General features: G+C 34.6%; 8 protein-coding genes and 1 non-coding gene across 11 annotated transcripts; 7 read left to right on the forward strand and 2 right to left on the reverse strand.

The window, feature by feature from the left end:
* The first annotated feature begins 4516 nt into the window (after positions 1 to 4516).
* Positions 4517 to 9887, forward strand: LOC122600814 (MACPF domain-containing protein At4g24290). Its single transcript, XM_043773583.1, has 7 exons — positions 4517 to 5280; positions 5946 to 6184; positions 6404 to 6605; positions 7724 to 7792; positions 7887 to 8073; positions 8313 to 8479; positions 8813 to 9887. Exons 1-7 carry the CDS (start codon positions 4978 to 4980, stop codon positions 9503 to 9505), a joined length of 1860 nt encoding a protein of 619 aa, XP_043629518.1. The 5' UTR covers positions 4517 to 4977; the 3' UTR covers positions 9506 to 9887.
* A 783-nt stretch (positions 9888 to 10670) lies between these two features.
* Positions 10671 to 18129, forward strand: LOC122600741 (exocyst complex component EXO70A1-like). Of its 2 annotated transcripts, XM_043773498.1 has the most exons (14): positions 10671 to 11650; positions 12111 to 12271; positions 12492 to 12728; positions 12878 to 13016; positions 13244 to 13456; positions 13616 to 13821; positions 14307 to 14504; positions 14667 to 14766; positions 14917 to 15008; positions 15094 to 15240; positions 15399 to 15477; positions 15933 to 16614; positions 17014 to 17117; positions 17808 to 18129. In XM_043773498.1, the coding sequence occupies exons 1-12, from the start codon at positions 10721 to 10723 to the stop codon at positions 15942 to 15944; spliced, it is 2514 nt and encodes an 837-aa protein (XP_043629433.1). In that variant the 5' UTR covers positions 10671 to 10720; the 3' UTR covers positions 15945 to 16614; positions 17014 to 17117; positions 17808 to 18129. The 2 variants fall into 2 exon arrangements, with proteins under 2 accessions (XP_043629433.1, XP_043629432.1); XM_043773497.1 differs by lacking the exons at positions 15933 to 16614; positions 17014 to 17117; positions 17808 to 18129 and having other exon boundaries at positions 15399 to 15707.
* A 5736-nt stretch (positions 18130 to 23865) lies between these two features.
* Positions 23866 to 27551, forward strand: LOC122601456 (receptor-like protein EIX2). The gene is made up of 2 exons (XM_043774214.1): positions 23866 to 27062; positions 27294 to 27551. The coding sequence occupies exon 1, from the start codon at positions 23866 to 23868 to the stop codon at positions 27055 to 27057; it is 3192 nt and encodes a 1063-aa protein (XP_043630149.1). The 3' UTR covers positions 27058 to 27062; positions 27294 to 27551.
* Positions 27552 to 30006: 2455 nt separating this feature from the next.
* LOC122601457 (transcription factor bHLH95-like) lies at positions 30007 to 32357 on the forward strand. The gene is made up of 3 exons (XM_043774215.1): positions 30007 to 30279; positions 31264 to 31719; positions 32253 to 32357. The coding sequence occupies exons 1-3, from the start codon at positions 30007 to 30009 to the stop codon at positions 32355 to 32357; spliced, it is 834 nt and encodes a 277-aa protein (XP_043630150.1).
* A 1197-nt stretch (positions 32358 to 33554) lies between these two features.
* Positions 33555 to 39037, reverse strand: LOC122598834 (transcription factor bHLH95-like). Its single transcript, XM_043771318.1, has 3 exons — positions 38592 to 39037; positions 33851 to 34303; positions 33555 to 33771 (listed from the first exon to the last, which is right to left on the reverse strand). The coding sequence occupies exons 1-3, from the start codon at positions 39009 to 39011 to the stop codon at positions 33676 to 33678; spliced, it is 969 nt and encodes a 322-aa protein (XP_043627253.1). The 5' UTR covers positions 39012 to 39037; the 3' UTR covers positions 33555 to 33675.
* Positions 39038 to 57546: 18509 nt separating this feature from the next.
* LOC122601458 (subtilisin-like protease SBT1.7) lies at positions 57547 to 59826 on the forward strand. Its single transcript, XM_043774216.1, has one exon. The coding sequence runs from the start codon at positions 57547 to 57549 to the stop codon at positions 59824 to 59826; it is 2280 nt and encodes a 759-aa protein (XP_043630151.1).
* Positions 59827 to 62396: 2570 nt separating this feature from the next.
* On the forward strand, positions 62397 to 64685 carry LOC122601460 (subtilisin-like protease SBT1.7). Its single transcript, XM_043774217.1, has one exon. The coding sequence runs from the start codon at positions 62397 to 62399 to the stop codon at positions 64683 to 64685; it is 2289 nt and encodes a 762-aa protein (XP_043630152.1).
* Positions 64686 to 64776: 91 nt separating this feature from the next.
* TRNAR-UCU lies at positions 64777 to 64849 on the reverse strand. Its single transcript has one exon. It is a non-coding gene; the product is annotated as a tRNA-Arg (tRNA).
* Positions 64850 to 66227: 1378 nt separating this feature from the next.
* LOC122599787 (protein DJ-1 homolog C) lies at positions 66228 to 70218 on the forward strand. 2 transcript variants are annotated; one of them, XM_043772365.1, is made up of 8 exons: positions 66228 to 66510; positions 67621 to 67821; positions 67967 to 68116; positions 68214 to 68393; positions 68609 to 68686; positions 68852 to 69052; positions 69149 to 69286; positions 69642 to 70218. In XM_043772365.1, exons 1-8 carry the CDS (start codon positions 66286 to 66288, stop codon positions 69852 to 69854), a joined length of 1386 nt encoding a protein of 461 aa, XP_043628300.1. In that variant the 5' UTR covers positions 66228 to 66285; the 3' UTR covers positions 69855 to 70218. The 2 variants fall into 2 exon arrangements, with proteins under 2 accessions (XP_043628300.1, XP_043628301.1); XM_043772366.1 differs by having other exon boundaries at positions 66230 to 66510; positions 69645 to 70218.
* The last annotated feature ends 968 nt before the right edge of the window (positions 70219 to 71186 follow it).

Below are 71186 nucleotides of genomic sequence, written 5' to 3' on the forward strand. Positions count from 1 at the left end.
GCTGGCATCTCATCCTTGATGCCACGCCCCTTTCTAGTTTTTATGGGTATTTTGCCCGTTATCCGCTGCAGTTCAATTAAATTAATCTCGTATTGAAAAATAAAATACTAGGAAATTATTTAAAAGACAAAACTATAATAAAGGTTAATTTTTATTAGCCTAAAAATTTAGAATGTTACACTGTTTTTTAGAGAGAGAACCAGATATGAAGAAATGTAAATGAGAGAAAAACAGGTATGAAGATAATGGTCAACCATGTACACATTTTATAAGTTTGTGGGTAATATGTATAAAAAAAATTATAATGGACAACCATGTATAAACGGAAAAGTACGTTAGGTATCCCGTGATTAATCTTTTTTTTTAAAATAAACTTAGTAATTAGAAACTTAATACATTAAGTCAAATTTATAGGTTTAATAAAGGTACATAATTGATTAGAGGTGTCAATTAGCTTGGTTCTTTGAACAAGTTGGGTAACGAGTGATTTTTGGTTGACCCCATAAACAATTTTTGGTTTAAATTTCTATAAAATAGTTAACACGCCATATATGATTTGCAAAGTCATATTAGATGTAGAACTAAATGATAATCTAAGGGTGGGGGGAGAGCTTCCCCGCTCCTCCCCTCCTCTCCCTGATTTTTCTTCTCCTCCTCTCCCCTCCCCGAAACCTAGGAGCACTTCACCACCTCTCCCCTCCCCTCCCCACCCTTTTCTATTTAATTTCATTTCTATTTATTTTTAAAACTAAAACATTTTATTTAATAAACTAAAACTAATACAACTTAAAAACACAAATAAAACACATAATCTTATTCAAACATACGAAAACAAGTAAATCATAAAACTTAATCAACATAAACATACAACTAAGGCATCGGCCATCCGTACTGCTCACAAAGGGCGCGTTTCTGCGCCAAAACCATCTCCAACATCGGCCCGCTGAGGTGATCGTGTGGCCTGATCACGAAGTCCATATCATTCTGTCGCTGCTGACTCTGGACCATCCGTGTCATCTCCTCCTCCCGTTTCCTCCTAGCCTTCTCCGCCGCCATATAGCTATCCATCATCGCCTTCTGCATCTGCATCTTCTCCTCCCGAGCTCGTTTTTTATCCTCATTGTCGCATTTCAACTCCGCGACCATCTTCAAGAACTCCTCAGATGTAGTAGAGGCGGAAGGAGTAGCCTGCTTACCCTTAGCTTTACGGCGGGGTGGCACGGGTCTAGCCTGATGTACTGGTGCATCATCCATGTCGTTCCCTCCCTCCTCTTCTTGCTCCAAGTGGTCGTCATTCAAGTCAATATGGACTGACGGCTCCCCTGATGAACGTACATGGACAGACCCTTCCGTTCTTGCCCTTTTGCTACCCGACTCCTCACAATCCCCTCCAAAGTAAGAACCTCCGACCATTTCGGTCCTCTCCTCAAAACCTGCCACGCCTCTACATGCGGAAACCCGGACTTGTTATTGTATTTCCGCATATACAATGCCACGACCGCCTTAAACACACCCTCGTCACTTTGGCCACTCGACATCTTACTTTTCTTCACATTGTAAATACCACAAAAACCCGACACCTTATGCTTCAAATCCTTCCATTTCGACCGACACATTTCAGGGGTACGTCCCGACTCACGGTTCAAGTGTGAGTCCAACTGAAACTTCACTTTCTTCCAAAATGAACCCGCCGTTTGGGCGTTTCCGACGTATGGATCCTCAGAAACGTTTAACCAAGCTTTTGCCAAACACGCCTCTTCATCCTTCCCCCAATTTCGACACTCTCTTTTACCTTTAACCGAGACTTGGGTCTCGGGTATTGCTTCCACCTCTTCCTCCTCCACGTCTTCTTATTCTTTTTCTTGTTCTTCTTCTTCTTCATCTTCAACCTGCTGAGTCGCGAAGTGTGATGATGAACCACCCGCGAAACCCGAAAACCCGGTTTGAGTTTCATTCGCGAAACCCGAAAACTCGGTTTGAGTTTCATTCGCAAAACCCAAAAACCCGGTATTCGGTTGCACACTTAACGGGACAGAATCGAAAAACAATGGATCCATACTATTCAAGAAATCTTCAACACGTTGAGGCCTATACACATCTTCGGCCGTATTTTTTTGCGAAGGAGGAGGTGGCATAATATCGCGATTGTTTGGCGGTGGCGCGTTTCTACGTTTTTTGGGTAGATTTGAGTAAGTGGGTTCTTTTGGTTTCTTCCCCCTATTCATTTTTGAGGGTTTAAATGGATGATTTGGTTGGAAAAAAAAAATAAAGAAGAAAGTTGGAGGGGGTTGTGGTTCGGCAGAAAGAAGAAGAAAAGAAAAATGAGGAAGAAAAGAGAAAGAAAAGAGAAAAAGAAAAGAGAAAGAGAGAAAAAGTAGGTGGGCCCCACGTTTTTTTTTTTTTTTTTTTTTTTTTTGCAACGGTCACAAAACTGGGTACCCAAACCGGCACCACCGTGCCCACGCTGCTCCCCTCCCTACCGGTACCGGGGGGTCGGAGCGGTGTTACTTCCGGTACCGACCCGGTACCGGTCGGTGCCTACTCCCACTCCGTCCAACCTAATGGTTATTGTGTATATTTAACCTAATTACAGATGATAAATAAAGAAATTCAGGTAGATAAGCATTAATGAATCCATATGAAGTTGTTTGACGTTTTGAAAATGTTTTGGGCAACTTTAAGAGGTTGGTTTACAAAGTATCGAATGACATATGTGTAGGTGCTTCGGATATACATACAACCTTAATGTTTGATTCTATATCATGGATGCTTACTTTTCAAGTTAGGAATAATGTACAAATATTTTTAATCTTTATAAATCCTTTTTACCCAAGATAATCCCAAAACGTTTAACAGTTTACAATAATTTTTCTTTTTTATTGTTCGTAAAACACACAATGATTTATCGTTGTAAACTATGTAATCCATTGGTAACAACCGGGAGACCATAATAGTTGTTAAGTCATTAGGAACATTACATTACATTTCCAAAAATCTTGAACAAAAAGTAACCAAAGGGTTTAGTTTTGCACTTATCGCTATTTGTTAAAACTATGTACATTGCTTATCTGTTTTGACAAACCATTATTCTGCGTAAAACATAACAGTGACAACAGGCTCCAGTACTGAACGTCAATTACATTTACACATTACATTTGGTTCTGAATCAAATGCTTTCACTGGCCAAACATCGACACCATTCAACATTGAAAAATATATTTGCTTACTTAAATGTTTTTCTCCACATGCTAATACTTACATCAACATCACTATAATATAAAACAAGAGTAGTATTATCCATGCCTTAACAAGGTTGTAAATAACGCTAGGCGGTCGACCATCTTAAAGGTTAAATCTCATTTGGCGGAGTTATAACGGTGTTATAACGGAGATTATAAAATATAAAGAAATTTATATAAAAAAAATATACATATTAGCAATTCCTAATAAAATTAGTCAAAAAAGATGTCTTTTGACCGTTAAATTCCGTTATTTGGCTGTTAAATCCTGTTATAACAGTCGTTAAGGCCGTTAAATCAGTTACTTGACCTTTATTGACTCAGACCTTCAAATTTACCCTCCAAATCCCGTAATGTAACGATGGACCTCTGTTACCATTATAAAGGTTGTTATAACGGCCATTAAAGCCGTTATTTACATCACTATGCCTTAAGCGATATGGCTCACGACATGTCATAATATCATGCTAAGATGTGCAACTAATGTAGTTGACGCTAGTCTTTATTAATTATTGTCCCTTTTGTTATGATACATATAAGATGTTGCGGTTTTTAAAGGTCTTTTCGGATCACAACCGTTAACAATTATCAACATATATCTATTTTTGACTTAACTTCCATTAGATCCATTGGCGAAACTACATGTAACTAAAGGGTAACCCGGGTTACAAGTCCGCTAAATTTTTGTAATATTATTTTTTTCAAAAATGATGTAATTTTATTAGTATTACGGGTCAAATAAATATGAGATACCGGTCAATGTAACTAATTTTAAATTTTCGAAAGATTTTCTTAAACAAATGACTTATAAAGATGTAATTTGTGCTAATAAAATATAAAAAATAGTTAAATTATACCGAAAGTGTCAAAAACCCTCAAAAAATCAACAAAAACTCTTAATAAAATTCTGAAAATTGTAACAATTTAAACGTTATAATTATTTTACAGCGATACGATGCTAGTGAAAAAAATTTGTGTTATGGGTCAAATTTGATTTTGGTTCCACCACTAATTAGATCGATGATTGTATAACATGAAAAGAATATGTTATTATCCTTAAAACATCGAAATCTCCCTGCCTTTACGACCTAATTTTAACAAAAAGAAAATATGGTCGAGACAATTAGTGAACCAGTCAATTTGAGTGTGTGGCCACAATCAATATTAAAATGATCACTTTACTCATGTCTAATTCCATAATCAATTGATATAATCATATAATACCTCAACTATCTCTGTCTTTCCAACTTTTTATTAATTTATACCACCACTTATTACAAGCCAAATAAATGTGAGTCAAAGAACACTTTGAATTATAGTCAACTCAAAACCTCATTCTTTTTCCTTTTGCCAAAATTCCTCAATTCTCTCGACAGATCTCGGGCACAAATGCACAATCTATCTAGGGTTCAATTTTGTTCTCCCAATTTCAAATCCAACACTCTTTTCTGAAAATCCTATCTTCTTTTTTCTTGACTTCAAACCCAAATAAAACTTAAAAATAAAATGAAAGCAATTATTTTATCACTAATGATTTCTGGGTTTTGCTTATTCTAATCAGACCTCAAATGGGTTATATAAAAGTTTGTATCTTTTTGAATTTTATCAAAGAAATCCATAGATTTTATCGCTAAAAATTTCTGGGTTTTGCTTGTTTTAGCTAGGCCTTAAATGGGTTTATAAAATTCATGTTTTTGTTGATTAAAGTTTAAATCTTTTAAATTTTCTTTTGAAAAAAATGGCACTTAAGCTTCCAGCAGCTGAAGCTGCAAAAGTGGCTATTCAATCAATTGGATGTGGTTATGATATATCACTAGATCTAAGGCTTAAGTATCGAAAAGGCGGTGATGAATTTTCAGATAATTTAAGTAAAAATAATGATACTAATAATAATTTTAGGTTGATTGAAATTGATGAAGATGAAGGAGGTAGAGACATTGTACTTCCTGGTGGTCTTTTAATCCCAAATGTTTCCAAATCGATTAAATGCGATAAAGGCGAACGTACTCGATTTCGTTCTGATGTTCTTTCTTTTCAGCAGGTATATATATATATATATATATATATGTAATGATGCTTGTTTCTTACTGAAAATGGTTAAGTTTTTGTTGCTTAATATAATTGGTAATGTTGAATTATTATGCATGTGATGATGATTGTTTGTGGGGTTTGCTTGTTTTGCTTTGTTTTTGTTTTACTTGCTGTTTTGGGATTTTGATGAGTAGGTGGGGAGCTAAAGGTGATAATTATGTAGGAAGTATTTGTTTCTTTAGGTGATGCAGGTAACATTATTGTCATATAATGTGACCAAATAGTTTTATCATTTTTAGCCGATTGTTATCGTTACAATGCATTTGTTTCTTGTTTATCTAAGAGCGTATAGACTGTTTTTGTTTATTATTGGTACTCTTCTTCTTTGTAATTATGTTAAATGCATTTATTTAGCTAATGCAAATTACATTATCACATTACAACCTATAGTTTGTTACTTATGATTGAGTAATGATACATTGCAATAATTTTATTATTTTATTTATATATATATAAGCTTTGTGTTTACTGAATGCCTTTTTATGGGCCCAGCTGGAATTCGGATATACACACATTTAAGAAAACGGAATGCCTCTTACATTGATTTATATTATGTTAATGTTGTTCACTTGTTTGCCTATAATGTAAAAATGTTTTTCGATTATTTCAATGCAGATGTCGGAGCAATTTAACCAAGAAATATCATTAACTGGGAAAATTCCTTCAGGCCTTTTCAACGCCATGTTTGAATTTTCCGGAAGTTGGCAGAAAGATGCATCAAGTACAAAAGCCCTTGCTTTTGATGGTGTTTTCATCTCATTGTATACTGTCGCATTAGAAAAGTCTCAGCTGGTACTATGTGATCATGTCAAGAAAGCTGTTCCATCCTCTTGGGAGCCTGCTTTGTTAGCAAGGTGAGGTTCATAGCTGTTCGAATCATATGGTGTGTTACCGGTGATAAGATATCAATATGATTCAACGCAAGTTAACCTGTTTCTGTATGAATCTTGAATTTGCTACGTTTATTAACCAATATAAAGTTCAACAGTCCTCAAGTTCATTTTTGTTTAATGTATGTGTTCATTCTGTCATAGAAAACTTATATCCGTCTTTCTTTCTGTTCATTTTTGTAGGTTTATTGAAAAATTTGGCACTCATATAATTGTGGGTGTAAAGATGGGTGGAAAAGACGTTATATATATGAAGCAGCAGCATGCGTCATCCCTCCAACCTGCTGATGTACAGAATAAGTTGAAGGCAATGGCAGATAAAAGATTTTTGGACTCTGATGGACAATTTGTCATTGATTCCGAACACATTTCTCAAAATGACAAGGTATTTTTATGGCTTATATATAGAAAGGCAGATGTTTTTGAAACCTATCTACAAGAAAATATATGAAATCTGTACTATGTACTTTTTATGGATTGTAAAACACTTGGGTGCTAGTTTTAACTACCAACTAGATATCAGATCTTTTCAATATTTGATTTTCAATTTCTTTAAAGTGCAGTGCAGTGCTAGATAGATGGTAATTATTATACTACCAACAGGCCTTCTGCTTAGGGGTATCAGCTTCACCTTATAAGCCAGTGATCGGGAGTTCAATCCCCGTTGTAATCATAGTTCTTATATTATTAGTTTAGTAGTTTAGACCGTGCTTCAAAAAAGTTAGTAATTATTAAGCTAATATTTGTTAGAATTGCGGGAAGCACATATTGTTATGTGACTATGTGAGTAGACTTTTTCGGTACTATAGTTCACCAAATATCGACCCTCTAAAAGGTGCTTGAAGAAGGTATATGGAAGTCAAATGTTTCTTCCGTACATAGTTATTTTTAGTTCTCATCACAAGAGAGAGGCCAAGAGTTACTTTTTAAAGATGATGAAGCTAAAGGTAGGTAGAGGATTATGCTTTTAAGTTAGTCAATGCGTTAGTGAGGGTGAATGCTGATGAGTTTGATGACTCATGTGATGATTGTTTAGCATATCGTATAAGGACCACTCATAATTTATTTATTCATAGTTCCTCGCTTAAATAAGATGCATTTTTACACTATCCAGGTCATAAGAAGTACCTAAGTATTTAGGAATCCTAGAATGGTGGCAAAATGGCTGGCCAAGCAGGTTCGGTAATGGTCAAAATGGTACTAAATTTAGCGTATGTCAAAACAGGTTGGGCTGACAATTTATTTTTAATTTTTTATCATCCTTTGCTGTTGTCGGGGTTGTGAACTGTCTCTATACTAGGATATGTCATTGGTAACTTATTTTTATTGGGGGCAAACTGGAACCAGATTTTTTTCAGCTTATCATTACCATCCTTGTAAAGATATAACCTTATGCAGCTCTTAAGAATAAGCTTCTTAATTTTGTTTGTCTCGATAGGTCGTTTCCCCCTGCTGATCATGTATGTGATTATAAATTATCTAATCTTGTTATTTTTGCTTCAGTATGATGTCAGAGAGCACCGTCTAAGGTTTGCAGATACTGACCCCTCAAGTTCTTATTCTTATAAGGAGGTATATTTTTAAAAATTCTTAATGTTAATGGTATGAGTGGACTTTTTATCTATGTACATAGGTAATTTAATTGGTGACTACAATTTGATTGCAGGATCTTGTAAGCATATATAAAAGAAGAGGTGGGAGTGATGATAGGAACCTAAAACATAACGAGTGGCTGCATAGTGTACAGTTAGAGCCTGATGTCATCACAATGTCCTTCATTCCAATTACCTCATTGCTAAATGGTGTTTCGGGAAGTGGCTATTTGAGTCATGCCATTAATTTGTATTTGCGATGTTAGTAACATTTCTTATTTTAATTTACATTATGTCTCAAACATGGAGGTGGCAAAATGGGCGGGTTATGTAATCAATCAAAACGGGTAAAAAAATCCGTTTTTGGGTTAGACTGCCATAAAACTTTTGTTAATATCCTCCGGACGTTTAACAGCTTAAATACAACCAGAATTGACACACCACGTCTACTTAAAGAATCTGACTTCAGTGAAAACTTATCAATTTAAGATTTGGTACAGATAAACCACCAGTGGAAGAGCTCCACCAGTTTTTGGAGTTTCAGCTTCCGAGACAGTGGGCTCCTGTATTCAGTGATCTTCCCCTTGGTCCACAACGTAAGCAGCAAAGTATGGCTTCTTTGCAGTTCAGTTTTTTCGGTCCCAAGCTCTATGTGAACATCAGCCCGGTAATTTCCCAATCTTGAAACTTTAGGTTGCTGGGATACATGTTCTAAAATTGATTATGATGGGTTTTGGCACCTTTTTTTTAAAATTCTGATTATGTGTAGGACTAATGGATAAAGTGACCAAAAATACATCTTTGTGAAAAATAGTTGTTTTTTGGAATGAGAGAAGTCTACAATTTAGGTTTAAAGGCGTAAATATGTAGTTTTATTACCCACCCTGTTACAAAGTGATTTAGATCCGACTATCCAATAACTTAATACATAATCAGAATCAGAATTTCTTTATCTAAACATTAAGTGTTGATATGGAGGGATTATATCTTTTAATACAAGGTCGATGTGGGTAAAAGACCAGTAACGGGCCTCCGGCTTTACCTTGAAGGTAAAAGAAGCAACCGCTTAGCAATCCACCTTCAACACCTCTCCTCTCTCCCGAAAGTCTTCCAACTTGAAGATGATGTAAATCAAAACTTCAACGAGGAATCATACGACCGTAGATACTACGAGAAAGTTCAGTGGAAACACTTCTCCCATGTCTGCACTGCTCCAGTGGAATCCGACGACGAATTATCAATCGTAACCGGAGCTCAGTTACAAGTAGGGGATTACGGCTTCAAAAAAGTTCTCTTCTTACGGCTTCGGTTCTCGACCGTACTCGGTGCAGCAGCAATCAAGAATCCTGAGTGGGATGGATCTCCAGGATTAGCCCGGAAATCGGGACTGATATCTACTTTAATCAGCCACCATTTCACAGCAGCTCTAAAGCCCCCACCTCAGCCAGCTGAGGTCAACATAAACTCAGCCATATACCCAGGGGGTCCACCGTCTCCCGTTCAAGCACCAAAGCTACTAAAGTTTGTCGACACAACAGAAATGACACGCGGTCCACAAGAGACGCCCGGGTATTGGGTAGTCTCAGGGGCTCGACTTGTGGTGGACAAGGGAAAAATCTCGATCAGAGTGAAGTATTCTTTGCTAACTGTAATTTTACCAGATGAAGACGACGTGGCTGAGGAACCCTTTTAGATGAATGTCAAAATTTAGATGATATATATTATATTTTTGTACTCGTGTTTAGTATGATCCATCTCTAATATGGTTTCGGGTTCTCCCCAATTCGACGTGAAAGAAAAGAAAACAAGCTGATGTTGTTGTTGGGGATTGGTTTTACATGATTGTTGCGGCATCTATATTCTTCTTGTTTTTAGTTCCCAGCAACTTTGATCTTGTGCAAGAAACAAGTGATAAGAATTGGCATGGAATGTGTTCCAACCTCTGATTCAAAAAAAGAGTAACAAGTTTGTTTCTTTGGTGGAACTTAGAGGGTATTCTTGTAGTGCAGTAAACATTAATTTTGTAAAAATTTGAAAGCTAATAGCCAATGGTGGATGTACTCATTGTTATATTATGCAATGTACCCTGAGGTATAGCGTATTATCAAGTTTTGTCCTTTTAGTTTTGTCATTGCAGTAACAAGTCTTGTTCTTAAAAAAAGAAATAGTAACCAATTAGGTTGGATCAGTGGTTAGAGCTTTTGCTTCTGAAGACAGAGGTTATGAGTTTGATCCTCATGCACAGCAAGGCTGAATGTTCTTTTCTACCTTTTATATAACCTGAAAGTAGTCTCTCTACCTTTGGTTGGGGTGAGACTGTTTACATCTCAACCTCTCCCGAACACTGTCAAAGACGGTATTGGGATCTAAAACCCGTGAAAACGACATTGGGAGTTATTTTTATTGCATCTTCGTAATTGCTTCAACTCTAATAAAAAAGAGTGAGTTTGAGGTCGAAACTTTTTCTATTTATAAGAAAAACGAGTTAATTACAAAAATTGTCCCTATGATTTGTCTAAAATTGCAAGTTTTGTCCTTAATTTTCATAAATTACGATTTTGATTTTTAACTACCCTATCCATAGTTTTGGTCCAAAAGTGTTGGGTTTTTAACCAAAATTGTTGATTTTTGGACCAAAATGTAAACAGAAATGAAGGTTAGGGTCTTAGGGATCAAAACCATAGTTTAGTTAAAGGTATGGATGAAACCTGCAAGTTTCAACAAGCCATATGGATGAGATTTGTAATTAACAGTAAGAAAAAGGGTCAAATGACTCAATCAACTAAAAATATAAAAAAGAATAAAAAAAAAAACTCTTGTTGGCCTTTCATTGGTTTGACTTTTTTTGATCATGTTTCTCTCTTGGTCATCTTCACTAACAAAATTCAACACTTAATTTGCTGTCTTGATGTCTTCTTCTTTTTCCAATTCCATGCTAACCCATTTTATTAAAGTGTCAGATCACCTTTGTATACCTTTTCAAGATATTCAACAGGCCACCAAAAATTTCTCTACACTCATTGGGAAGGGTGGATATGGCTTAGTTTACAAAGGGGAGCTTTTAATTTCTGGTAAACTTACTTTGGTTGCTATAAAACGACTAGATACTAACATTTCAGGTCAAGGGTTGAAGGAGTTTTTAACTGAGATTCATTTGCTATCTTGTTATAAACATCCAAACTTAGTCTCCCTGGTTGGTTTTTGTGAAGAGGACGACGAAAAGATAATAATTTATGACTATGCAGAACGTGGAAGCCTCGAAAAATACTTAACTAAGGGTAAATCAACTGTTCAATTAACTTGGTTGCAAAGGATAAATATATGCATTGATGCAGCCCGGGGTTTGGATTATTTACATAATCATGTTGCACAAGACCAGAGAATTATCCATAGGGATATAAAGAGTGCGAATATTCTTTTAAGTCATGATTGGAAAGCTATGATTGCGGATTTTGGACTTTCCACGATAGGTCGTGCAAACGAAAAATTTAGTTTTATCATTACCAATGCTTCTGGGACGCATGGTTATTGTGATCCAGCATATATGCGTACCGGGGTACTTACTAAAGAGTCAGATGTTTATTCATTTGGAGTGGTTTTGTTTGAAGTCTTATGTGGGAGGTTGGGTTTTATAAATGTGAATAGTGAACAACGATTTCTAGCCCCGCTAGCCAAACGCTATTACGAAATGGGAAGGTTAAGTGAGATTATTGATCCATATTTGAAGTTTGAGGTGGACTCGGAATCTTTGAATAGGTTTTCAGTGATTGCATATCAGTGCTTGCTTAAAGATCGGGAACGACGTCCCTCAATTGGTTTGGTGCTCAAAAAACTTGAGGTGAGTTTGAATATCTTGTAGATTAAGAAGTACTTTGTATTTATATATATGATATTTTTTTTCCATGAGATAAACTAGGAGTGCCTTAATAAATTTATCATGTATGCACCAATTAATACTAACAACTAACAAGTCCTAAAGCCAATGATGGCCAAGTAGCCAACCCATCTGGTCAGAGGCACTCCCAATAAGGTCTTGAGTTTGATCCTCAGGGATGAGAAACCTTGGGGTTTTTCCTCCGAATACTTGTAAAGGCCCATGACCCATGGTCAACATCTCGTTGTCTAGGGTACCTGCAAGGCTTCACCATTATGCAGTGAGATTCCCGTGATGTTGTATCTTGACTGAATGTCTGAAAAAAAACAAGTCCAAAAGTTGTTTTATGTAAAAGATGTATGATTTGAAACTTACTAAAATAGTTTTTAGAAATCACTAATCATATAAAGGTTTCACTATGTAGGTTGAGGCTAAAATACTTAGAGGTCCACAAGAGAATCTTCAAGGCTATAAAAATAAAAGCTTTAAGAGTAGCGATGGGGTGCCCAGCCAGACAAATAACTTGCCTTCAAATGCTATCGCTGAACTTGAACATGAATTTAAACAACTATTATCAGTGTGCAGGTCTGTTACATTATTCTGAGATAATTTTCTCTTATTTTAATCTTCTACTTCGTCCCAAATATGTTCTTATTGTGGCCATCATATGTTTTTCATTTTATTTTCATAAAGGGCCAACTAAAGTAAACCAAATTTAGATTACGTAAAATTTTAAATTTTGATCGCTCTTCCATTAATCCCGTTGTTAGAACCGTCATAGTTATCTTACAATGTAATCTTTCAGCATACCTGTGGAACCTGATAGAATATATGAGTGCCTCCCTAGTTCACTAAGTCGAAAATCAGGATCAAGCTTTGGATCATCTGAAAGTGATACGAGTAAAAACGATCCGTCTGATAGTCATACAGCTGTTTATAAGCCTCTAGTCCTCATACCAGCTCGGTTAATAACCGTGCTTCATGATTTAGCTCAAGATATGGTGAATGGTGGTCATACTCAGCAGTATCTGATTATTTACAGGTAAAACTACTAGTATGTATACTAGTATTTTATTGAATGGTTGTCATATGTAAGTGTACAAGAAGATAACAATGGTTATTCTAGTTTATCTCCTGAATATATATGTTTTGATTCGATGTCTTGAATCTGCCACTGTTCTTGTGGTTTAGGGATATCCGTTCTCAACTACTGCAAAAATGCCTTCACCAATTGGGAGTGGAGAAGCCTAGTGAAGATCTTATCCGAAATATGGAACCTGAGGCCGTGGCACACAAAATGGGCACATGGATTGATTCTATGCGCATTGCAGTAAGTTAATGAATGATAATGCTATATCTTACAAATACTCCCTTTATTGTCATAATAGTTGCAGGCTTCCCCCCTCTGGAGATGTGGTTGGTGCCATGTGTTTACTTATTATTATAATAATTGCAATAAGACCAATTGTATTTGTATTAGTCGTGAAAGGGTATCTAGGTATTTGAAAAATAGTCAAACATAGAGTTTAATCTGAGGTTGTTAATTATGTCGAACAGGTAAAGTTGTTGTTTGCTGCTGAAAGAAATCTTTGTGATCAAATGTTTGAAGGTATTGAGTCCCTCAAGGATCAGTGTTTTGCCGAGGTTACACAAGGCAGCGTTGACATGCTACTTAATTTTGGATATGTAGTTGTCGAAAGCAAAAGGTCACCTAAGAATTTTTTTGTGCTTCTTAACATGTATAAGATCGTGCTTGAGCTTCATTCCGAGGTACATATACATAATGAGATGCAAATTTACATGTAGTTTGATAACAAAATATCTTAGGGAAATTAATATGAATAGGAAGATCTGAATAGGTAGTTCTCCTTGTTTTTTTTTTTTTTTTTTTGATTTTCTTGTATTTGACATGTAATTGGATTATTTCAGATTGAAACGCTTTTTAGTGCTAAAGCTTGCAAAGTAATTATAGAAGCTGTGCTATGCTTTACAATGCAACTTGCCCAAACAGTAAAAGGCACATTGAGAGCATTTGAGGAAGCCGTTGAAAAAGATGCTACAAGAATAACTAGTGGAGACATGAATGTCCATCGTCTCACGACCTATGTCATCAACTATTTTGAATGCTTATTCAAGTAAGTTAATCAATAAATACACACATAAATACATACAAACACCGAGGATTTCTTTCAAGAGAGTGATTAAGGCATTTGGCTAGTAGTTGAACAATTTCATAAGAAGCTATTACTTGTATGGAAGAGTATAGTATTAGCAGCACTTTTGTATCAAGTTTCTTTTTCCTCCTTCACATGAAAATTGTAATGTTTGACTTGGCTTATAGTTTATGTAATATTTGACCGTTTGTCAAATGTCTATAATAACCTTCACGGCTTCAAGGACAGATAATGGAATCTAGCAGACCCAGGCAATACCATTAATTTACTTTTAAGTTATAGCTGTGATAATGGTGAATATGTAGTTTCTACCTGGAACTTTTCCACCAAAAGAAAGTTTAAAATTGTTAATTTATGGACTAGGGAGTTGCAGAAAAGTTAAACTTCCAAAAATAAAATCAAATATTATGTTTCTGAACTGAATTTTGTAAAAATTGTGTTTCTAGCTATCGGTTTCTGAAGCAACTATTCCAAGAGTTTGATGGGGGAGTCGCCTTCAACACTCAGCTGGCATCTGTAACGATGCGAATTATGCAGGGGTTACAGACCAATTTGGAAAGGAAGTCAAAGGAGTTCACGTATCTAGCATATTCTAAGTTATTCGTGATGAACAATATTCACTATGTGGTCCAATTCGTGAGCAGGTTTGATATCTGATGAATATGAATGTAACTTATAGAGGTGACATACTCGGAGGAGATAAAACATAAGCTTAATCAACCCTTTTTGTCACCTCTGCGCCGTTGATTATGGTGATGCCGGTGCTTATCTTTTGGTGATATTTTGAAATTTCCTTTTGCTGTTAGGTCTGAAGCAAAGAATTTATTAGGGGATGATTGGGTGCAACAGCTCAGAAGGATTGTGCAACAATATGCTAATCAATACAAAAGGATCGCGTGGGCGAAGGTATGCCAAGTTAATTTGTTGGTTATCATTTTGAACAACAGGTGGCAAAATCTGCAGGTTAGGCAACTATTTGAAATGAGTTAGCGTCAAACTGGGTGGGTGTGAGTTGGATTCAATGTGTTTAAATAAACTGGGTGTTTTTCTAAATAGATCTTACAATGTCTCTCGATCCAAGGGGCGGGCTCGTTAGGTGGTGACGAAGGAAACAATAGTGGGGCTTCACATGCTCTCGTAAAGGAGAGGTCTGTTTTTCAAAACTTGTGGGTTTTGATTTAAATTACCTAGTAAAATATTTATTTGATATGAACCGACATGGTTTGTTATTAGGTTAAGGATTTTCAATAGTCAATTCGGGAAGCTTCATCATAGACAATCTCAGTGGATTGTTCCAGACTCAGAGCTTCGAGTATCATTGAGACTGGCAATTGCTGAATATTTGTTGCCAGCATACAAAGCTTTCATACAACAGTTTGGGTATGGTTTTCTGATAAGGACATAAATATGGATATAATCATGCAGATATGAGTCAGATATGTTTTGGTGTGGTCCACTAGTTGTAGTTGACAATCTCAAATTTGGCGCAAACACACACAAGCAAGATTACTTTTAAAAGTTATATGTTTATGGTACAGGTCACTTGTGAAAAATCGTCACAAGTACATAAGGTATTCATCAGAGGATCTTGATCGGATGGTTGGGGAATTTTTCAAGGTAAGCCTTAAAAAACGTGTTCACGTGATGAAAAAAGGGAATATATGTAGTTTTCTATCTACCTTCTTTGTGTGTCTGTCACTGGAGGGTATATTACGAGTATCCGCTTGTAAAAATGGTTGATCTGGTCTGTTGTCAGATAATACTACTGATAATGTTGTTGTGAGCGATACCTTCAAACTTTTTGTATAGATGGGTTTGTTAATATAAATATGTATGTATTTTGTTTATATGTATTTATGTATGTTTGTTTGTTTTTATTTTTTCTAGATTTATATTAAAAGCAAAGCAATGGTGTGTTGGTTTTGTCCCTGCCTTTGTTCCTGTGGGGTATTTGGTAGAGGGGTTTTACCAGGGCATGCGCATGTCAGTACCAGGGATCAGGGTGTCCCTTTCAATCTACACCTTTTTACCGATTTTGTTACTAAACAAGTTTAATACTGCTCATGTTTCAGGAGGATAGATGAGATTAAGTGGCCAAGCTATGCATTTGTTATCAGAGAAAAGGAGAAAGAAGATGAAAAACATGTTTCAAGAACTTCATTCTTTACTCTCCAATCAATCTCCTAAGCTAACAGTTTTATAGCATATATCAATGGCTAATATTTTTCTCCTTCGTCATTCTGCACCATGCAGAGTTGAGACTAGATTGTTCAGCGTTATTATCTCATTCTACAAAGTTATGCTGGTACTGTAGTAATTTTTTTGTATCCCAGGCTAACTTGACCACAAGAGTTGATGAGATGATAAGCTACATTAAAACCTTGCAACACTCTCTAAAAACTTGAAACGCAAAAGACACAGATGCTCTGTAGTCAATCAACCCGATTCATCGACAAAAAAGAGTCGCGCTCATTTTATTCAATGGCATTTCATCAAATGGCCACATGGATATGGTATCTTGCTCTAAACTTGACCCTTTTGCATGCCTTCACGTTAGCCTCCAGACTTTCAAACATGGACTTCTTCCCATTCTTCTTGAATGTGTGCGGTCTTGATGACATATTAACATTTGCTCCTCTAAGAAGCATGGGCTCCTTGGCGAGATTGCAAATTTTGGAGAAGCATAAAATGGATGTCCTTTATGTTCAAGTTTATTCCGAGTTATCTAAAAGCATGTTTATAATTCATACCCGAGTAAGTTTTTTTTTTGAACAGCTACCCGAGTAGTTATTTTCCATTGTTTTGCGTATAGTGTCATATATGTATATTGCTATTTGTTCAATCTGGTTATACGGAGTATAAATTCTCATCACCAATATAGAGAAAAGTTACTCTAGTTAAACATGATCATATATTACAATGACTCCTTAATCCTTAAGCATTAAAATTTGAAGACTTATTTCGATTCACTATATGCATTAAAAACTAGAGTAACTAATTAATTATTTTATTAGTTAATTAATTTAGTCATCTGTTTGTCAAATACAAGCACTGTTATCATGTTTATGTATTGAGGGTTCTGTAATGTAACTGTATGTGGCATAGTCAGTTGTCCCTGGCTTCAAAGACTGAAGATATATTGTTTTCTTCTAGTGCTGATTAGGTATCTGTAGCTCCCGATGAGTCCCCAAGATTTTCAAGAAAGTAGCATAAGAGATGATGCTTTTGGCCGACTCCAATTCATCAGAGTTCCAAAGGTACTTGCTGATGAAAACGCAACTATTATGGTTTGCTTAATTACTATAAAAATGATTGAATATCACTGTATGCAGTCCATATATGGTCAACATTTCTGTCAATAGTATTGTTGGTTCTTTTTTTAAGGCTTTTGAAAGCCTGAACATTTTATTGTTGCTTGAACTTATGCTCCATCTATCATATTAGTAAAAACTGTTTAAGTTTTCTTTTTCTTATTACAAAATGGTTAATTTTCAAAGGTCTTCCCCCGTGTCCTGTTCTTCTATAATTTTTATGTAAAGTTTTTAATTCATATATTTGAAAAACGAAGCTTGTTATATTACAAAGTGGAGGAACAAATGGAAATTAGGTTGCAGACAAGACTGCCCAAGCCCATTTAGAGCTATTTCCTCATTTTTTTTATGAATATTTAGATATTAACTTGTCTAGTAAGTATAGGATGATTAATACTCGTAATTAATAAGAAAAAAGTGTCAAATGACTCCATCGAGTAAAAATTCTTCCAAAGTGTATTTTTAAGGAATACAATGCCCCAAATCGTTCTATGAATATAATTATACTATGGGTTTAGTAAAATAGCTGATTTCATTCATTACCTGTAAAAAGTTGAGGGATTTAACTACAAAGCCACTGAGCCAAATCCATCCTGTTCACCTATTCTAGAGCTTTTGCTGATTATGTTTGTGCAGGTAACAGGCCATAAGAATTTAAGTGTCCTCTGAGTTAGCACGATTTAATCTGTTTTCAACATACAAAAGAGCTTGGCAACATGGAGTGTTTGTCCTTCAACCGGGCCGATCTTATCTGATGCACTGGCTAATCAATATTGGTCTTAACACCTTGTGAGATTTTGAACCAGACACGATCAAGGTTGTTGCTGCAAGTCCTATATGTATACAAACTTCTTTTAGATCTTAAAAGACCCAGTACTAATTTAATCATGGCATTATGCTTGGCTTGTGTGTTCTAAACTAGGGCAAATTATTTTTAAAGGTATCTTAGTTGTCCATCTATCGAAATATCACTATGTACTAATTTAATCGTGGCATTATGCTTGGCTTGTGTGTTCTAAACTGCCATTACAGTCTCAACAGTAAGATAACATTGTTGAACGATCTGTATTGACTACATATTTTATTTATGTTGAGGCTGGTGATGGGATTAGATTATTAGTGATGACAAATATGATAATTGTAGCATTTTTTAAAAATCGATATATGGATACTTATGTTTCAACATCAGTGGATGTTTTATTATATCTATAAATAGCATTATTTAGATAAATTTATATTTTCAAAAAATAGTACTGTATGTGAATATGGACATATGGTGATGTTGAAAATATTTGAGATGAGATGATGAATTTTACATATTAGGCTTTGGTCATTAGGTCCATGTGGCAACCCAACTAGGACAAAACCGTTATATGTGACAAGTGGTATCTTTAATCCCTTATTTAGACGTTATTTACATTGTTGAGTACTAGTATGTAGAGAGATTTTGATTTATATTTAAAATTAAACAATTAAAATATCTTTAAAACTAATTTGCCTTTTAAACTTTTATACATTTAAACCTGTGAACTCATAAGTATTTTGATAGTTGACCTTTTTAAACTCTCATGTGTAGGCGACTAAGCGGTAGTTTGAAAAAATCTCAAAGGCAAAAAAACTAAAAAGAGTTAATTGCATGATTGGTCCTTGTGGTTTGTACATTTTATCAAGGGGGTCCCTTTTTGAGAATCGTTGCAATGGGGGTCCTTATTTTGAATTTTTTTTTGTAAAGTTGGTCCTATTACAGATCCGTTATAGGTGGCTGTCAAGTGTGCACGTGTGCCACATGTGTGGGTGTATTTATGTACTTACCACCCCACAGGGACCTCTATTGCTAAAATGAAAAAACCACAGGGACCAATCTTGTAACTTTTTTAAAAATACATCACTAAATAATACCTTTTAACTTTTTCATATTATGCCGTTCCAAAAAAAAATCTTATTAAATAATTAACTTAAATATAATTTTGAGAAATTGTCACAAATCGCCCATGTGGTTTGCTCGATTCGCATTTTCGTTCCTGTACTTTTTTTTATTACTAAGTGTCCCTGTACTTTTCATTTTCATTGCCAACCGTCCATAACACTAACAGCCGTTAGTTTGCCCCGTTAAATCTCTCATGTGCAATGCACATGAGGGTATTATCGTCAAGTTTGTAAGCACATGGACTATTTGTAATAAACACATTGGATTAAAAAAAAATTTTGGATTCCTTCTCCCACACAAACTACGACCACCACTTCTGACTGACTGACCACCACCCGCCACCGCCAGAAAAGTTCGCAGGAAACCGAGAACCACCACCTTACTATGGTTACAAAAACATTGACAAACGTAGACCATTTTAGTCTCAAAAACATTGACAAAACAGTGATGGTTCACGGTGGTGATAAAAGGTGGTGACAAGTGGTAGTCTATGGCGGTTTTGAACCGAAACAGAAAAGAAAAACATAATAATCGAGCATGGTCAGATCTATAACGATATGTGTTGAAGCTTGAATGTCTCTTCTTCTTTATAGACCGTCATTGAAGTGGTGGTAGTCCGGTGGTGCGTGGCTGCGAGCAAGAGAAATGGAAAAAAATAGATTAAGGTTTCTAGAAAGAGAGACGAAATGGGTTTGTTTATAAGATCATTACTTAAGTTTCATACTTTCTTGGGAAGTTATGGAGTCGTGTAGTGTTGGCTAGAAAACGAAACAGCAACAACAGCGGCGGTAGAGTGGCGGAGCAGCAGCGACAACGACGGTTATGTGGTTGTGATTAAAGATGAAACCCTAATTGTTGTTGGGGATGATGGTTGTAGTTTTTTATGGTGAAAAAGGAGGTTGTGAGGGTGGCCAGAAGTTTGGCTGGTGGTGGGAGTAAGAGAGGAAGGAAGATGATTAGTTTTTGTTTTTTATTACAGATAGTCCCTCAAAGATGTTTTATCACAAATAGTCCCTATGGTTACAAACTAGACGAAAATGCCCTCATGTGCAGTGCACATAAGGGGTTTAATGGATGAAACTAACGATTGTTAGTGGCAGAGACGTCTGACAATGAAATAGAAAAACACAGGGACCCTTAGTGATAAAAAATACAGGGACGAAAATACGAATTGAACAAATCATAGGGACGATTTGTGATAATTTCTCTATAATTTATAACGTTTTTTAACTTTTCATGATTATTTGTTGTTAAAAAACTAAAAACATATTACCACTAAAAATTAAAAGGTATTATTTAATTATGGATTTTTAAAATTTGTAACTTCATAAAACTTTTTACAAAGTTAAATGGTACTATTTAGTAATTGATTTTTAAAAATTATAGGTTTATAAAACTTTTTAAAAAGTTAAAAGATATTATTTAGTGATGAGATTTAAAAAATTTTAACTTTATAAAACTTTTTCTACGACTATTAATATAATTAATAATTAACTTAATTCAAAAGATTATAACATACAATTATCTGCTTGTTAGGTTCCTAAAAGTAAATTTATATATAATTTTTGTTATTATACAAGCTTAAATATATAAAAGATTGCATGTAAGGAATTTGATATTTATTAAAAAAACAACTACTCTGTTCGAATAATATAAATGTCATATATGATATTTTAATTATCTATTCTCCTGTCAAATACACAGGAAGTTAACAACATGTTTTAGAATTTTTAGTGGTGATATGTTTTTAGTTTTTTAACAATAAATAATCATGAAAAGTAAAAAAGTGTTAAATTTTATTTTAATTATTTAATAAGATTTGTTCTTTAATGAAAAAGTTAAAAGGTATTATTTAGTGATGGATTTTTAAAAAAGTTGCAAGACTGGTCCTTATGGTTTTCTCATTTTAGCAATGGGGGTCCCTGTGGGGTGGAAAGTACATAAATACCCCCACACGTGCGACACACGTGCACACTTGACGGCTACTTTTAACGGATCCGTTAAAATTGGACCAATTTTGCCAAAAACTCTCAAAATAGGGATCCCATTGCAACGATTCTCGAAAAGGGACCCCTTGCTAAATTGTACAAACCACAGGGACTAATCTTGCAATTAACTTAACTAAAAGTTGATAAAAGAAAAAAAAAAAAAACTAATAGGAGACAATATCTTGCACTCAAAAAGGCATTAGGTCGCTGTTCATTACTTTGGATCTCTGGGGTCAGGACATTTGTGAGCTTTTTGTACTAGCTCTCAAAGACGTACACGTGTTAAACTTTTGTACACAGTACACTTGATTATGTATTCTTGGGTACATGGCTTTCAAATACAGGTGGTTTGTATTTGTACATGGGTTCTTGGTTCTAAATTAACTTGCTATATAATTGTAATGGTCAATGGTGGATGTACGCATTATTATCTTATGCAATGTACTCTATCATATTTCTGTTACATTTTGTATTTAGAGAAATTATCACAAATCGTCTCTGTGGTTTGTTTGATTCGTATTTTCGTCCCTCGACTTTTTATTATCACTAATTGTCCTTGTGCTTTTCCATTTTATTACCAGACGTCCCTGACACCAACAGTCTTTAAAAAACCCCATTAAATCCCTCACGTGCCATACACGTGAGGGTATAATTGTCCAATTTTAATGAACACAAACCACAGGGACCTTTCCTCGATTTATATATATACGTATAAGAAAACCCTTTTATCATTTCCCCCCAAATAAAACCCGACCAAACCCTAAATATTCCTCCCACTAAAGAACCCCAAATCAACAAGAATCTTTTGCTCCTAATAAACTAGGGATTTTATCGGCAACTCTGTGACACATGGGAGGATCGACCCATCGGAAATACCCGCAACCATTTACCTTGCGATAACAACCATAGTACCTTTGACCTGGTTACAAGATGTCCACGATGTTCGAAGTTTTGTTGGGTTACCACAAGAACAATAAACCATTGATGGTTGTTGGGTTTGAAAGAAAGAAGAGAGATGAGTTAGAAGATGAAGATTTAATTTAGTTAGGTTTTTGGAATAAAGTGTTACGGGGTAAAACAATTTTTTTGGGGGATAAATAAGATGAGATTCGTCCCTGTGGTTTTGTTTTAAAGAGGCTGGACAATTATACCCTCACATGTATGGTATGTGAGGGATTTAACGAGGTTTTTTTGACGACTGTTAGTGTCAGGGACATCTGGTAATGAAATGGAAAAGCACGGTGTTAACTCGTCCTTGAGAGGGGGACGAAGGAGGGACGAACGACATAAGCGGGTGCCCAATGGGCTCGTCCCTCTGCTTGTTCGACATCCTCAGGCGAGTCCGCACCGTTGGGTGGGACTCGTCCCTGGCTCATGCGCGTGTCTCGTCTGATGGATTAGTCCCTGCAGGGACGAGAGTGTATGTTGATTTTGTTTTTTCAAAACCTAACGACTATATTAATATAGAAAGGAGACAAAATTAAGTGTTTCACTATTTGGCAAGTTTAGTCGCTCTAACGGCTGTTTGTTCAAAACATGTTCAAAAAAGTGTCAACTTTAGTTCTTAACGGCTAGTTTTTCAAAATGGCTATATATACACTTCAAGTGAACGATTATTTCACACCACTCTTCTCAGTTATATTATACCAAAACACACTTTTGTGTACACAAATCATCATGAACAACCAGTTTCCTTCGAGTTTATCAACGTACATGATCGAGACCTGATTTGTTTCTTACTGAAGACGGTGATGATGAGCTTATGGGCATCATGGCCGAATGTGTTGAGTTGCTTGAACAAGGTGAATCATCAAGACCATTCATACCCCGTATGCCCGACTTAATGTGTCTTTTTTTAAATAAACTATTACGAGTATAATGTTTATATTTTAATGTGTGGAATCTTAATTTGAAGTATTGTAATGTGTTTTTTTTATAAATAAAGTGTGTAATGTTTTAGGGGGTTTAGTCTTTAAAGTTTTTTTTTCCTGATGTGACGCTAACAGGAACTAGCCTTTAAGGGATAAGTCCCTACCATTGGGTACAGGCTGCCTCTTAAACATGTAGTCATTTTTATGTATAATGTTATGTGTCAGCCCGTGAGTATATACTGGGCTAAGATTTAGGGCCTGTTTGTTTTATATCCATTAAGTGCTGTGTAGATTAAGTGTCTGTCTGAATTTAGTGTGTCTGAAACGAGTAAGACGGTAAATAAATAATTGTTGTTTGTTTTGTGTGCTGAATTAACCGACTGAATAATTAAGATTACTATAACGCCCTTGACAGGAATTAGGGAGTGAATAGTGGGTTAGTTATCAAGGATAATTATGTAAAATATATTTTAGTTGTACTTTTTAATTAAGTGATGACTTATTAGATAAGTCTTAAACAAACATAATTTCCAACTTAGACAATTAAGATTAAGTCATGACTCATGGATTAAGTGGTTATCAAACACGTACCCCAATAATAACTGTAGACTATCCAATCGAATCACATTTATATGTTTTTTTATTTTTATTTTTAAAGGTAACTTTTATATGGTGGTCGGAAACGTTTATACGTATATGAATTGCTCACATTAATTCATACAACGCGTATTCAATCACTGCTGAGTGCTGACCGTTTCAAAAGTAAGTCATTAAGTCCAAGCCGTCGGAGAACTATACAGTACGAAATGTTTGGTATGTGGCACTTTCGCCTTAAAGACTTTTGCCATAGCGATGTCTTTTAATTATGATTCTTTTCTTAATCCATTTTTTTGAATAAATTTTCCAAAATGGAAATGACTTTACATGTCATTCTTACATTATTCATGATCTTGCAAAGATTTGGCACAAACAGCATTAACACCAGGATGATAAACTCTTCAAATGTTACATGTATCCAAAGTGAGCGCCAATCATTGCTTGTATTCAGACAAGGCCTCGTAGACGAATCAAATCGTCTGTCAACATGGACCGGAGTAGAATGTTGTGAATGGCATGGAGTTTGGTGTGACAGGAGAAACGGTCATGTTGTGAAACTTGATCTTCGATCTCCATTATTTCCTTTCAAGTACGATCATACTTTATACAGTCGCATAGATATGAACACAAGCTATTGGCTCCGAGGTGAGGTAAGTCCTTCGTTACTGAACTTGGAGCATTTACGTTACTTAGACCTAAGTATGAACAATTTCTCGGGACAAAATATTCCTGAATTCTTAGGGTCGTTCAAGTTTTTGGAATATCTTAACCTCTCTCACTCACGCTTTGTTGGAGTAGTCCCTCCTCATCTAGGAAATCTCTCAAGATTACAATATCTTGATCTTAGTCAAAAGAACGATGTACTCCTAGATAGATACGGGGTATTTCTTGGTTTTTTCAGCTCATTGATGGTTAAGGATAATTTGCGGTGGGTCTCCACCCTATCGATGTTAAAGCACTTGGATTTATCAGGATTAGATATAGGTAACGATATTGATTGGTTCCATTCAGTTAACATGTTACATTCTTTGCTTACATTGAACCTGGCCTCGTGTGGTATCAATATCCCTTCCATTAAATTCATCAATTTCACATCTCTTAATTCACTTGATCTCTCTTCAAACTATATCAATTCTATGATTCCTGTTTGGTTATCAAACCTGACTGGACTTATGCATCTAAACCTTCATGAAAACGACTTCCGTGGCCAAGTTCCTGCTTTTATTGGAACGTTGAGCTCTCTTGTTTTCATAGACCTTTCTTCAAATCAGTTTAATACTTCTAAGCCGGATTTCCTTTGGAATTTGAGCAGCCTCGTTTCTCTGGATCTTAGTCGCAATAAGTTCCATGGTCCAATCCCGGCAGATGTAAAACTTTGCAATTTGAGCATTCTTAACTTATCAGGGAATAAATTTGTGGGCGACCTTTCAAATTTTATTGGAAATCAGTGGTCAGATTGCTTGCATAACCGTTTAAAGTATCTCAACCTTGGGGGAAACGAGTTTACTGGAAGCATTCCGAGTAAGATTGGTGATTTTAAGAAGCTTGAACACCTTATCCTTTCAAGTAATGCATTGTCTGGTCCTATATCTCCCTCACTTGGTGGTCTGTCATATCTAATAGTGCTTGATCTTTCTTATAACCAGTTAAACGGGACCATACCCGCAAGCTTTGGACAGCTCTCGCGACTTGAAAGTCTCTCTGTTTCTCATAATCAATTGATTGGGAACATTCCCACTAGCCTTGGTCAACTTTCAAACCTCGAAACCCTTGATGTCTCTGATAACTCATTGGCAGGGGTTCTTTCTGAAATTCACTTCACAAAACTCAATAATCTTACTGACTTGGATTTGTCTAAAAATTCATTAACGTTGAATATCAGCTCTGATTGGATTCCCCCTTTCCAATTGCATGGTTTTGATGGAAGCTCCTGCAACTTAGGACCACAATTCCCCAATTTGATTCGGACATCAGTAAATCTTGATTGGTTAGGTCTTTCAAATTCTAGTATTAAAGATACAATACCAGAGTGGTTTGATAGCATCTCCTCTCAAATTTCCATCTTGGATTTGTCCCACAACCAAATCCATGGAAATCTACCGCGATTTCATGGCTACAATACACACCTGATAAATCTGAAGTCAAACAAATTTGAAGGATCAATCACTTCATTCCCGAAAAATGTAGGGGTGTTGGATCTCTCAGATAACTTACTCACCGGACATGTTCCTCATACTGATGGAACAACGAACTCAGATCTCTCTTTTGTTAATCTCTCACAAAATCGTTTGACAGGAAGCATTCCAGCAGACATATGCAAGATGATTGAGATCGGTGCTCTAGATTTATCCAATAATAGTTTATCTGGTATTCTTCCTGATTGCTTCCAAAGCTTGGTTGGTATGGAAGTGATAGATCTTTCAAATAACAACATAACGGGTGTTGTTCCAAGTTCGTTGGGTTCTCTATCATCTCTCCTGTCATTGCACTTTCAGAACAACAAATTTGAGGGGGATCTCCCAACGTCATTACAAAATTTAACGAGTCTGGTCACCATGGATTTAGGAAACAATTTATTTACAGGTAGTATTCCTCTATGGATGGGAGAAAATCTGCCAAGTCTTCGAATTCTGAATCTCCAATCAAATAACTTTATGGGCAAGCTACCGCCACACCTTTGTCAACTTAGCGCTCTTCAGGTTTTAAACTTGGCACATAATAATATAATTGGTACTATTCCTCATTGCTTTGGAAATTTAAGTGGCATGATCACAGATCAGAATGACTACTACTACTCCCAGTTTGACTACTATGACAAATACTTCAAGGGAACAATAAATTATGAAGAAAATATTATGGCTTCCACGAAGGGAAGTGAGTTGTTGTATACTAAGACAACACGGTTTCTTACATCTTTAGACATCTCAAGCAACAACATTACCGGAGAAATCCCAGATGTTTTGATGCATCTTGTGGGATTGGAGAATTTAAATCTTTCTGGAAACTTGCTACAAGGCAAGATTCCAAAGACAATTGGAAATCTAACGAAAATTGAATCTTTAGATTTGTCAATTAACAAGTTGTCTGGTCAGATTCCCCAAAGTTTGACTAGCTTGACCTATCTAAGCTACTTGAATCTGTCGTTCAATAACCTATCTGGTTCAATCCCGACAGGAAATCAGTTGCAGACTCTAAATGAATCGTCTATTTATGAAGGGAATATCGGACTTTGTGGGCCTCCATTATCAAGGAGTTGCAATGGCCGTAACGACTCATTATACAATCATGTTGATGAGAGTGAAGGTCAAGATGACAATGAAGGCTTTTGGTTTTATATTGGCATGGGCCCGGGTTTCGCTGCTGGATTCATCGGACTACTTGGTAGTTTGCACTTCATTAGGAGTTGGAGGATTACATACTTTGAGACTCTTGAGAACGTGTATGGTTGGTCAATGGTACCAATTCGATCAAAAATCACTCGGCTGAGAAAGAAGTTATTCTAAAAGAGGTACATTCTTGGATTCACAAACACCAGATTTACATTTGATTGAAAAAATGAGAAAGCAATATAACTCTGAAATCACTGAATATAATTTTTTAACCCAACATTTTCATGTTAATGAATCAAGAGCATATACAACTGGGTTAATGTTGTGATTTAAAACTCAGTGAAATAAAATTGATTTGATTTTAGCTTCTTGATATAAATTTGGTTGTTGACATCTTAAAATATTTGCAGGTACCACTTTGCACTAGAGTCTAGAGGTGTTCAGATGGGACAAATACGGTGAAGTAGTTACTCCATAAGATATGCTTGATTATTCTGTACTTTATACTGTAACAAAAAGGATGTTGTAGGATGTTTATTTCAACTTATTTGCCATTTTAAGAAAAAATCCCAATCTTGTTTGCACTAATTTCCTGTGCTTCATAGCAGAAAGTATGTGGTTTACAGTCTAGAGTTGTTAATTCAGTCATTTTGACAAATGTTTATATCTCTTGTTTGCACTTGTACTGTGTCTTTCTTTGATAATATATAGTAAAACTACTACTTAAACTCTTCTTATTTTTGTCCAATAACAACAATTAAGTGACCCAAATGAAAATTAAGAAGCGGCAGTTGTAAATGACAAAACATTGAGCTGAAAAGTACTTATACAACGGCGCAACTGGCAAAAAAGTTAACTGGGCTTTGATATATACCTATAAATAACTCGTTTCTTTGCTTATCTTTACTACCGATTAGTCAGAACGCGAACCAAATTCAGCTCCCACCAGACTTTTTGTTTCTTCTAACTCTTGTTTTTTTTTTAATATCCTCTTAGTACCCCACAATGGCTGATGTTGGTATGCTAGTTAACTTTAAATTGTTCAATGGTAAAAAGGTTAATGGGCCTCCATCTAGTGAACTTTCTGAAAGCTGCAGATTGAATCATGTCCACTGATCAGGGATACTGTCGTTTGAGCTGAAGAGGCAACAAGTCCAACTACCTGATTCCCTACCAACACTGCAATCTTGTTTATTGAGTATATGTTGACTATTAATCAGAAAAGGGTCAAATGACTATAAAGTAAAAATTCATCCAAAGTGTATTTTTAAGGAATAACGCCCCAATCATTCTATTCATAAGAATGAACAATGGTTGTATTCATTCATGTCAGATTGTCTGGTAAAAAGCTGATGGATTAAACTACAGAAGCCAACTGAACCAAACCCATCCTATTCACCTATTCTCGAGCTTTTGCCGTCTACATATGTGTAGGTAACAGGACATAAGAAAATGTCTTCTGAGTTAGCATGATTCAATCTGTTTTCAATGTACAAAAGAGCTTGGCAACATGGAGTGTTTGTACTTCAACCGGGCCGGTCCTATCTGATGTACTGTCTAATCAATACTGGTCTTAACAACTTGCGAGAGGTTGAACCAGACTCGCTCAAGGTTGTTTCAGAGTTGGTTCTATATGTATACAAACTTCTTTTGGAACTTAAACGACTAAATACTAATTCACTCATGGCATTATGCTTGGTTTGTATGTTCTTAACTATTGTGCATTTAAAACCTGCGAACTCATCAACTTTTTCGATAGTTGACCTTTCTAAACTCATGCTTTTTATGTTATTGTCGGTAAGCTATGGCACTCAAAAAGGCCCATAGGGATGCGTTTAGCAAAATCCCTTAATAATAACTACAGGTTTTCTTATACATAGTTTCTTTTTTTGTTGCCACTACAGGTTTTTCTGATTTTAAGAGAAAACCCTCATGACGCTATACACCACATGTGTATAAGAAGCTTCGCTCTTTGAATTAAATTCTGTAATATGTAATCATCACATATAAATACTCGACTGTTACTATGAGTAACGGGTCATTCTTAGTTGTCATCACATCACAACACAAAAATAAACGGTAATCAACACAGTATATTATTTGTCTTCTTTGAATGATGAGATAGATCATAATATCTCGTGTTTATGCTTATCATAAGTTAAAGTTCATCTATAATTAGACATGCTTTCTTGTGTAAAAGACAATTAAACAAAGGGTTTTGCTAAACGAAAGGCTTTCGTTAAGCTGCATTAAATAGTTGTATACTTACCATAAGATTAAGTGAGTGGGCTTTTGAGATGGAAATGTAAAATTTTTTATACACGTTAATTAGAATTTCATTTAGCATTTTTCTTAAACAAAACCAATAGAAATAAATAATACTCGTAATAATTAAGAATGGATAGAAAAACAAGATACATTTGGGACATATTAGGTAATGTGATAAATACAGAGTTATGAGAGTAAGATGAGCAATTGTTCTCATGCTATTTTCAGACAATCTTACAACCTTTATTGCATTAAATTTATATGAGTTGTTTTGTTTATGTGAAAAATAAAATAAAATTTTTTGTAAGTATGATATATAGACACAATTAAACTATTCTTGTTTATTTTTTCTTAATTTTTTTCAAAATATTAGTCTACAACAACTTATACAATTGTTGTATTTCTGGTATCTTTTGTTTTTTTATAACATATAAACAGATTTATTTTTTATGTAGGAACCACAAATCTCAAGCCTAGAATTCTGTCCGAGATGACCCAATGACAAAAGGTCATCGCAAGCTGGCTCAACCCAGTCGTATGAAGGCCTAGACTCAATAACACTAATTTCAAGAAGAAACCTCACTGGGGTTCAAACCTCCATTTGGTAGACAAAACGTGTTGCCTCAGCACGCGAACCATGGATCATTGGCTATAAATAAACTCTTTGGTTTGTCATTTTCTTCAACATACCTTATATTTGTCAATATCCCTCCTGTTTCGTAAGACATGGCTGAAAGGGATGGTCATTAAGGGCCTTTTTAAGATACTTACCTCAAATAACAACGGTTCTAATTAAGAAGTTGTTCAATTCAAGCATAAGTGTTGATCTATCATAGCCAGACTAAACCACCCGATATGAGATCTACAAGGAGTTCAGGACGTCGCAAGAAAGAAGTGGCACCAGTGGTTGTCGATGGTGGTGATGACAAGAAAAAAAATGGCGCATTTGAGATGAAAAGTACTGAGAACAATCGACACGAACGTGTGGTTAAAGACGAGCAGGACACAAGAGATATGAGATTATTAAGTGATCAAGCTAAACATCTGTGGTCAGAGAAAAGAAGGAGAAAAAAGATGAAAAACATGTTTGAAGAACTTCATTCTTTACTCCCCAATCAACCTCCTAAGGTAACAATTTTATAGCTTATCTCAATGTCTATATTTTCCTCCTCCTTTGTAATATGATTACAATATATAGACTAAAAATGCCTATTCGTCATTGTGCCCACCGTTGAGACTAGATTTCTCTGCGTCAACCTGTTGAGTGTTGACTCTGGGTTGGTCGACGTTAGGGGCGGTTCTTATAAGGGGCCCTGGTGGCCCCGCAGCGGTCTTTTAATTTATATATATTTTGCTTTAACACACATATAATATGATAATTATAACATAAATAAAATTGGTGTGTCTGATATTAACATGAATGTTATATCTGCTGTCGCCCTGGGTGGGATCAAGCTGATGCTCTAATTAATCCAAATTCAAAATGTTCATAAAGTATAAGTTGTAACAACTATTCTATTATTAGTTATCTTTTAGCTATAGAGCTTATTATTAAAAAGATTTAGAGTTTGTTTTTTTGTTATTAAAAAAGGCATATATACCATGGCTGATATCATACCTATATTAATGTATCGGATGTAACTTCACAGAAAACATCTTCGGACGAGATTAGTACTAAAACGAGTATTCCTTGACTTCAACTTAAACTGTTACGACTCTATTATTTTGCTAAATCAGTTTTCCCTTGTCGGTTAACCAACGAGTGAGTGGGTCCCATCTTTTGTATATTTGTGTTATTAGCTAGATACTGTGTTGGTATTGGTGTGTCAGTTTAAAAATCAGTTTGAAAGTTATATGTAATGGGGTTAATGTGGCAAAACGGATAATATTTAACCTAAGTCACCATTGGGTGTCTTCTAGATATTAAAATTCAGTACTTGATTACCAATATTAAAATGGAAAACCAGTTTATTTTGAAAGATGACTGTAGACAAAACTCATATATTTGTAGATTGTTCATCATAAGAATGCTTAAAGCCTTAAACTTTGTATCTTTATTCATATTAATCATTATACTCCATACAAAGTTAAAATTAGTTTCTTGTATCACAGACAAACTTGACCACAATAGTTGATGAGACGATAAGCTACATCAAAACCTTGCAACAAACCCTGCAAAAGCTTGAGATGCAGAAGACACAGATGCTCTGCAGTCAATCAACCAACATCAGTGTCGCTTCTCCTACGCCTCAACGACAAAAAAAAGTTGTTGCGGATTCCCTTTTATCCCTTGGCAGTTCCTCAAACGGCCACATGGATATGGCTACTTGCTCTAAACTAGGTCCTTTTCCCATGCCTTCGCGTGCACCACCGGCCTTTCAAACATGGACTTCTTCTAATGTCATCTTGAATGTGTGTGGTCTTGATGCACATATTAACATCTGCTCCTCTAAGAAGCATGGGCTCCTTAGCGAGATTTGCAAAGTGTTGGAGAGGCATAAATTGGATGTCCTATATGCTCAAGTGTATTCCGATCTATCTAAAAGCATGTTTATGATTCATGCTCGAGTAAGTTTTTTTCTACTATAGTTTCGCATATAGTTTCATGTATGTGTATATTGCTATTCCTTTAATTTGGTTATATATTACACGAATTGTTTGGAAGGATTTTGCAAAAACGGGCGTTCACCACACCAGCCATTTTTAATGCACTTTAGTGAATGCATGCCATGTGAAAAGGCCAGAGGTGGGAACTCCAGTCTTTAATCGGTTTGGTGACGACAACTGACTGTTTGAACGCCTGTTTTGCGAACTCTTTTCAAAAAACACTATTTTGCCAAAAAAAAAAAAAAAAAGAATTCTCTAATCATCAAAATAAGAAAAGATTTTTTTTTTCTTTTCTGATCAGCTAGTTAAAGGTTAATTAGATAAGTACATGATCATATATTAATGACTCCGTAATCCTTATGAATTAAAGTTATAAGAATTATTTTAATTCACTATATGCATTAAGGTTGTAATGTTATGTGGCATAGTCAGTTGTGTCTGTGGCTTCAAAGACTAAAGATATATCGTTTACTTCTACTTCTAATGTTGATTAGGCGCATGTAGCTCCCGATGAGTCCCCAATAGATCATGCTTATGAAGAGATTTTCAAAAAGGTTGCGCTAGAGATGATGCTTTTGGCCGACTCCAAATCATCATAGATTTCCAGAGGTAGTTGCTGATGGAAACATTTCGTGGTTCGGCTTAATTACTATTATAGGCATGGTAAAAGCAATGGGTCGATATGTAGTCCATATATGATCAAACATTTCTACCAGTAGTATTGTTGGGTTATTTTTTTTATGGTTTTGTGAAAGCCTGAACTTTTTATGGTTACTTAAAGTTATGCTCCATCTATCATATTTGTTAAAACTGTTTTGGTTTTCTTTTCTGATTACAAAAAGGTTTTCAACTGTTAACCTGTGTCCTGTTTTTCTCTATCTCTTATCTGAAGTTTTGCTGTATTTATTTGAGCAAAATCTGTTATATTAGTTGAAAGGTACCTAAGAGTTAGTTGCTAGACGCCTAAGGAACATTACAAACTGATGGACCAAAGGGAAATTGGGTTGCAATTAAGTCTACTCATCTCCTTTATGCATAGTGAGTAACTTGTCAGAATATCCTAAAATTTTGGTCTTAGGCCTCTGATGGGGGAAGGTTATGGCGTTTATGTAGCTTCACAGAACCCATAGGGCTGCACTAGTTACAATGTCAATTCTAATCTCTTGTCATTTGTCTCGAGTCAATCACAATTCAATTGATGTCTTTTAATAAGAGTAAATCATTGATTTTAGTTACAACCACCATCATGTTGGTCTAGTGGTTAGGCGTCCTGCTTCCTCGATAAGAAAAGGTCTTGGGTTCAAAACCTCCCTAGGTGAGCATCTTGGGGGTTTCCACATAAGTGGTTGAAGATAGTACCGGGATATCTTGGTTAGGCCACATAGACCCGAGTCAAAAAAGTTTTCCAACTACAAGGAAACTGAGCAGGGAAACTTAATTACCATTCATGTATGTGCTTCCATAGGTCTATGTCTGCAACTTTATGGCTCAAAATAATGTGTGATTTCTTCTCTAATCCTCCATTGTAGAATACTGATTTTTCTTGGTAACATTGGATTTCAATGACATAGAAAAATAAAGAATCCACTGATTAGTTTGAATCATGAAATTGCTACATAAGAACTCATATATAGTCCTTTTGAGTGTTTTTGGGAATTTTTTGCTAATGTTAGAATGAATTTGCACATTGTGATAATTAAGATTTCAGATCAGGAGGGGAATAAAAGACGAGCAAAAACATAAAGTGTTTTGTAATGAAAAGAAACTAGGATCTCTTGAATATAATAGAACGCAAATTTAAAAATTAAAAGGATTATTATTAATAATTTCAAGTAGCAAAATGTTAACAAAACAGAAGAAATATATTTGTATCCAACGATCAACCAGCAGTGACTCTTTTGGAAAATCGATCATGATTTACTTAGAGTTAACCCAATGCATTATCTCCGTTGCAGCCTTCTTGTATATCTCGTCGTAAGGAGAAGTCTCTGCAAACCGATCTTGAGTGTTTGCCTAATCAACAATGCAAGAAGATTAAGATCAATAAATGTACAATTTAGTTATTATGCGACAAGATTTACGCATTTCTTACATGGGCATGAATCATAAACAAGCTTTTAACTTGATCCGAAGAGATTTGAGCAGAAACGATTTCCAAATTGTGCTTCTCGAACACAAAGCAAACCGCAGTAAGTAGTCCAGGCTTAGGCGAGCAGAGAATACTAAAATGTGCATCTAGGCCACACACATTCAAAGTGACATTTGAAGAAGCCCATGTTTCAAAGACCGTTGGTGAACGTAAAGGGAAGGGAAATGAGGTTGAGCTAGAAGGCGAGATCTCGCTGGTTGATGAACCCTGATCGGCTAAAAACGACTCCCTAGTGCCAAAGGCCATTTTGGATTGCTGATCAATTGGAGAAGCAATAGTTGTTTTGGATGCTACACCATAAAGCCTCTCTAATTTCTTTCTTTCAAGCTTTTGGACGGTTTGTTGCAAGGTTTTGATGTAGCTTACTGCCTCATCAACAATTGTAGATTTGTCTGTCTACAATACATAATTATATATTCATCAACAAATTAAGTGAAGAATTGTGCATTTTTTTTTATTTTATAAATTACTATTTCTCTTTTACATATTTAAAATATACATATGTTATTCTATATCTTCTTGTACATGACATGTATATCCTACGATTTTTTTTTCTTCCTTAGATGTGAAAATGGTACGTTTATCTAAATTTTAGTATTTCACTTTCAAAATGTTATGATTTGCTTTACCCTTTTTAGGAAATATACTAGATTTTAGACCCGTGTTCAACATTGGACACAGGTTTACGATATTATCAATATTAGATCTTCATACATTTAATTCACAAAATCTTATAATATTGAATATATACGAGTCTAAGTGTTATACTTTGCAAGTTGTAGTACAATAATCACAAGTTCGTCATTATCGATATTAGCCGAGACATATTGCCTGGAATTGTTTGTCGTAGTAATTTTACATGGCACATGCTACGATAATTTCCCCATTATATAAATTTTTGAAACCAGTTGTACACACAATGTAATATCATTATAAAAGATAACAAGAATTAATATATAAACATCCTTGTCATCCTATACTTGACATTCAAGTATATGTATTTGGTCATGCGGCCTCACAATACGAATAAGTTTATTTTCAATCACCTGTCCTATGATAATTAGATAACAATTAGGGTTGTTTTCATATTCTTTGATAACAATTAAGACTCTTGATTTGAGTGACAATGGTAACTTAAAAAAAACTAAATATAAATACTTTTTGTAACCTTTAATGGTTAAAAATAAATATAAATTAAGTATTCAAAGCTAAAAAGTGTAAATTATTGATGAAAAACAAAAATAAATAAATTAATGAGACTTTTTTTACAAAGTAATATAAATAGTAATATAATAATATATTAGATAATGATTATTAGGATTTTTAATTTATTGTTAATCTAAATGATGACATAAAAAAGAGTCAATTTGATAAAATTAAGCGATTTGATTGGTTAATAAGTTATTAGTTGTATATATGTATGTATGTATGTATGTATGTATTGTTATTATTATTATTATTATTATTATTATTATTATTATTATTATTATTATTATTATTATTATTATTATTATTATAATTATAATATAAGATAAGATATGTTTTGAAGGAATCATAAGAAACAAGAGTCCCGATATTCTTTTAGGCTTGCTAAATGAAGCCCTAAGGGCTTTCATTAAGGTGCATTAAACAGTTATACACTTACCATAAAATTAAGAAGGTGAGCTTTTATATGTAAATGTATAATTTTTTTTTATGCACGTTAGCATTTTTCTAAAATAAAATATTTACACTAATTTGGTAATCTCTTCAAATCTTATGAGTTAAAACTGCTAATACAAGAGTCCCGATATCCTTTTAGACTTGCTAAATGAAGCCTTAAGGACTTTCATTAAGGTGCATTAAGCGGTTATACACTTACCATAAAATTAAGAAGGTGGACTTTTATATGGAAATGTACAATTTTTTTTATGCACATTAGTATTTTTCTAAAATAAAATATTTACATTAATTTGGTAATCTATTCAAATCTTATGAGCTAAAACTGCTAATCGAAACTTTGCTCAACAAAAATTGGTTTATATATTAAAACTTTGATTTTTTTTATTGAAATATATATTTTAAAATATATCCCATCAAAGTTGTTTGTTTTGCACTATTAAAGATAGTATTTTATTCATAAATAAAACATAAAACATATATCATAAATATTTCAATTAAAATATGATAATGTTATAGTGTGTCACGATAATTACTAAAAAAAAAAGTTTTTTTTTAAAATTTTTTTATTTAGTAAGATAAATAATTTTATGGTGAAGTTTTCCGATCTCGTATACCGACTTAATATTCAAATTTTTTTTTTTACCTAATATAGTTATAATACTTTTAATGAAACTATTTACTCAATCTTTAATAAGATTGAGATCATTTAAAGTTGAAACTAATTTTACTAATAAAGTTGGAATCCTAAGTTTGGGTTAAAATTAAACGAATTAATTTTAATAATAAAGTTGAGTCATAATTTACCCAACTTTACTAATAAAGTTATATCTAACTTTAAATGATGCTTATCCCTCTTAAGAGATCAACAACACATTTTTTTTACATCAATTATTTTTACTATAATAATAATATCGTACGAATGTTGCCACTACTGCCTCTACCACTATAATTGTCACCACCCCTATCATTTGTCGCTCACATTGACGACGCATTGTGCCTCTACCACTATAATTGTCACCACCCATATCACTTGTCGCTGACATCGACGACGCATTTTACTAAGTACCATTTGAGATAATAAACTATTTAAAGCCTAAAGCAGCTAATGACCAAATTCAAATTCATATATCGAATCTACGCATTTATGAACAATAAAAGCATTTATAAAAACTAATACTCCATTCCTTAATTAATGAACTAGATTCATCTAATTTGCACTATATTCCGAGAATATATATATATATATATATATATATATTTTACAGGTGGATTATTTGCTTGTAACAGGATTTAACTTACGTTATCATAATCGAGTTCGCGCTAGAGAATCCTCTTACCTTCAATACCCAGTAGGAGGAGAAACCCTCAACTAAATCATCCGAATGTACGACATTTAATTGAGATAAAATTTTGTCCCCTCTACAATACTCAAACCTGTTTCATTGAAGAACTTTATTTATGAAATTCCTTAAAATGTATAGTATATTAAAAAGTTTTGTTAAATAGAGTCTTAAAAGTGTAATTAAAATGTATAAAATGATATAAAATCTGTGGAATGGTCTTTTGACATACATATATACTTTTTTATACGTTTTAAGTGCAACTCATAAACATGTGTTTAGAAATTTTCTATATAAAATGGAAGTTTATTAATGATAGTATTAAAAAATAACTTGCAAAAAAAATTATATTTTTCATATTAATAACTTACTTCTGAATTTTATGGTAACAATATAATTATCATAAAATTTAGATGGTGAAATTTTCATATAAAATGTATTTTTTTAATATATGTTAAAAAATAGTAGGTACTAAACATAATTAATGAACTAGATTAATCCTTTTTCAAGAAAAAAACAAAATGAACTAAATTTATCGATTCATCTTGATTACAAAACGAACATAAAATGATTTTTAATCATGAGATTACAAAAATGGTTAATAATCATGAGATAAATGTTTTGCCTATAACGATTTTGTAAATTTTAAATATAAATTAAGAAGAATATAAGAAAAAAACAAATATGGGGTACTTTCCTCGTCATTTCTTTTGAATGAAAACTTTTCCCTTCAACTCGCATTATACAGACTACAGTTTGATACAGAATGTGTTTTTCTAATGCACGCTAATAAGAATTTATAAGGCTGTAGTTAGCATTTTTTAAATTAAATCGTGTATTTATTGTCACTACTAAAAAGTTAATGAAAAGTACGTTGTCGATTTTATTCGTAGATCAATAATCAATCATTATCGATCAATTCCGGTTCAAACCAGACAATCCAACTGGATAAACTTGTGTTCGATCAATTGATTGGTTCAACAAGGCCCGGCGACAACTGTTGAACCAGGTTGATTATTTTGGCCGAATCAGACTAGTTTAATTAGATTTTGATTTTTGATAATTACTTCAATTTTTTATATATAATTTGTATATATTTTTATGTTATTTTAAGTTGTTTTAGAGATTAAAATATAGTATATTTTAAAATTATTTGGTAGTAATTTTGAGTGGATTTTTTACTGGGTTGGATCAGTGGTTGGAGCCCTTGCCTCTGGAAACAGAGGTCAAGGGTTCGATCCTCATGCCCAGCAAGGTTGGAGTGTCTTTTCTACCTATGGTAGAACATGGAAGCAGTCTCTCTACATTTGGTAGGGGTAAGGCTGTCTACATCTCAACCTCCCCCATATACCGTTTAAGACGGTATTGGGACCCAAAACCCGTGAAAGACGTCATTGGGAGTTACTTACCTACTTTTTTTTTTTTTGAGTGGATTTTTATAAGTATATTTTTTTTGTGAATTGTAATAAATTTAGTAGCAACTATTAAGAAAATATAGGCTAATTACTAAAGAGATTAATCAATTGAACCATTTTTTGTCGATTAAAAAACCGGTTTTAAAATATTGATGCCTATAAACAATAGATAGAATTCGATAATGTATAAATAAATGGAAATGCATGGAGTGCCTTCCCTATCGAGTAAATACTGGTTAGCGAATTAACGTTGGGTGGTATACGTACCTTGGGAGGAAGTTGAGGTATTAAGGCATGAAGTTGTTGAAACATGCTCCTCATTTTCTTTCTCCTTTCCCTCTCTGTCCATATATGCAATTCATGTTCATTTGCTGGCTCAACCCCCTCTCTTTTTCCCTTATTGCGGCTAATTACCTTCTTCTTATCATCCTCATCATTTTTCGCCGCAAAACTAGTGTCATTGTTTCTCTTGCTACCATCACTTGAACCACTTGTACCTCGTTGCATATCGAGCCGTAGTTTCATCTCACTGGCATTATTATTATCCATACTTGGTTCGATTAAGTTTTTATTGTCTGGAGATCGTTTTCCACTGTCACCTTTACCAAACCCACCGCTAGATTTGCCAGACATAACCCATGAATCGCTTTCCCAAAAATATCCTTCTTGGTGAGCTCCTTCAACCATGTTTAGGCTATATATGTGATGAAAAGCAAGAAAGGGGGAAATAAAGAAGTGTGATTTAGAAGATGGAAGAATTATAGGAAAATCATATGTATATATATGCGTATATATACATATATTTTTGAAGTAGTTTCTTTATTTTTGGGTAGAATTATGACTATTTACATTTTCTCTTTTATATACCATATTTTTTACTTGATTGAGTATTGTTGTTGTTTCGTTGTTGTATACACATCTATGTGTAAACGTAAAATGATGTGTCAATAATAAATTAGAAAGCTTAATGCTATATTGCTATGTGATACTCATTTGATGTGTCATGTGAATTAAGATACAATTAATAGAGACATATAAATTTATGTAAACTAATGTATAAAGCTTTAATGATTATAATTACGAATAAATCATTATCAAGACAGAATTTCTAGAAGATAAAAGGAAAAATCATTTTTATCAAACTCCTTTTCTTATTCTCTATGTTGCATGTGTTTCTCCTTGTGGTCTCATCCATCATTCATCAACCAAACCTTAACTCTATTTGTGTAGAGGTCATGTTTTACTTCAACCATATATAAGGTATACACTTAATTAATTTGATCGACATGTATTTATTTACATCGTTAATCTTGTAGTTTAACTTTAATTTAGTTTGAAACACAACTTCCTTTAAAAATTACAAGTAATTGCCGTTAGTTAAATTTTATTTCTATGCATAAAAAACTTTACAGTGTGCTGTTTGAAACATAAATGAGGCACAGTTTAGTGTAAGAAATGTGTGAATTTTGTGAAATGAGAAGTACTCCTGTAAAGGTTAACAAAAGAATAAAAGACGGTTTAATAAAGAAAACAATGGCTCATCTTTATCTCTTTATTTGTGTATATTAGCTTCACATGTAACTTATATATACGGAGTAATATATTTAGGACTTTTTGATGAGACGGCTCACTTTTTCATTATGTTATAAGAGTGGATGGAGATTCTTTCAAAATGCGTGTTTTGAATACCGGTACGTACTGGCCGGTATTATCCGGAATACCGGATTCCGGGTGGTACCTCGGTACAACTATCCCAATATTTTGTCCGATATTTTCACTATTCAACATCGGCCAGTATTTCCGGTATTACCCGAATGATAATACCGGTTTAATTATTTTTTTTTTCTTGAATTTTTTTTAAAATTATTTTTTGATACTTTAATGTTATGTTTTGTTATTTACAAACTTTAAAACTTATATTTTGTTATGAAATACCTATTTGGCATTATTTTTGAGTGGATTGTACTTGTATTTTGACTATTTTCGTTAAATTATAGAAAGTTTTGTAGGATTTTTATAAAAATAAAAATACATAAATTAAATTACCGTGCCAGTATACCGGTAATACCGGTACCGGGTACCCGACCGGTACGACCAAAACACCGGTATTTAAAACATTGCTCAAAACTATTCCAACTTGATTAGTTAAATTGGGGTAATTCTTTGATAAAATCAAAGATCAAGATTTAAAAAACGTCTTAGATAAAAATGTGACATATCAAATATAAATATTTAAATGCATTACCATAGAAATGTTCGGTAGTTTGTAATATCAATATAAATATTTATTTGAGCAAGTAGAAAAAACGAAATGGAATAATGACAAAAAATAAAAAGCAAAAAAACTAAAAAATAAATTTAAAAAAAAGCCAAAACGGGATGAGAAAATTCGAATGTGTTTTGTGATGGGTGGGGTCTCAATTATTGTGTTGATATAACTATTTTTTTCTTTTTTTTTTTTTTTTTTTGTTATAAGAAAAAGCACATTAATAGGTAGATATTTTTCGTAAAACTATTTTTCTTTTATCGGTGATCTATTCTATTCTTAAACTATACAAATAAGATAAGATCAACTTCGGATTTTCAAAAACCTCTCTACTCCTAAATGATAGTCATGAATGATGCTGCAATTTGTTTAATTTTCTTTAACTATTTTTAAGATACTTATTTATTTATATAAAACTGTGAAATGTAAGTTTTAAGTTAACAGTGAGTTAATAACAAATGTTTGAAATAAAAAATATAATATGAGTATCCTTACATATTTTTATTCTAATTAAGTAATTAATATCAAATGAACTTCCTTCACTGCTACTATAATTTTAAGAGTTTTGTTAAACAAAGTTCTAATCATTAAGGTGCATTAGATAGTTGTACATTTACTATAAAATTTAGGAGGTGAACTTTTGATATAAAAAGATATAATCTTTCTATACACGTTAAATGAAACGTTAACATAAAAAAAATTGTAATTGACTTATTATAATTATATAATAACTAGCATGGTACCCGCGCGTTGCAGCGGATATCATAGTATAGGTTTGTGTGAATGGTGTGTGTGAAACATGTAAGAGATCCGGTGTGTATGAAAAAAAAGAGTTTTTATGGTTGTCATGTTTTAGATTTAGGGTTGCATTTTATGAGGAGAGTATTTTAGACTTTTTTCTTAAATAACTTTCAATATCGGGACAATTTCTTTTATTATCTATATCTATATCTATATATATATACTAGGTTTTTTACCCGCACAATGTGCAGTTTTTAAAATGACGGTTCAACAAAGTTTTGACCAATATTGTTTATTTGAATTTGAATATTAATAAAAAGAATGTTTAAAAGTAAATTGAAAACCATGTAAGTTAAGGAATGTTATCAAAGTTAATAATGCACCGATATACTAAAACAGAAACAGGATTTAAGAGTTCTTATAGCTTGGTAACAATATCAGCACAGTAATTAGTTAATGACTTAGCTCTAGATATATCGTGGCATAATCTGGACAAAGCGACTCTAGCAAATATATAAAGTACTCGGCAACAAACCAAAAAAAAAAAAATCCTTCCTGTAAATATTGAATAAAAAAGATAATGAAATTCTGCTAGGTAAATGATAATCAAATGTGAAATATATGTATATGTAAGAATATTTAATTTATATGACTGAATTGATAAGATATCAAAAAAACTGTTGTTGATGGGGTAATCTCAATCTATGCAACTATCTAACCTTAACTCCATAAAATCGTTATCATCTTCATATAAATAATTATACATAATCAATTCTTATATATAGATTAGTTAGCCGAATTCAAGAGAGTGGGTTGTCTAATATCACAAAAGAAAAATACATAAATAGATAGATTTGTGTTATAAAATCCACATAACAATAAGTGAATAGATTCATTACTTTGATAATAGTAAAGGAAAAAATTTAAAAAAAATAAACACCAATAAATCTGTGGAGCAAAATCACAATGGCAGCATCTACATTAACATATATTACGTCCCTCATAAATATACTTTTTAAAATATATCGGATGAAACAATAAATAAATTGTAATTGTATATTTGATATAATCTTTACCTATTTAATCAAATTTATTTATATATTTAAATTAAATAAATATATACAAAAAAGTATGGAGATGCCACATAGGATAAATCCTACGTGGCAATGTTTTAAGATGGGTTTAAGATTGAGGAGGGCTTTAGAAGGCTAGGTTTTCTACTTTTTTAATAGATATATATATAAATATATACATAATAAAACAATAGTTATCCTGACTTTTTAAAGCCATCCACATCAAATTAAAATTATCTCTAAACATGCCACATAGGATTTATCCTACGTGGCACCTCCATATTTTTTTCACACTAATAGATTTTCATTAAATAATATAATATAGTTATACATATATTTTAAATATGGCATATAGAAAAAGCATATATATATATAATTTATATTTATATAAATCAAACATATATAAAAAATCACGACTAACCTTGCATGACATTTTTTAACTTCCACCTCAAATTAAAATTATCTCTAAACATGCCACATAGGATTTATCCTACGTGACACCTCCATATTTTTTTCACACTAATAGATTTTCATTAAATAATATAATATAATTATACATATATTTTAAATATGGCATATAGAAAAAGCATATATATATATAATTTATATTTATATAAATCAAACATATATAAAAAATCACGACTAACCTTGTATGACATTTTTTAATTTTTTTATTTTAATTATAAACACTTCATAATTCATGACTCATAATCCATAATATTTTATTACCTTTTCTAATATTATTAGGTTATACACGACCAAACAATTTTGTTGTTTCTCCTTCGTTCTCTTGGCCGAAACCTTAATAAAATTGGTTATTCTAGCCACAAAAAATATCTATTTTATAATGATAATAGTAGTTATTTTGAGTTTTACGAATGAATTTCTTGATTGTTGGAGATAAAATACTTTATTTCCTAATTGTGTTTAGGATTATTTTTTCCCATCACTACATAAGGTTTTTTCTCCATCTTTTCAGCTAACTGAAAGCAAAAACTATAATGATTTTCTCTTATTTATCTTATTAGTTTTTTACTTATTCGTATTGTATTTATGTGTATTTTATATGACTAAATTTTTGTCATGCTTAGTCTTTTTACTTTGTATATATTATTCCGTTTGATGAATATATAGATATAATGCTACATTATCGATTTACGTTTGATTTGTTATGATATCAAAATATCTTAGGTTAAATGTTGGTGTGTAATCACTATAATAGGTTTAGTGATTGTGATATCGATATGTCAGAAAAGACAAAAGATGACCAGAGTAATCCAGGAATTAACCATTAACTATAACATAATCAATTTTAACATAATAAGCCTATAGAATAGCTATTTATTAATGCATAAAATAACCTTTTTAACTAGCCGCACATCGCGCGGGGTAAAATATCTAGTATAGTATAAAAGTATAAAAATATAGATAATAAAGAAGAATTAATTATTTGATTTTTATGATTATTGAATGTATTTTTTAAATGACTTAATAAACATTACCATCTTTGTCACATTTTGTATAACCTACATACAATAACCATGACAATTATAGGTGATATCCTAGCTAGGGGATTAGTACGTGTAACGATTAAAAAGAATTTATATAAAATAAAATAAATTTTCATACAAACTCGGTATTTTTCGCAAATATGTTCTAGAATATTATTATACTAGCTTAGGAACCCGCGTATTACGCGGGCAGATTAAGATAATACGCATTTGAATACATTGATTTTTTTTTGTGTGTGTATGTAATATAGTCCGAAATTAAAAGAAACACATATTAAACTCAAAAGAAACTACTTAGCTATTTCTCAATTTTTTGATACATTATACGTCGAAAATAGTAAAAATGAAACATCTTTTTTTTTTAAATGGCTAGCATAAAAAGTGTAAGACGAAAAATACATTTAAATTATCATTTATAAATCATATATGTACGGATTAGCTATATCAAATTTTATGTATATTGATTTTAATATAATTAATATTTTGTTAATGAGAAAATTGAAAATCAAAATCTCATTAAAGGTTATGTCATATATTAATTCAAATAAGAATATAATTATTAAGAAATTATCTAATAATTATAAGTAGTTATTTCTATATAAAAAATGATGTTATCAAAATCTTCTTTTATTTATATAATAGGAGATTTATACCCTGTCAAATATATGATATTTTTAAGATAAGATGAATTGTCATGTATGTCAATTATAGATAAAATCAAATTAGAAAATATAATTCTAAGACATTGAACGCATATATCGTGTTTCATCTTTTGTAATATTTTTGTGTAGATAATATTTGTTTATATTTTTTAATCTAACATTTATCGTTCATCATCATCTTAAAATATTTTTCTATTTAACTTGAGATATCACAACGTACAAATTTAGAGGTGTTCATTATTCGGATTAACCAAATAACTCACCAAATCCATTTGGCATTTGTATTATTTGGATTTGGTTTGGTGTTTGGGTGAAACCGAATAAGGAAGTTGTTAAAACGGTTTGGTTTTGGTTTTAAAAAATTTAATTGGGGGCCAACCAAAACCCGTTTAAGCATTTAACGTTTAATAAAAACTTAATAACCTAATTTAAATGATATTAATATGACTCTAATTATTTAAATACGTTGTTCTACACATCTAAAAGTATATAGTTAGTTAAATAAACTCACATGAATAAATAAAATGGTGTAAATTGACATTCAAATTGCATGATTATTCAAATATATTAAATAAAAATTTGAATAGCATTTTTTATTTGGGTAATCCAAGAACCGACCAAATAACCCGAACTTTATTTGGGTGTTTTGGATTGGGTGCTCATATATGGATTGGGTATTGGGTGGTTTTCTCATTCTTAAAAAACCGAATAACCCAAACCGAATAACTCTATTAACTCAAAACCCGACCGAATGAACACACCTACGTACAATTTTCCGTATTTAAAAATAAACGTTGTAACTACACACCAACTTATAATAAATATAGTTAATAAAAATTTACGTGAGCATTGTGACTTTTATTTCTTATTTAAAACAATTTGTTAATAACTCTTAAACACAAAATTTAAAAACTATATATATTGATTCAAAAACAATATTTGAAATCATGATCAAATTAAAAAGATAGAATTTGAGATACAAATCAATGAAAATCGTTTAATAAAATTAAAACAAAAATTTTTTTAATTTAAAAATTATAGAATTATGTAAAAATCGTCACTCATTTGCTAGTCATATTAATCTTCGGTCTAAGCTAAGAATTATTTAGTAAAAGATTATGGAATTATGTTCTATAATAGTATGTTTACAATTAGAAGCTATAAATATTTCTATAAGTTAGTAATTAGATTAACTAATTAAATAAAAATATTTGAAACTAAATTTTATGTATTAACAATTATATAATTATAACCAAAGGCCCTTATTTCTTAACTAGCTGAGGTAAAATATCTATGATTCCAATAGTAAAGAAGTTACGAATCTAAGTTTCAAAAAAAAGCACACCACGAATGTTTGTTCTTTGGGGGGACGGTTCAATGAGGACGAAAGCCAAGGCGAGTCTCACTTAACAGTGTTGACGGTTCCTACGCCATGGGCCGGAAGCTTCGGGAAGGCTAGCAAAATGGGCAATAGAATTGGGGGAGCATGAAATTTAGTTTCAGCCAAGAAGTTCCATTAAAGGACAAGTATTAGCAGATTTCATAGTCGAGACACCAGCCAAAGATGCTAAAAAGAAGCGAAAAGAACCTGAAGTGACATTCCCAGAGGATGCAGAATCAAGCTCCGAGGACCCTGTGTGGAAGCTTTTCACGGATGGAGCTTCAAGTGCAGACGGGTTCGGAGCCGGACTTATCTTGACAAGCCCAGAAGGAAAAGAATTTACTTATGCTTTAAGATTCAATTTCAAAGCCTCAAACAACGCGGCAGAATACGAAGCATTACTAGCAGGTCTTCGAATAGCAAAAGCAATGGGCGTGAAGCATGTCCATGCTCATGTGGACTCTCAAATTGTAGCCTTCCAAGTAAATGGTACCTATGAAGCAAAGGAGCCATTGATGAAAAAATATCTAGAAAAAGTCAAGGAGATAAAAGAGAAGTTTCGATCATTCCGAATAACGAACATCAACCGAAACAAAAACAAAATAGCGGATGCCTTAAGTAAGCTAGCATCCACCTCCTTTGCTCACTTAAAAAAAGAAGTCCTGGTAGAAGTATTGGAAAAAAGATCAATTGAAGAACCAAAAGTGAATGTTATAGAAGAAGAAGGACCAACATGGATGACGCCAATGATAGAGTCTCTTACTAGTGGCTTGCTCCCAGCAGACAGAGATCAAGCCCGAAAGATAAGAGTAAAAGCACCCCAATATGAACTTCGAGAAGAAGGACTATACAAGAGGTCATATATGGGACCCTTACTCAGGTGCGTAGGTCCAAACCAAGATAAGGGAATAATACAAGAAGTGCATAGAGGATCTTGTGGCCTACATGCTGGACCAAGAATGGTGGTAACTAAAATAGGAACGATGGGGTACTATTGGCCATCCATGTACCAAGATGTGGAAGCAGAAATTCGGAACTGTGATTCGTGTCAAATACATTCATCTGTTTCAAAGGCTCCCAAGAACAGTATGATACCCGTGTCCTCAGCGTGGCCATTCTCTAAGTGGGGTATTGATGTAGTGGGTCCTTTTCCACCAGCTCCAGGAAGATTGAAGTTTCTAGTGGTATCCATAGATTACTTTACTAAATGGGTAGAAGCTAAACCACTGGCGGTAATTTCAGGGAAGCACATGGAAAAATTTATGTGGGAGCATGTTGTCACGAGATTTGGAATACCGAAAACGATAGTGAGTGACAACGACAAGCAATTTTGTGAAGGAGTCTTCAGAACATTTTGCGAAAACCTAGAAATCGAACAATCTTTCACTTCCGTGGCACATCCACAAGCCAACGGTCAAGTAGAAGTAACTAACAAAGCAATTGTACAAGGAATAAAAGCAAGATTGGGAAGGAGCCATTCCGGATGGGTGGAAGAGCTTCATCAAGTATTATGGGCACACAAAACTACACCAAAGACTAGCAATGGAGTCACACCATATAGCTTAGTGTATGGTACCGAAGCAATGATCCCACCAGAAGTGAGTGTTCCCACCAGAAGAAGATTTCTAAGTGATGAAGAAAATGAGCATCAGCTCCTAACAAATTTGGATCTTTTAGAAGAACGAAGAGAAATAGCAACGATTAGAGAAGCCCAGCACAAAAGCCAAATGAAAAGATACTATGATAAGAGAGTTCGTAGAGAGAATTTCCTCCCCGGAGAATTTGTCTTTCGCAACAATGAAGCAAGCAAGGTAGAAAACCTTGGGAAATTGGGACCCCAATGGGAAGGTCCTTACATTGTGATTGAAGCATGTGGAAATGGTGCATACAAGTTAGCCACTATGGAGGGAGAAGGCCTCCCCAGAACTTGGAATGGAGCACAACTAAAAAGATGCTACTTGTGAAAGGCGAAAGAAATCTTATTTTGAAGCAGTGAAAGAAGAACACCCGTTTAGAAAAATTCTCTTACTTTGTCCATTGTGTAAATATAACAAATTAAACGCTCCATGTAGGCTCAGGCCACATGTTTTTTGTAATTAAGCCCAATTATCCGGGTTGGAGCATGGCTGCGGCCAGAACTTTTAAATGAAAAGCTGCAGCTAAACAGCTAATTTTCATATACTTGTCTTAAAAGTTAACAATGAGTGAAAAACTTACAATGATAAGTTCACAATGATCACGCTCATTGATGCACAATATGGAGCAAAAACTAGGAGCTTATGTAAGCCCGTTCTCGAACGGCGGCCTGAAACAATAATATGCTCCTTCATCAAAATTATATAAGCATGTTCCATCACATGCCCCTTCATCAAAATTATATAAGCATGTTCCATCACATGCTCCTTCATCAAAATTATATAAGCATGTTCCATCACATGCTCCTTCATCAAAATTATATAAGCATGTTCCATCACATGCTCCTTCATCAAATTTATCTAAGCATGTTCCATCACATGCTCCTTCATCGAAATTATATAAGCATGTTCGATCACATGCTCCCTTATCAAAATACATAAGCATGTTCCATCGCATGCTCCTTTATTAAGCTAAGTAGCGTGCTCCATGATGTGTTGATGAAGTTCTATCAAAACCAAATAACATGCTCCATCAAATGAGAATAAAACATCGATGTACTTCGTGACAAGAAATTGCATGCTCCTATATTAAATTAAATAGCATGCTCTATCATATTTTAACAACTCAAAGAAAAGCTAAGTAGCATGTTCCATCACATATCGATGAAAAGTCTATCAAAAGCAAATAGCATGCCCCATCAAATTAAAAGGGAGCATCGGTGTACCTTATAACAAGAAAGCATGTCAAGTGATTAATAGGTAACACGCATAAATGATAAAGAAGAGTAAAGTAATTGTTCTCAATACATCACAACCATAACTCCGAGTACACATACGGAACAAGAGAAAATAAAAATGTTCATACATTGCCAACAAAGGCATCAATAAAGCCACGCAGGGCTGAGATAGTCAACACTAAAGATAAGTGGTACCAATCAATCATCTTCCGGAATCACCTTCGGATCAATGGCAAGGATCTCATCAGTGGTAAGCTCAGAGCTAGAAGCCAATGCGGTGACGTAAGGGAACACCATATCCTCCATCTGAGAGGCAGCAGCATTGAGAGTATCCATAGCAGTCGGTTTATGTCCATCCAGTGTAGTAGGATCAACCTTCAGATACTTACGAGGAAGGTTGTGAAGAACCTTATGACCACCCGCTGCCATGACATGAGACTGTAGTTTGGTTAGCACTTCACTAAACTCATCACTTTTCAAGAATTTTTTAAACAACAAAGGCAAACTCTCCACAAGTAGCTTCTTTTCAGCAACAGCCTCCTCAGCTTCTTTGACATGCCTAGTCCTACTGTCCTGAAGCTTGGTCATCTGATTCCCTAGATCCACGAGATCTGCAGCAAAACCCTTAGATTGCTGTTTAGCTTCATTATATTTATCTTTCCATCCATTCTTCTCATTCCGGACTTTTCCTAGCTGCTCCCGCAGACTCTCTATCTCACGATCCTTCAAATCAAGCTTCTCACTGAGAACCTTAAGATCAGTATGCTGGCGAGCACGCCCTTCAGAATTTTCCAACAACTTCACTTTTTCTTTTAACTTGCCATTCTGCTTCTTGAGCTTGTGTCTTTCATCCTCGGAAAGAGAGAGGCGTGTCATGTACCCTGACTACAAGATATCAAAATTATAGCAAGTTAATAATAAGGGAGCGTACATAACACGAGCATGACTATATAATTAACAAAAAAAAAAGAGAGAAGGGAGCAACATACCAGCGCGTTGAGGATGTCAATCCCGGCCCCATTAGCAAAATCCACGAACTCATTCTTACGCATATTCTCAGTCATCTGCACTCGATGAGGCACCATGATGTTTCGGACAAAATCAAGACGTTCCTCACCGTCCTCAAGGGTACTCATGTGTGTAACCTTACTAAAGGGAGGAACAAATGTACCCTGGGGAACATCTAGAGGAGGGTCCTCACCTCCCTCATCTTCCTCCTTTTCTCCACCGTCTACCCCTGATTCCGCCTCTCGTCTTTTCTCCAAAGTCCTACGCTCCTTACCCTTACCAGGCCCGAGTGGAGGCAACGGCCTACCACCATTCACAAGTACGATGCCGCATCTAGGTGGATCAGAATGGGTACGGTGGGGAGCAGCAGAGCTAGTACCCTCCTCATGGATCGATGGAACCTGTGAGTCAGAGGGAGCACTACGAGTAAGCTTTCTTTTCTTCTGTGGAGCGGCTGTCGTACCAAAAGGGACATAATTGTCAACACCGGAAGCAGGATGAGAGGCTACAACTTCATTATCAGAAGGAGGATCTGAGTGGCCCTCCACAAAGTCATCTTCCTCGGGGGCAATAACTATCTCATTAGTAAAATCTTAAAGGAACAACTGCGGTATTGGGAGGATTAGGAGTAAAGGAACCATTATTGTGACCATCTCTAAGATATCCTCTAAGCCCCATCACTACAAAAAGAAAGTTAAAGTTAGTAAAGGCATGCATATGCGAATAAGTAATAAGAACAAAATAATGGAGGATAACGAAAACAATATTGAAATAAAGATCTAATGAAAAGTATTCCGGAACCATACCCCGCCCTTCAACGGCTATCTTAGGAATAGCAGGATGATGGGACCATAGCTTGGATAAGCCGGTGAGATAAAGGATAGGCTCTGGAAGCACACGATACTCCAATGGATACTTAGTCATCTCAACAACTAAAGACATGTCGAACCCACTAGACGGAAGCCTCTAGACTTTTCTCGTTTGGTCAGAGCAAAAGGATAGTTAGAAGGTATCACAGACTCATCAACATAAAAGAACCGAGATTTCCAACCTTTAATGGAAGTCGGTACTCCGGTTACACACTCACCTACCTCATCTTCTGGACGCTTCTCAAAGGTGTACCAACTCCCAGCTTTAGCTAACCTAAAGAACCTCCTAAACAAAGTAAGGCTAGGATCCCTCCTACGACTCCGACAAGAAACCTCAAACATAGTTACCCTAGCGTTACCATAAGGATTTACTTGAGAAACATGAACATGGAAATGGTTAAGGACTCTACAATAAAAATCGGTGAAAAGAAGCCGCATATTACCCTTTTCGAAGGCAGCACAATAAAGGGTAACTTTTCCCGGGGGAGCCCTAGTAGCTATATGGTATGGTTGTGGAAGCATATATCCCAACCCGGGCGGGAACCTATATGCCGATAAAAAGGACCCTAACTCATCAAAGCTCAAGCTACAAGTTTGCTTTTTCAAATCTCTTTTTGCCATAAGATAAAGTGATAGGACAAACCTGAGGAAATGGACTTATGCTCCAAATTCGGCAATACAGGTTCCGGACCCGGGGACTAAAAATCAGGAAACCAAACGAACCTCGAACCAGCTCAAGTGTATGCTCCGACTCAAGTACGTGCTCCGGCTCAAGCCAAAGTAAGTTTCGGATTCAAGTAGCCTATATCCCAGAAACCTAAGAGAGGTTCCAGATCAAAAGTGTGCTCCGATTTAGATGAGTAGGATACAGAAGCCCAAAAGAAAATAGGATGCTCCGGATTCGGTCAGGTAGGTATTACAAGCTCCGGTTGGATCTGGTCGAGTGGGTATCACAGGCTCCGGATCAATGACAGGCAGCCCCCAGATTGGTAGTCAAAGCTCCGATATTATATATATATATATATATATGTATATATTACATATATACAATTAAGCGCTTCAGAGTGGATGTCAGTTGATCGGAAGCACGGGGTTATCAAGAGCTGGACCCGATATACATATATATGTGTGTATTACGGATGGAGAACCACAAGATGGCTCCGGATCGGCTGCGGAAAAAACGAACACAAGGGGGCTCCGGATCGGGAGCACATGCTTCGACCAATTAGGCTCCGGGAATGGAGAAGGTGGCGTTACGGCTGCTAATAAACTGGAGCTATGGGAAGGCTACGGAACAGTAGCAGAAACTAAAGAGGTCAAGAAGCTCCGGATCGGGAGCATATGCTCCGGTCAAATGTGGTTCGTTTCGGGTAACCTTAAATGTGGAAAGGGTTTTTAAGAGAGGTGAAAATAAACAAAAAAAAAAAGAGATAAGTGAGTTTCTCCCCCCCCCCCCCCTCTTTTTTTATAGTGTCTCTCCTTGATGAGATGTTTCACAAATTAGGCAGGATGCTTTTTAGGAAGCTCAGATCGAAGCATGGTGCTTTCCAAAAATAAGATAACAAATAAATAATAAATACAAATCTGTATTTAGTAAAAAAAAAAAAAGAAAAAACAAGAACAAAAAAAAAACCGTTAGAACATTTAGGAGTTACTCTCGTTTTGTTATGTTTTTAGAGGGGGGAAGGGTAAGGTACGATGGACATTCGGGATCGATATCCGAACACCATCGCGAATTCAAACTAGAGAAAGGATCCCCAAAACACGCTCCCGAAAATATATTACTTAGTGATTCTTTTTCTTTATTTTTAACTTAGCATTCTAAGCATTACAATGCCAAGCTGGGGGGCTTGATAGTGCACCATCTTAGTTAGCACTATGACCTGATCAAAGCAACATAAAGCAGCGTAGCTCCCGAATACATATAGAGCAGCGTAGCTCCCGAATAGAAGTAATCGCATGATCCGGACCAAGATCCAGATCCAACATGATAGAACAAATAGATTGTCATGTGAATAGCACGTGGCCAACCAACAGGACAAGATGATGTACTAACTAAGCCAATCACCGTTAAGAAAGGTACGCTCCCAACGGGCTCCAAACCGTACTGAAACGTCATAGGAGACACGTATTCAGATCTTGTCTCCTCAGCCTCTATAAATACTCCTCTCAATCACTCATTTGAGAAGGATGTTTTCACACATAACACACTTTGCTCTGATTATTTTAGTGGCGTGGAGTAGCCTCCATCACCAATAGGGAACCGCCAATAAACATAATCAACCTTCTTCTGACCCTCCTTTTGCAAGTTCAACCCTTTAGTAATTAGACGACAAAATACGTTTAAACAATGGGAAGTGGGTGGCACAGATGGAGACGGCACATAATGGAGCCTCTAATATGTACGACATGATTCTAAGTTCAGGAGTTTTGTTTAAAAATAAGTATTTTTAGAAAGAAGTTTGTAAATAATTTCATTCTCTAAAACATTTTTATCATATTTTTTAAAACAAAATAATGTTCTTATTATATTAAACTTTTTGAAATAGCAAAATAGATTTTTAGTTTTATTAAAACCGTGATATAACAAAATAGAGTCTACATTTTTCTAAATTTTTGAAAGTTCAAAAAAGTTTTATTTTGTTAAAGTTTTTAGAATACAAAAAGACATTCCATTTCTAAATTAACAGAAAATTAAAAGAGATAAAAGGTTGTCCGATCATCAGAGATGACAATCTTTGGATTTTTTCTTCTGAATATTTGTAATGGTCAATGGTTAACATCTCGTTGGATAAACTAAGTACAAGACTTCACCATTATACAAAGAAAATTTACTGATATTGTTTTCTAACTGAATATTTAGTATATATATATATATAATAGAAAAGATCTTATATTATAGTTGTATACTACCGAATAAGTTAAATAATAATAATAATAATAATAATTTTCTTTTAGTTTTTGTAGCGTATATCTTTGAGTTTCATAAATCATAAGTATTAAAGTAAATAAAACAAAACAAGTTAATAATCAAGACAACTAATCCGTAAATAAGTGTTTCCAATCAATAGCCCAAGTCCAAAACAATCAATAGCCCAAACCCAAAATTATTGATTCGCATCTAGTCCATACCCAGCCCAGCCAATATTTAAAGCGAACCCAACCCAAACCTGGACATAGTAATCCACTATTTATAGCAACTAGTGAACATCATTTTAGTGGATGCTTTATTTTCATACATCCGGTTAATCCGTATATAAGTCTTTCACATTTGTTGATCACCTTCCTCATGCATAAGCCTCAATTCACTTTTTGGAGTGTTTGTTTAAACTTTGATTTCCTGGTTCCAGTACTTAATTAACTGGTGAAGAAAAAATTGAAGAGAAACAAAACCAAAAGAGGTTTAAATAATCATTCATATGAACAACCCATCATATGATAAAATTTAATTACAAAACACTAATCTGATGATAACTAACAGATTGTGAAAACAACGAATTACAAGTTTTTTGTTGATATAAATGAATAAAGTTCTTGTAGGAAGGTTGTCTTCCTTTACTGCAGTGTGTTTGGATATATACAGGGTCGACCCAACAATGCTTTGGGGTCAAGCATGTGCTTTGGGCCCCCATTTTGACAAGGCCCCCAATTTTTTTTCAAGCTTTTGTATACTACCTTAATAATTGTGACGGCTAAAACAAAAAAGTTAACTGGCCAAAAAGAAAAGGAATAGGGTAACGCAACAGCCCCTCAGCCTCGCATCTTGTGTCCTCAAAGTCTTCACCTCCTTAAAAATTGAAAAGCCTGGGATATTTCTCTTTCAAAATATGATTTTTCTCCAACATTCTTATGATTGAATTTTTGGGTGTAAAATTAGATAAGTTTATTCACTTATGTTTCTCTTTTCTAATATTATTCACTGATCCCAGAAGCAGCATCGACTGCTGCATCAGCAGCTAATAAACTTGTAATAGCAGTAGATACCTTTTTTTAAGAGTATTTCTTTGTTTACTTTAATTTATAGCTAATAAACTAGGCCTCTAAAATCGATCTCGTTTAAGGCCACCAAAAAGCTTGAGCCGGCACTGGATATATACCCAAGTGTACGACCGTCGACAGTTGCAGAAGCCCATGAACTAACGGGTGTACTCCAGTTATGTGACCCACTCATCTTTGATATCTTGAGAGATACATTTTCAGCCCTTCCACTTGATTGTATTAAAGAAACATACTATCTTTTTCTTGTACACTTTGGATCGAGTCAAAACTAAGATTCATAAAACAATGTCACTTCTCAACAACTGGTGGATTGTATCCTTAATAATTATTTCATATTCTTGGTTTTATGTTTTTTGTTAGAAATATAAAATATAGTGTGAATTTATATTTTGTACAAGTAATAGTGTTGAAAGGGTTAGATGTAAAATATGTTTTTATGTATATAAATCCCCCAACACATATTTTGTAACTTTTCACCTATTCTTACTTCTACTCATCCACTTTCAATCTAATTCTCTCTCAATACAAACACTAGTATCCGCACATACACACACACACACACGCTAAAACACATACTCAAGCTTGTAATTCTTGATTTGTAGTTGTTTTCATTCTTCAATTGTTAGGAACTTAGTTGACTTATTGTGTAGAATAATACACAGTGTCTCTCAATTGAAATGGTTGAACTGAGGTATTTAATATGAGTTTGGATCACCATGTGACAAAAAATTGGAGTTCATGTTGGGCCAAAAAGATGATCGGATGGACCAGTAACACGTTAAAGGGAAGGTATGGTTGCCGAAAAACCAAATTTTGGTAAGACAACCACTAATTACAACTTGCCATATCCCTTTTAGTTTGAGCCAAAATGAGCCAAAAAATAAACCGAATTAGTAGGGTGTGGTTTGAATTTGTTTAAGAAAAAAAATATATTTTTTAAAATAAACAAACACAAAGAACAGTCCTAATGTTCAAAAACAATGCAAGACAAAAGAAGAAGAAAAAAAAAAAAAGTCAAAAGCACCACACCCTACACGCCTCAACCTTCATTTCACTCGGCCCTGCTGGGCCGATTTCAGGATCCGAAACCTCAAGCCTCTATTGGAGGTTGGATGAAAAGAGCCGACCACACTCTTTACCTTTTTAAATGTCTGAATATATAAATAATGTTTGTATGTATTAAGTAAAAAATACGGTTATTTTTGTTTATTAAGTCAAAAAATAAAAATAAAATTTGACTGAATGCATTAGTTCAGGTACCCTTTATATAATTAACCCTTAAATAAATAAACTGCAGCTAAGTATGTTAAGGTTGTTCATGCACTAATCGTCTGTTGGATGCTTTTGATTTCAAAAGTACCGAACTCGATAACCTTTCAGGCACATCAATTCGAGTGATATCTTGTTGTTCTTGTCTTCAGTTGGTTTGCAACACTCATTGCTTAATACTGAAACGTTTAAAGGTGTTTGAATCAAGGAATTCTCAGCAGTTGACTCATCTAGAGAAATTGTTATGTTTGAAGCAGGATCATCAAGTCAACAACAACATATACAGGCTGAAAATGATGCTACTTATGATATCAACCAATCAGTATGATTGCAGATTGATGAAGGTCAAGTTTTGAAAGAACTTGATGAGTTTTTTCATAAATGATTTTGGGATTATTGAATAATTAAGAATGTGCAAGGTTGTACTATTAAATACTAGTTGGCTTATATATGGGATTATAATGTTTTTTGTATGACATTATGATGAAATATATGAAAAGTTTTAACCTTCCTATCACAAGTGTGTGTTAGTGTTTGTGAATTTACCCTGATTATCGGTATTCTTTTGAATCAACGATAGTTAGAAGAATTGTTCTTGGCATTCTCATGAATCAACCGGTTCGATTGTTTATCCCATTTTATCTTTTTTTCTCGCTGCATCACAGATATTCGGTGATTTATCATTATTGTTTCTAGCCTTGTAAAACCCTTAACCAAACACCCCCTAAAACTTCACTAAGTATTTGTAGTTTGTCTTTAGGATCTGCTGGAAGATTATATTATTATTATTTAGAAATATAATATTAGTTTTATTATTATGATGATTAGGAAACTATTGTATTACTATAGTTATGATATCTTTTATATTATTTAGTTAGCTTGTTAATCAAGCTATAGGATTAGTATTTATATAGACAGTAAGTTCTAACATTTATTATGGATAAATTGAATTAAGGTCGTAAGACTTTTAGGAGATCCTTGCTTCTCGAATTGCAAGAACCCTTATATCGTGTTCTTTGGTTCGTATCACAATCAAATCTATTGAAGTCATTCAGGACACAAATTCAATTTTAATTGTAGATTTGCTTCTATAATTAAATAGGTACTTATTTTTATCTTTGTATATATAATCAATGAAGGTGAGCATCAAGGACATGCAATCAAATGCAATATAAAAACAAGACTTTGAAATAGACACTGTTACTAAATCTTGCAAGAAAACGTATCTTTTACAGGATAAGACATATGAAATTGGCAATCACTTGCAGAATAACACTTGCTATGTATACGAAATCTGCAGTGGTTCTCTTTGATATTGTCATTTGCATCTTCAGAACCCAAGTGATCACACTGTCTATACACATAAATCCAGACTAAAAGCTTAGTTATGGTCACAAATACATTGTTATGAAAAATGCTATATTCATTCTTTAGCCCATGGCTTTTCTGAAATGACATCTATCTGTTCGGCTTATGAATATTGGCCTTTTGTCATTGTATCGTTTGTATGGATATATATATATATATATATGTTAGATTTGTTTTGTCACTTCAAAACATCTTAGAGCAAAATGCCACAGTCTATGAATATTAGATTCATATCTTTTCTTTTCACTTTCATAATTATATTAATTGTGTCATCACCATCATCTGCATCAGATGATTATCAAGCTTATATTGTTCTTATGGACAAATCAATGATGCCATCTCCTTTTTCTAATCACCATAACTGGTACACTTCTGTACTTTCATCTCTTTCGGATGGAGTTCCCGCAAAGCATCTGTACACGTATAACCATGTCATGGACGGGTTTAGTGCGGTCCTAACCAAAAAACAACTAATACAGCTTGAGAAAACTCCCGGCCATCTTGCTACGTTTGAGGAGAAAGTTGGAGAGGCTCACACGACGCATACACCTAAGTATTTGGGACTAAGGAAACATGTTGGATTATGGCCCGTTTCTGGGTTTGGTGAAGATATGATTATTGGCATACTTGACACTGGCATTTGGCCCGAAAGTGAGAGTTTTCATGACAGAGGGATGTCAGAAGTCCCTTCTCGTTGGCGTGGAACTTGTGAAGGTGAAGGTTTTTGTAACAAGAAACTAATCGGTGCACGTTCGTTCAGTGAAGGAATGAAACACCGAAAGGAGAACATTTCAAAAACAGATGACTATGATTCTCCTAGAGATTACGAAGGACATGGGACCCATACGTCGTCAACAGCAGCTGGCAGTCGCGTAGCAAATGCTGATTATTTTGGGTATGCAAAGGGGACAGCCACAGGAATAGCACCAAACGCTCGGTTAGCCATGTACAAAGTGTTGTTCCTTGACAACTCATATGATGCTGCAGCAAGTGACACATTGGCCGGAATGGATCAAGCTATAGAAGATGGCGTGGATCTGATGTCGTTATCATTAGGCTTTATCGAGACAAGATTTTCTCAAAATCCTATTGCAATTGGAGCATTTGCAGCTATGGAAAAAGGGATCTTTGTATCTTGTTCAGCAGGGAATGCTGGCCCACATCGTTACACAATCACTAATGGAGCTCCTTGGATTACAACTGTTGGTGCAGGAACCATAGACCGTAAATTAGCAGCATTCGTGACACCAAGTGATCAAAAGTATGGAACCCTAATTGGGAAATCGATTTACCCCGAAAATCTTTTGGTAGAAAGGGTCCCTATCTACTATGGATATGGAAACACAAGCAAAGAAACTTGTGACTATCTTGATCCGAAAGATGTTAAAGGAAAGTATGTTTTTTGTGAAACTGATTATGGCATAACACTTGAAGATTTTGAAACCAGTGGAGCTATTGGAGTTATTACGAGTTCCGACCAAGGAAACTTTCTACGACCAAAAGACTTCAATTTGCCATTCGTCGTTCTGGACACCAAGGTGGCAGATTCGTTAAAAAAATACATAATTAACACAAAAAACGCAAGTATCAGTGTAAAGTACGGTGAAGCTGTTTTGGGAGTTAAGCCAGCTCCTCAAGTTGCAGACTTTTCATCAAGAGGACCTGACCAGAGATCTCCATGGATCCTAAAACCCGATCTTTTGGCTCCTGGAGTCGATATCTTGGCTGCATGGGCACCAAATAGACAAAGTGCAACAATTGGAGATGATTATTTGCTTACTGATTACAATGTTGTATCTGGGACATCAATGGCTTGTCCACATGTAGCAGGCATAGCTGCCTTATTGAAATCAGCCCATAAGGACTGGAGTCCAGCTGCAATTCGGTCTGCAATGATGACGACAGCTGATATTCTCGACAATAATAAAAGCACAATCTTTGACATGACTACTGCAGAACAAGGTAACCCTCTAGATTTTGGTGCAGGTCAAGTTAACCCAAACAAAGCCATGGATCCTGGTCTAGTTTACGACGTTAAACCTGAAGACTACATCAACTATCTGTGTGCATTGAACTACACAAGAAATGAGATAAGGATCATTTCAAAGAAATCGGCTTTTGATTGTGCAAATGCAACCCTTGATCTTAACTACCCATCATTCATTCTAGTTTTGAACAATACAAACATGACCCGTGTCACCTTTGAAAGGGTGTTAAAGAATGTAGCAGAGACATCAAGTTCTACGTATCGAGCCATGGTGCAAACTCCTGCAACAGGTATGAACGTTGTCGTGGAGCCTACAACGATCTTTTTCAAAGGGAAGTATAGTACGGCTAAGTTTAAGGTTACAGTCGACGTTGACATAACTCATGTCCCTCCAACCTATGCCGGATATTATGGTAATTCTGGATATCTAAGCTGGTACGAGGTGAACGGAACTCGTGTTGTTCGAAGTCCCATTGTATCTGCACTCGCACCCTGAGAGCAAGAAATGGTATATATATGGCATAAAGAAAGCAAGTTAGAAGTTTTCCTAATACTGATTGTGGGGTTCTGAAGCTGGTTTTTTTAAAGAAAGACACCCGATGGGACTTGAACCCACAATCGCCTGATTAGAAATCAAACACCATATCCATTAGGCCACGGGTGCTTGTTTGTTTTGGTTTTGACCCAAACCCAACCCAAACTTGGACTTATAAAACCCTGCAACCCAAAATGTAAATAATCCACTATTTTTAGCAACCAATGAACATCATTTTAGTGGCTGATTTATTTCATACATCCATTTAATTAATCCGTATAAGTCTTTAACTGTTATAATGACCATTCTTAATCAAGTTTCTTAATATTTTCAAATCACATAAAAGAGCTAGCTGATATCAATGAATGGATATGTCATGCGTTAACTTCTAATTCTCATGGGAGTTGAATTTTTTAAACATAGTTGTTAAACTTCCGTGTTCTACTTTTCTATCTCGGATGCCTGTTTTGACCCGGGTCCATTTTGACCCGGATCCGATTGATATTATATTCATTGACCTGAACCTATCTTGACCCAGACCCGTTTGGACCCATTACCCAGTCTGACGTGACTTGTACATTTTGCCACCTCTCACACATAAGGACAGCACTGGAGATGCCATGCCTTAACTTCTTATTGTCATGGAAGTTAAATTTGTTAAACATAGTTGTTTTACATCTGTTTTCTACTTTTTTTTTGTCTCGGGTGCCTGTTTAGACCCGGAGCCGATTGATATTATGTTTATTGACCTGAACCCATCTTGACCCAGACCTGTTACCAGCCTGACCCGGCTTGCTATAGAATTAACTGAACAAGCAGATACAAAAGATTTTGCCACCTCTCACACAAAAGGACAGCACTTGCTCTTTACATGGTGATCTTGGAGTATGTCTGCTCTAATACGTCTGGTTACATCACTTTTGGTTTGTTCGCTATAAGTTGAGGCTTGTTCACACGTTAATTTTGTTACAGTTCTAGTGAACTCGGGAATAAATGTGATCTTCATCTGTTTATGTTCTTTTGTGTTAATATATGTGTAATTGACTTTGTATGACTGAGTAGTTTGTGCTAAAATGATATATACAGCTATAGAGTTTTTTTTTATTCATAGTAAATTTGTTATGTGTTATTCTTGTGTGACTATTGAATTCGGTATGAAGATGATCTACATGGTTTTCCATCAAACTCGGTAGTCAATGGTTGTGAAGTTCATGGGTATTATCTCATTGTGTTGTGTGCGTTATTCTTTATCTCTTGTTTGTACATTCATATCTGTTAGTTATTTGCTCGAATGGCCCTACCTATCGAATTCACTAACTAATAATTATTGTTGATTAATTTATACTGATCTCAGTAGTTGTGCAAAGGTTTCAATGTTTTCAATCTCTGAACTTGTTATGTGTACTATGCTTGTTATGAATACCGAATTCAATATGTCATCTTGTACACATTACTTCGTTTCATACTGAACTTGGTATAGGTTTACATGTCTTCACTACTATTAAAGAAACTGATTAATTTAGTTAATTACATTTACAAGATTCCTAATTATAGTATGTATTAGATTTAGTATTGTTTGCTTATTCCTGTATTATACATTGATTGTATAAAAGTAAAACCCTTCATTCTATTCATATCACAATATGATATCAGAGCCTACAACACTCCAACGAGCTCCTAAAGAAAAAAAGATAACCCATGTTGCTCCAACAAGCAACCAATTTTTCCATCAAGTTTTCAGTCCCTCAATCAGATTCTTTGCTACCTCAAAAACAAAAGTGGTAGCCAAAGATCAATGTTTCAAGTTCAAGTCCAAGATGTGGTCAATAATCTTGTGAGGACGTAATAAGGAATTTCTCTACAAGTGCAAGTCCAAGATTTCAAGTTAAAGTTCAAGATGGGCTTCCCTAGTGGGTCACCTATCTTGTGGGGCGTATTAAATAAACTATTTAGTTTAGTAATAAAAAATTTAACCATCAAGTTATTAGAATCTTAGCTGCAGTATGTATTAGATTTAGTATTGTTTCCTTATTCATTGGCTATATGAAGCCCTTATTTCTATAACAAATTGTTCTATCTAACAGAATCATTTATGTTGCAAAAAACTCATCTTTGAAAGAATAAGACATAAAATGGGCAATCAATTACAGAATGACACATTCTATGTATAGACACTAACATGAAGATATTTCACTGGCATTATAAGCCCATACGGGTTACCGGGGCTAAGGTTCCCCCCATTAACCTTTTGTTTTCACTAACATGAAATCTATAGAGGTCCTTAGATATTGTCATTTGCATCTTCAGAATCCAAGTGATCACGATGTCTATACACATAAATCCAGAATGCAAACTTAGTTATGGTCACAACTACATTGCTATAGAAATTCTATATCTATACTTTAGCCCGTGGCTCTTCTGAAATGGTATCTATCTATTCGGCTTATAATTATTGGCTTTTTGTCATTGTATCATGTGCATGTATATATATGTGAGATTTATTTTGTCACTTCAAAACATCTTACAGCAAAATGCCACAATCTATGAATATCAGATTCATATCCCTTCTTTTCACTTTCATAGTTATATCAATTGTGTCATCAACATCTGCATCAGATGATTATCAAGCTTATATTGTTCTTATGGACAAATCAATGATGCCATCTCCTTTTTCTAATCTCCATAACTGGTACACTTCTGTACTTTTAACTCTTTCGGATGGAGTTCCCGCAAAGCATCTGTACACGTATCACCATGTCATGGACGGGTTCAGTGCGGTCCTAACCAAAAAACAACTAATCCAGCTTGAGAAAACTCCCGGCCATCTTGCTACGTTTGAGGAGAAAGTTGGACAGGCTCACACGACGCATACACCTAAGTATTTGGGACTAAAGAAACATGTTGGTTTATGGCCCGTTTCTGGGTTTGGTGAAGATATGATTATTGGCATACTTGATACTGGCATTTGGCCCGAAAGTGACAGTTTTCATGACAAAGGGATGTCAGAAGTCCCTTCTCGTTGGCGTGGAACTTGTGAAGATGAAGATTTTTGTAACAAGAAACTTATTGGTGCACGTTCATTCAGTGAGGGAATGAAACACCGAAGGGAGAACATTTCAAAAACAGATGACTATGATTCTCCTAGAGACTACGAAGGACATGGGACACACACATCTTCAACAGCAGCTGGCAGTCGTGTAGAAAATGCTGATTATTTCGGGTATGCAAAGGGGACAGCCACAGGAATAGCACCAAACGCTCGGTTAGCCATGTACAAAGTGTTGTTTCTTGACAACTCATATGATGCTGCAGCAAGTGACACATTAGCCGGAATGGATCAGGCTATAGAAGATGGCGTGGATCTGATGTCATTATCATTAGGCTTTATCGAGACAAGATTTTCTCAAAACCCTATTGCAATTGGAGCATTTGCAGCTATGGAAAAAGGGATCTTTGTATCTTGTTCAGCCGGGAATGCTGGCCCTCATTATTACACGATAACTAATGGAGCTCCTTGGATTACAACTGTTGGTGCAGGAACCATAGACCGTAAATTGGCAGCATTCGTGACACCAAGTGATCAGAAGTATGGAACACTAATTGGGAAATCGATTTACCCCGAAAATCTGTTGGTTGAAAGGGTCCCTATCTACTACGGATATGGAAACACAAGCAAAGAAACTTGTGACTATCTTGATCCTAAAGATGTTAAAGGCAAGTACGTTTTTTGTGAAAACGATTATGGATTGACAGTTGAAGATTTTGAAGCGAGTGGAGCTCTTGGAGTTATTTCAAGCTCAGATTCAGGAAATTTCCGCCGACCAAAAGATTTCAACTTGCCCTTCGTCATACTGGAAACCAAGGTGGCAGAGTCATTAAAAGAATACATAATTAACACAAAAAACGCAAGTATCAGTGTGAAGTACAGTGAAACTGTTTTGGGAGTTAAGCCAGCTCCACAGGTTGCAGACTTTTCATCAAGAGGGCCTGACCAGAGATCTCCATGGATCCTAAAACCTGATCTTTTGGCACCTGGAGTTGATATCTTGGCTGCCTGGGCACCAAATAGACAAAGTGCAACAATTGGAGATGATTATTTGCTTACTGATTATAATGTTGTATCTGGGACATCAATGGCTTCTCCACATATAGTAGGCATAGCAGCCTTATTGAAATCAGCCCACAAGGACTGGAGTCCAGCTGCAATTCGGTCTGCAATGATGACAACAGCTGATATTCTCGACAACAATAAAAGCACAATCATTGACATGACCAGCGCAGAACAAGGCAATCCTCTTGATTTTGGTGCAGGTCAAGTTAACCCAAATAAAGCCATGGATCCTGGTCTAGTTTACGACATTCAAGCTGAAGACTACATCAACTATCTTTGTGCATTGAACTACACACAAAACGAGATACGGATCATTTCAAAGAAATCAGTGATTGATTGTTCAAATGCAACCCTTGATCTTAACTACCCTTCATTCATTCTAATTTTGAACAATACAAACACGACCCGTGTCACTTTTGAAAGGGTGTTAACGAATGTGGCGGAGACATCAAGTTCTACGTATCGAGCAATGGTGCAAACTTCTGCAATAGGTATGAACGTTGTCGTGGAGCCTGCAACGATTTTTTTCAAAGGGAAGTATAGTACGGCTAAGTTTAAGGTTACTGTCGATATTGACTTAACTCATGTACCTCCATCTTATTATGGATATTATGGTAACTCTGGGTACTTAAGCTGGTACGAGGTGAATGGAACTCATGTCCTTAGTAGTCCTATTGTATCTGCAATCGCATCAGCTAGACCCATCTAAGAGCAAGAAATGGTCATAAAAGAAGTTAGACGTATATTCTTAATAAAATGATTGTGGCGTTTTGAAATTGGTTTTTAAAAAACAGAATGGACACACCCGGTGGGACTCGAACCCACAATCGCCTGATTAGAAGTCAGACGCCTTATCCATTAGGCCACGGGTGCTTCCCTGTTTCTAATGTTGACCAAGTTTCTTTAAATAGATTGTTGTTTTAGAGAAGACACTGCAATAATTTAATTTCAAGATAAATAATACGAGTATGCTCATTGTTATTTGTTACGAGCAATTACTTTTATATCTGTCTACTGTTTACTCTTTTAATACAATGAGGGAAAGTCCCCACGTGTTGCAACGGTGAGATGGTGGAGGTGATAGGTGATAGAATATAATAAGTCATAGGAGGTGATAGGTCATAGAGTGTAATAACCAAATTCGTTAGTCGTAAGAGCTCTGTCATCGGATTTAAAAATTTTTCGAAAGTAAATCAAATGATACTCTAATGAAAGAACATGAAATTTTAAGAACACCCATATAATTTTTATAATTTATCGATGTACGGTTTTTGAGATAAAATGAATTAGATGAATAAAATGATTTATGGATGAGAGAAAAAAATGACTAGTTGAAATTTGACAAGATAGAGTAAAATGAGTGGTTTATGAATAAATGATTTGAGATTTGAGGTTTTGAATAAATTAAAAAATAATTTTTTTAATGGCATTATAAATAAGTGACATGGGTATTTTTGAGTTTTCAATTACTTAAAGTTAAAAAAATATAATTAACAAATGCTTTATAATGTAATAGAGATTAGTATATAATTTAGATCTATAAAGTCAATTAACTTGTCAATCTATATTTATTGTTAGTCAATTTATTAAAGAGTAAACATTAATGGTAGTTATGCACATATTAACGATCAATATAATGGCTTAATGGTTAGATATTTTGTTTCTTGTAAGAATGTGTCAGATTCAGACCCATGTAAATATTTGAAAAGAAAAGAGAATATAAGGTTGTCAGACACCTAAGCTTATGTATGGAACCCTTAGCATACTAATATTTTATTATTTCTTGTTTAATGAATAAATGCATGGACCTCCCTGATTTTTATAGATTAAAAAAAACAATATGCGAGTGTTTCATACCTAAGTTTAGATACCCGACCGTCTTATATTTCCATCTCCATATTTTAAAGCTAGTTGAGAAAATGATAGGAAAAAAAAAATGTTCACGCTACATCACCATTAGATTGGATACATTTAAGTAAAAAAAAAAACTCAGTTATCACTACATATGAGCCAATCTTAAATCTTTAAAAACGAAAAAAATAAATAAAAAAATTCAAATGGGCCAAGCTCGAAATTATGTGAAAATTAACAAGCTCGAACTTAGCTCCGGGTGGCGGGTAGTTCAAAACGACTCGACCTAGCTGAAGTCCAAATTATAGCAAGCCCAAGACCATAGAGCTTTTTTAGAACTTTTTTTTTCCCTTTAATCTACTGTAACAACTAACAAGTTATTTTCAAATAAAATATAATAAGCACCATAAATTAAGCTAACGCAATGGTCTACTTATCACTAGCAGCTAACTACTAAAATGAACTCTTGTAAAATGGCGTCTCTCAATTTCCCGGTGACGACGGTCTTCCGTCCACCACAAACCGTATCCACCGCCGTACCCCACTTCCGGCAACCACCCACCAACTTCAATTTCAGCTCAAAAACCTTATCTTTTCAATCAAAGGCCACCGCCGGCGGTGCTACAATTGAGATTGAACTACTGAGTACTGAAGATATACCCACACCAATCCCCCTCAAAAAGGTAAACAAAAACTTATATTCAAGAATCTTATAAAACACACATATAGATATAGATATAGTATATGTATATCCATAGCTTCATGTATATGATTGTCACACATGCTCATACAAATAGATATAAGTACATAGATAAAGTCATTAGGGTTAAAAGGATATGCCAGTTAGGCTGCGTACATCTATGTCAAAACTTGCTACTGAATAGGAAAACCTCGTATGTTTACGATTTTTAGATATAGGTAGATAGATGGATTGATATTTTTATGCTTAGCATTAATATATTACACAGTATCAGGGCCGGTCCTGAGGATTTAAGTGCCTAGGAGGCTAGGACGAGCCGGAAAAAAAGGCCCATTTCTCCTAGCGAATTCAAATGTATAAACATTTTTTTTTATATAAAATAACGTTATGAAAGCCCAATTCTAAAGTAGAAATGGAGTAGAAAGTTTAGGGCGCGTTTAGTTCGAGAAAATGTTTTCAAGTTTTCCATTTCTAGTTTTTTAGAAAATGAAAAGGTTTTTCATTTCTAAAAAACCCTTGAAAATTTTGAAAACGCGTTCAAAATAAAAGATGGAGTTTTCATTTTTCCATTTTAGAAAACTAGAAAACATGTTCAAATTCACTTGTTTTCTAATTTTAGGTTTATAAAAGGTTTGGAAAATAGAAAAGTGAAAACAAAAACTGAAAAAAACAGTCTTCTAAATTTAGTGCAAAAGTTGGAAAGGGGAATTTTCATTTTCTAGGAAAACTTTTTTAGAAAAATACAATTTGAACGCGTTTCTTGTTTTTCATGTTTTCTTGGAAAATGAAAATGGAAAACAGGGGAGTTTTCTTGAACTAAACGCACCCTTAGCACTTTGAAACAATTCCTTATTTCTTTTATCTTTGGTGTTGACTTTAACAATGTCATTTTGTTTGCCGGTTTGAATAGTTAGCTGAGCAAAATAGAAATGAGAATGCAAGTACGATGAGTGATCACGTGAATATTTTTTAATAGAATAGTAAACCCTTATATGTAAAGTGCTGTAAGACTAACTTATAGGTTGGAGGTTTTACAAGTATGATGTTTGGACTTGAAGAAGAACAATTATGTGTATCGAGTTGGTTTTTGTAGGTTTTGATCCCAATAGGGTTAGGTACAGAAGAAATGGAAGCTGTTATAATGGTGAATGTACTGCGTCAAGCTGGTGCAGATGTTGTTGTTGCTTCAGTTGAGTCTGGACTAGAAGTTAAACTTTCAGGCGGTACCGTACTTGTTGCTGATACATCCATTTCCGAATGCTCGGATCAAACTTTTGATCTTGTTGCTCTTCCTGTAAGTTCATCAAACTTCAATTTTTACACGTGTTGCATCAGCCTGTTCTTTGCTTTGTTATGCTATCTAACATTATGATCATTCTTTTTGCACTTTATTTTTATGGTACTTCTTTGTTTTATTTATCTCACTTAACCATCTCTAGGGAGGTATGCCTGGTTCTGTCCGTTTAAGAGACTGTAAAGCACTCGAAGAAATTACTAAGAAGCAAGCTGAAGAAAAACGGTTATATGGTGCTATATGCGCTGCTCCAGCTGTGACACTTTTGCCTTGGGGTCTTCTCAAGAGAAAAAAGGTATACATGCGCGTTAAACATTTAATACTATGTTTTGTGTATATGAAAATATACTACATGTGTGGTAATTTAATTATGAATGGGCGTTTCCACCCAGACAACGTGTCATCCAGCATTTTGGCATAAGCTTCCGACTTTCCGGGCTGTCAAAACAAATCTTCAAGTTTCTGAAGAGTTAACAACTAGTCGTGGCCCTGCTACCAGCTTTCAGTTTTCTGTATCACTAGTGGAGCAACTTTTTGGGGAGTCTGCTTCCATGGAGATGGGAAAATATTTGGTGAGACCTACGAGTATATCGCCTTTTACAATATTTTGTATCTTTTCTTAGGTGTGTTCGTTATGGATCCCAAAATTTGAGATGTGATCTAGTTATTCGCTATTTAGGACTGCCAAATTTAGATTTATTTAGGGTCTGTAGAGCTCTTAATTTTATGGTTCTATTACGGATAATCAATTCAACTTGATTTGTTCTCTTTTCTTCGATTACACAAGTTAATGGACTCTGCTGATGAGCTTTCCCGGAAGGAAGAATTCAATGAAGTTGGGTGGGCTGTTGATCATACGCCTCGTGTAAGAGTTTCATATTTTCTTCTTCATCAGATATCTGATCAATGTATATATGTATAACTGTTAAATTCCTTGAAATGGGTATCCAATTGTGATACCGGGGCTAGGGTTCCTTCCATTTACCTTTTTTTTTTGTTATAACTGTTATTCTTCGTCTAATCACCACAGGTTCTCATTCCTATTGCAAATGGATCTGAAGATATTGAGGTGGTTACAGTTGTAGATATACTACGAAGAGCTAAGCTAGATGTTACGGTTGCTTCAATGGAAAAAACTTTGCCAGTTTTGGGGTCGCAGGGGATAAAAATGGTTGCAGACAAGTTAATCAAAAATGCGGCTGAATCAACATATGATTTGATCATTCTACCAGTGAGTCAAACAAAGTGACTTTTTAGATATATATTTAGAACGTCTCTTCATTGTAATCGTCTTAAGGCCACTCATGTTTCTGAGTATTGACTCTAGGGAGAAGCATCTGGTGTTGAGCGGTTGCAAAAATCCAGGATTTTGAAAAAGTTGCTTAAAGAACAAGATTCCGATGGACGAAAATACGGGGCAATGTGCTCCTCAATTTCAGTTCTTCAGAAACAAGGATTACTCCAAGTAAGTTCATCTCTAATTAAGTTTTGTAGTCATCATACTTGACGGACTTGTGAATCTCAACACACTCAAACAAGAAAGGATCAATCCGAGATACTATTTGAAAATAACATTTATACGTAAAAAGTTTGGCTGTACAGAATTTGAGTTGACCTTCACTTAAAGTGTTTTCAAATGTTAACAATATTTTGAACCGTTTCATCATTAAACTGTTACACTTTTATTTTGAGAATATATTTTTATAATCATTTATAAACCCTAGCTGACCCATTTTCACTTGTACTTAACAAGCTCTCTGTTTTAATCCGATATCTATCTTCCACCTCTATAGACTAAACTGAAAGTTTGCTTCTGTCAGAAGAAAAAAGCAACTTCTCATCCTTCAGTCCTGAGTAAGCTCGAGAGCAATGACTTGGTCAACTCTCAAGTTGTCATCGATGGGAGACTAATCACGTGCAGGGGTTTTTCAAGTGCCCCAGAATTTGCACTGGCTATTATTGCCAAGTTTTTTGACCATGGAAGAGCAAAAAGTGTGGCAGCAGGCCTTGTTTATGACTACCGAGCAACCTAGATGTATGTGAAAGATATGAAAGCAAGATAATTCTACTGGGGTTCAGTCTATTACAAGATGGGTGGTCCCTTATAACCCCATATGTAGATCGCAAGGGTTAGCGGTTAAATCGAGAATCAAGCTCAACCAAATGCTTCTGAGGTGGTTTTGTTGGCATACAAAAGGTTCACTATGGCTAGTCATTGCATGATTCACCTTATTTTAGCCCTCTGAGTTCCTTTAAGTAATATGTTGCATGTCTATTTGGCTTGTAACCTCTTCATAAATGTGGGTTATATTACTAGAAAAATTCTTATTTAGCAAATAGGATTTTTTATATAGCTGGATATGTGCCTAAAAGTCTAAAACACTAAACAGTTGATCATCTTTACATCACAAAACTTGCAAGAAACAAACAAGCTCCAACCAATTATACATCTTCATGTTGGCAGTCTGTGCATAGACAACTAGATCCTTACATATGTAGGAAACAAGATCAAAATCACATGTATATGGACACATTCAGAATCAATTTAATTTTGGTCATCTATATTTTATACTTTTGATGAGTCCATATTTTGTACATTTAGACATTTAGCATACTACAATGTTACAATTGCACACATGACTATTATGTGAACCTTGATTTCCTCCCGGAGATGTAGCCTATACAAAAAAAGAAAAAGAAAAAAAGGCTATTTAGGGTAACATTCACAACGTGGTTTTATAAATACCAGCAAGGTTGGATAAGGGTTTTATCCTCATGCCTTGCAAGGCTGGGGTCCCTTTTTATTTTCGATGGAACCTGAAAGCAACATCTCTACATAGTATTAGTAGGGGTAAAGTTGTCTACATTTCAACCTTCCTTATACACCGTCGAGGTATTGGAACCCAAAACTTGTGAAAGACGGCATTTGGTGTTTGTTTCTATTAACAACGTGGTTTCATGAGAAAAGAAATGACCACCATTGTCCAGAATATATACCTGTTTTTTCTGCAACTCGTGGCTGAGTTGTTTGAGCTTACCAGTTTCTGCTTCAAACTACAATGTATACGCCTGTTGAACCATAAAGATGTCAAGTACATTACAAATTTACAAGTTTGCACGACATTGACATGCAAGAAGCTAAATACCATGTGCAATAGTCATCATTGGTGTTTTCTAAACCCCTTTACTCATAAGAAAGATCCAGCATACATGAATGCATACACATACCGTATGAGTATCAAATAGAAAGATACTATAGTCTATAGTTGTTTAAGATGACCTGTTTTCGAGCCCTTGACCTTGCAGCAGATTGTCTATTTTTTATCCTTCTTTTCCATCTTCTTTCCCCCACTTTCTCCAAAGTA

The sequence above is a fragment of the Erigeron canadensis genome, chromosome 5 (assembly GCF_010389155.1).
Source record: "Erigeron canadensis isolate Cc75 chromosome 5, C_canadensis_v1, whole genome shotgun sequence".
NCBI classification, from domain to species: Eukaryota; Viridiplantae; Streptophyta; class Magnoliopsida; order Asterales; family Asteraceae; genus Erigeron; species Erigeron canadensis.

Coding starts and splice junctions, on each gene's coding strand:
- LOC122600814 (XM_043773583.1), top strand. CDS start 4,978: ATGGCACTTAAGCTTCCAGCAGCTGAAGCTGCAAAAGTGGCTATTCAA. Junction 6,606..7,723: donor ACATTTCTCAAAATGACAAG/GTATTTTTATGG, acceptor TTTTTGCTTCAG/TATGATGTCAGAGAGCACCG. Junction 8,480..8,812: donor TCTATGTGAACATCAGCCCG/GTAATTTCCCAA, acceptor TTTTAATACAAG/GTCGATGTGGGTAAAAGACC.
- LOC122600741 (XM_043773497.1), top strand. CDS start 10,721: ATGTCTTCTTCTTTTTCCAATTCCATGCTAACCCATTTTATTAAAGTG. Junction 11,651..12,110: donor TGGTGCTCAAAAAACTTGAG/GTGAGTTTGAAT, acceptor TTCACTATGTAG/GTTGAGGCTAAAATACTTAG. Junction 13,457..13,615: donor TGCTTGAGCTTCATTCCGAG/GTACATATACAT, acceptor GGATTATTTCAG/ATTGAAACGCTTTTTAGTGC.
- LOC122601456 (XM_043774214.1), top strand. CDS start 23,866: ATGGAAATGACTTTACATGTCATTCTTACATTATTCATGATCTTGCAA.
- LOC122601457 (XM_043774215.1), top strand. CDS start 30,007: ATGAGATCTACAAGGAGTTCAGGACGTCGCAAGAAAGAAGTGGCACCA. Junction 30,280..31,263: donor TCCCCAATCAACCTCCTAAG/GTAACAATTTTA, acceptor CTTGTATCACAG/ACAAACTTGACCACAATAGT. Junction 31,720..32,252: donor TGTTTATGATTCATGCTCGA/GTAAGTTTTTTT, acceptor AATGTTGATTAG/GCGCATGTAGCTCCCGATGA.
- LOC122598834 (XM_043771318.1), bottom strand. CDS start 39,011: ATGGTTGAAGGAGCTCACCAAGAAGGATATTTTTGGGAAAGCGATTCA. Junction 34,304..38,591: donor TACCTCAACTTCCTCCCAAG/GTACGTATACCA, acceptor TATGTATTGTAG/ACAGACAAATCTACAATTGT. Junction 33,772..33,850: donor TGTTTATGATTCATGCCCAT/GTAAGAAATGCG, acceptor ATTGTTGATTAG/GCAAACACTCAAGATCGGTT.
- LOC122601458 (XM_043774216.1), top strand. CDS start 57,547: ATGCCACAGTCTATGAATATTAGATTCATATCTTTTCTTTTCACTTTC.
- LOC122601460 (XM_043774217.1), top strand. CDS start 62,397: ATGCCACAATCTATGAATATCAGATTCATATCCCTTCTTTTCACTTTC.
- LOC122599787 (XM_043772365.1), top strand. CDS start 66,286: ATGAACTCTTGTAAAATGGCGTCTCTCAATTTCCCGGTGACGACGGTC. Junction 67,822..67,966: donor TTGATCTTGTTGCTCTTCCT/GTAAGTTCATCA, acceptor AACCATCTCTAG/GGAGGTATGCCTGGTTCTGT. Junction 68,687..68,851: donor CTGTTGATCATACGCCTCGT/GTAAGAGTTTCA, acceptor TAATCACCACAG/GTTCTCATTCCTATTGCAAA.